Consider the following 72,089-nt stretch of genomic DNA (forward strand, 5'->3'; position numbering starts at 1 on the left):
TCAACATCAGCCCAGATGAGTTCGCGGACAGAGCGACCATCAGTTTCTTTCCGAACTACCGACAACCTCCGGCCGCCCCTCTCTGTGTTGATGTATCGGACGTCTCAGGAATAACCGACCCATTTACGATGGCCGAGCTCATAGGGGCCATTGAAGAATCCAAGGCGCACTCTTCTCCAGGGTATGATGAAATACCATATTAGCTGTTCAAGAACTTGGAGGGGAAGGCTTTGGAAGCACTACTCTACTCATTGAATGATGTATGGGCTAAAGGTGTCATTCCACCCGAGTGGAAACACTCAGTGGTAGTGCCAATCCCCAAGCCGGGAAAACCTCCCACTGGTATTAGTGCACTTCGCCCGATTTCCTTGACACCTACAATATGCAAGATATTTGAACGAATCGTGGCCACTCGGTTATCCTGGTGGCTGGAGCACAATAGAAAATATCATCCTGCTCAGATGGGATTCAGACAGCACCTGGGTACCGAGGACGGCCTTCTGTTCTGGCTGACGATATTTTGCATGTTTCACCCCACAGCCACCTTGTGCGAACTGTGGTGGCTACCGACATTGCCAAGGCTTATGACAACGTGGAACACAAAACAATAGTTAGAAACATGGAGTTTTTGGGGGTTCCACTTCATGTCACCAAAGTGGTACACTCCTTCTTGTGCTCAAGGACGTTTTCAGTACGAGTGGACGGAAAGCCTGTGAACCTGTTCGAATCGTACCGTGGGGTACCGCAAGGTTCCGTGCTAGCGCCTCTACTGTTCAACATCGCGTTTGCACCATTGGCATGGAAGCTACAAGACATCCCTTGTGTGAAATTTCTCATCTACGCTGACGATGTCACACTGTGGTCTACAAACCGAGACCTCGGCTTGCAGTGTCGTCATCTGCAGCAAGCCCTGGATGTTTTCCATGCCTTTGCGCAATCAACCGGCCTGGAAATTTCCGCTGAGAAGTCTGGCTATGTACAAGTGGCTAATAAGGCGGGGAGGAAGTTAGCCCCCAAGGCTAACTGTCAACTTAAGATTGGTTAAGCCGCAATACCAGCCAAAGAAGAGCTGCGGGTGCTCGGACTTCAGATCCACCAGTTGGGTTCAGGTATCCATTGGCCCCGAAAGGCACGGAAAGACTCCTCGACGACCTTGCACTTGATCCGCAGGATTGCCACGCGGAGTGGAGGAGCCCGCACGGAGGTGGCTCGGCGACTTGTACGCGCTGTTCTACAGCCGCGCTTACTCTACCAGGCGCAGTTTCACAGACTGACAGCACAACAATGGGCGAGGCTTGAGGCTATCAACAGAGAGGCCATGCGAACCATCACAGCACTTCCTCGTCTCACTCTGATTCCTATCTTACAGGAGCACGCTCAGCTCAATACTATCACGGAGCTTGTAAATCAGCGTGAAGAAGCAAGAAAGCTCAAGTGTTTTTACATACCTATGGTCGGAGCGCTGCATTCGTATTTCTGTAAGAAGCCTCCCGTGACTTCAACCATAGACGACCTTCCACCATGGCGCTATACAGCAATAACAACAAACAAGACAACGAAGCTTTGTCGCAGTGAACAGCCAGCGCCAACCTCAGATACCACAGTTCCTGAAGGTTACTGTGTATTGTACACAGACGCAGCCCTTCTCCCGCACGGAGGACGGACCGCTTTCGTAAGTTCCACACACTCAGCACTGAAAGGTTCGCGCTGTTGTTCCACCGACACGCCAGACCCACTGCTACTGGAACTCCAGGCTGTATATGACGCAATCAAAGCTGCAAGTGCCCTCCCTAACATCAAAGAGGCGCATATATACACAGACTCGCTCAGTGCTGTGAAGCACCTAAAGCAAGTGAAAAGGCTCCCCTGATTTGCCAGCACATTCACAGCCTCCACATGACAGCACAGCTAATGGTACGCGTACATTCGGTACAGGGGCACGGTAACAATTTTTTCAACCAATTAGCGGACAATCTTTCGCACTCTCCGGCCCCACCTGAATCTGAATCCGCCCCTAGCCCTCTTCATAGTGATCCACGCTCCCGCCTTTTAGCCATGAAATCTCTTATGAGAAGGGACACACGTGCCCTAATTCCCCCGTGTGTCTACTCCCTCCCCCCTAATCTTTCCCGGGTGGAGGAAGTTTCTCTGCGGAAGCTTCGGGCTGGGGTGGATCTCACACCTTCAGTCACCTGGACTTGGAGACCCGCACCAGAAGACCCAGGAACATGCCCCAAGTGTCCGGCTTCGGCGGCTGAAGCTGATGTCAATCATCTCTTGTGGACGTGCAGAGGAACCAGAACAGCTCGGGACAGTGCGCTAAGAGTGGTTGGTCTTCGGTGGGATAAACCGGAGGACTTCAACCGGTGGGTGCATGAAGACCGCTACTGCAGGTCGCTGCTGAACTTTTTACACGAGACCGGACTCCATGCCTACCTTTAGACTTGTACAGGGTCGTCAATTTCCTGACTACCTGTGCTTTTATACCCAGTCTTTTTATTCTGCCTAATGTCTTATCTTTTCTATATATGCCGCATGGCAAAAATGCGAATAGAAAAAAAGTCCCAGGCATCGTTGCGTTGCTCCACTGGCAGAAGACTAACAGTCGCAGTACGGGGAGTAAGGAGTCGCTCATTGTCCTAGCTATTTGTTTTTTAACCACTTTACACAAAAATATTTCATCAGTCTTCCAGTGTTCCCTACAGCGTTATCATTTTGACTGCTGTTTGGAATCAACAGAATAAAATCAGCCGCTTGACCTGTTTGAGGGGCTGCTTTCCTTGAGTATTATTTTTTGAATGGGCATACGTGCTCGTAGTTCCCTGATGTCGTGCATAAGCGTTTCATTAAATAAGCCCCATGCCCTAACAATAATTAACCTGTAAAAATAAATGGAAACTCTATCGTTGAGAAGAAAAGCAGACGATCGGAACACTGCTTTGCGAATTGTATACCAGTCTATTTTCGGTCCTCCAACACCTAAGCTTAAATATCTTGATATAGCGGTTATTAAAGCATGCTGGAACCGTTGTCACAATTATGCTGCCCGCACGCAGTAGCCGGGTAAAGTATAGTTCACAAAGAGTTATTAGCATCTCCAAAAGTGTCCGTAATAAACATGAAGGTATTGTCCTAGTGTAGAAGCTAGCGGCCTTACCTACCAGCCCGGCTTATAAATGTTACAGCAACCGCTAAGCCTGAATTGTCAGGGGCGTATAGGCGTTTCCTAGTCAGCACAGCCAAGCGACGCGTGGTGCCATCTAGGGGCATGTTTGAAGCTAAGTCCACGTGCATGTGGCCCTCAACTTAATCGCTCAAAACCGTTTGGTCTCGAGGCAAACATCCTAACCTGGGAACAAATCCCGTTACCGCTTTTTTTTTTCAATTTCAACGGTTTGTCATATTTGACTGTTAACATTTGTTATCACGCATATAATCGCTTTATGACATCTTTATGCATTATAAATGAAATTTCGGGTATTTTAGTGGCTTTTTGGTCAGTTTCAGGTACTGCTTCTTGTACTTTTTTGCGGGTTTTCCCTTTTCGGTCGGTTTCGGTTATTTCTGTTGCATATTTTGTACACCGTGGTTTTCAACCATTGCAAATTCTTTTTGGCTGTTATTTAGTTCAGTTCGGGTGGTTTTGTATCCTTTAGGAACCTTTCTACTGTGATATGGCCCCTATAAGCAAGCTCAGGTGACGGCTGGCTGCACTGACTAGGAAGCGCAAATACGCCGAGATGGCGAACGCTATGCGGACGCGGGAATATTAAACTGTATTACACTTCCACATGGGTATAAAAAAAGAAATCTCGCTCGCCTTTTACTACGCTTGTTGGGGCAAAATCCTGACATGCATTTTTAGGCAATTTTATTGGCAGGCAAAAGCGAAAGCGAATTGGGTAAACCAAGAGGTTGAACAGTTATTAAAAATTTGCCACAAATCCCGATTCTCCCTATCACATGGGTGTTATAGAAAAATGTTGTAAAACAGGTTCTACGCATTTGCATTGTTTACCTATATCAACAAAAATCGCTCGATATCTCGATTGGCGAGAAAAAAAAAACAAGAAATTGTGGAAAACGTTATTAGCGCTTCTCACTTGGAGGCGCGCACTTTTTAAAATTCTAACATATTGATCTCCTACACCATAATAAGCATGCGCTGCTGAAATTGGAAATTCCTACAGTCAGCAGTTTAGCTGGGCGTTGAAATCACCTGTTAGACCTTTTCGGTAGGTCAGTGGTATAATTTCGAAAAATCCTTTTCGCCAATCTTGCGGCGTCCCAGGGTGAAATCCTTAAAATACCGTAATTACCCGATTCTAACGCGCCCCCGATTCTAACGCGCACCCGATTTTCCAGAAAAAAAACCGAAAAAACTTGCAACTCCGTTTGTAACGCGCAAGGAACTTTGTCAGCAAGAAAAACGAATGCGAGAGAAACGGGCGATTTATTCCCCGAAGTAATCTCACTCATCTCACTCCTGGTCGCTCTCCGAGAGCTCCTTGTCGCCTTCCGCTGACCGCAACATCTCGTCATTGGCGCCGTCAAGCGTGTTCACGATGCCACACTTCTGAACGAACGTTCAACCATGTTTGATGGGATCGTGGCTCACGCCTCGAATGCCCATCCCGCGAGCTTGTCCATAGGCATACGCTTCAGCCAACCGCTCGTTGTCAACGCGTGGGAGCCGCTCGTAAGCCGTGAAAGCGGCGCACCTTCGTTGCCGCTGCTGCCATTGCTGATATCAAGCATGCAAGTGGAATAATTTGACAATTTGTGTGAATGCCGAAAGAAAAGCCTAGGCACCTAGATCCAAAAAATTGTTGCTAACAGCTGCTTGGCGCCATCTTGAGATGGCGATGGCGATGGGTGGAACGACATTTTAGCTGTTTAGGCAGTTTCGGTTTCGTATCCGATTCTAACGCGCATGCGATTTTTCGGCCTATTTTTGCGGAAAAAAGGTGCGCGTTAGAATCGGGTAAGGACGGTATGTTTTCTTGCATTTGTGTGAGTAACATTCATCCGCAGGAAGCAATTAGATGTACCAAGCAGTTAACCATATATTGGGAGTTCTTTAAAAACACCCGATGTGCTCCAAATGCAAAATCTGCTGTAATTGTTTGTTAGGGCAAAACTGTAAAACTGCTTTTTCGAAATTATTACGGGCTTTTTTACATCAGCAATAGCACTTCGATGTCTTAACAAGTGAGCGAGATCATCAGGAATGTGGGGAAACACAATTTCCCCCTTTTCCTTGGCTATGGGCATAATTTCCGCATATCCCGCCTTGGTGAGCTCCTACGCCATGAGGGAAATAGGCTCCGGAAGTTTCAAGTTTCTAGCTCCAGTGGTTTCGAATGGGTGTTGATGAATCAGTGATGGAGTCAGTCAGTCAGGCAGTCGGGCACTTCATTTTATAGTTATATAGTTATAGTTATAAATAAGCTAATGAGGGCAGGAGCGCTTGCCCTCACTAGCTCCTGGTGCTGGGTTCCCTCTATTGGCTTATATCCAGATTCCGTTCCCAGATTTACACGAAGCTGCTGAAAAAGGAGTACAGAGGAGAATGACACGCTGTTGTCTCTCTTCAGCTGAAGTATAATCATTCCTTTGTCACTGAGGGTGTTGTTCTGCCCCCAAGCGTAAAGATGAGCGGGATGGTGATTCGTGGCTGATAAATCCCTATCTAATTTTTTAGCAGTTCTTAGAAGGACAAGACACAGGTTACTCTCCTGTCTTACCGCCACTGCTTTGGGCTTATTGACCGTATTATATACGCGTGACCTTCGTCTGGGACTTTTTGTCTCGCTGCAGGCTGTACTTTTACCACTGCTCCGACCTGCACTCCAAATAGGGAAATCCTTTGTCTGTGGAAATGTGCTGCTCCTATGGCAGGTGCAACCAACGCTGCCCTGCTTCTAAAGAAACACCTGTTGGTACGATAGGAAATTCCGACCTGTGATCCGACGGCAGCAGTGACAGCGCTCTGCGCACAAGCTAAACGTTTTCCTCGGCCCTTGCAGCATCACTGGAGAACGAGCACGGCATCACCCGCCTGCCTTCACCGTCCGGCTGGGGAACGAAGCAAGGGACAAGAGGCCAAGGACAGCGCAGGCGCCAACGCGTGACTGTGTGCCAGGCCACGTGACTTCACGGAGGACTATAAAGCCTGCACGCTCTCCTCGCACGGGACACGGCAGCAGTGACAGCGCTCTGCGCACAAGCTAAACGTTTTCCTCGGCCCTTGCAGCATCACTGGAGAACGAGCACGGCATCACCCGCCTGCCTTCACCGTCCGGCTGGTGAACGAAGCAAGGGACAAGAGGCCAAGGACAGCGCAGGCGCCAACGCGTGACTGTGTGCCAGGCCACGTGACTTCACGGAGGACTATAAAGCCTGCACGCTCTCCTCGCACGGGACACGGCAGCAGTGACAGCGCTCTGCGCACAAGCTAAACGTTTTCCTCGGCCCTTGCAGGTTAGTTATTCATTCTCGGCGGCCATATACGTTACTTTGTCACACCGCTGTCGCTGCTGCCCCCTGGTGCCCTTTTGTGTTGCTATCTAGCGCTGTTACACAGTACTGTGCCATCTTTGTTGTATGATGAGCAAGGAAGTGTTAAAGCTGCTTCAAGAATTTAAAGAAGAGTTAAGACAGGAATGGAAGGGAATGAAAGAAATATTTGAAAGGAGTATCCGCTCGGAAGAAAAAGGCCTGCGCACCGATATGGAAGACATAAAAAAGAGCTTGAGTTTCATTGGGAAGGGCTTCGATGATGCTAACCTCAGGCTTGAACGGACTCTCAATGAAAACAAAGGACTACGGAAAGAAAACGAAGCGTTGCAGTGTAAAGTGTTCAATCTCGAAAGAGAACTAGCTGATTGCAAAGCGGGCCTTTTGAAGTCCGAGCAGTATACACGCAACCGAAATATCGAAATTAAGGGAGCAGAGTACGAACAAAACGAGGAACTCAAAGATGTACTTAAGAAAATGGGCGACGCTATTGGTGAACCCATCTCAAGCGATGACATCGATGTATGTCACCGAGTCCCGACGAAGGTAGAAAACAAGACGAACATAATTGTCCAGTTTCAGCGCCGAGAGAAGCGCGACAAAGTGTTGGAAATGTCTCGGAAAAAAAGGCTGACAAACGCTATGCTGGGTTTGCCCACTGGGTCGCCCGTGTACGTGAACGAGCATTTGTGCCCAGAAATGAAAAGAATTTTGGGAATGGCAATAGCACGCAAACGCGAACACAACTGGAAATTTGTGTGGACCAAAAACGGGATCGTTCTGGCTCGTCGTACTGAAACCTCACCCACTGTTCAAATACTTTGTGACAGTGACGTCAACAAAATAAATTCAAGCACTACAACTTAAACGGACGACGAGACCTAGGATCATGCTGCTCTTCCGTGGGTAAATGGCGCTGGCGGATCCGATTATCCCCGAAAATATCGCAAGTGTCCTCAAAACAAGCCAGGCGGCGAAGTCGCAGAAACTACTGCATATAAACGCACGATCCCTTCAGCCAAAAAAAGATTTAGTCACTTTATTTCTCCAATCATGCAAGGTGAATTTCGATATGATAATGTTTACGGAAACATGGTACACTGATGACTCGGAATACTTTGTTTTGCCCCGCTATAATCACTTTGTTCTAAACCGTAAAAAAAGCCGAGGAGGTGGCGTATCGATTTTGACAGTGTTTGATAATTGCGAAGTTGTGAAAGAATTCAGTGCTATAACAGACGATTACGAAGTTCTCTGCATTAAAAAAGATAAGGCTCTGTTCGCTGTGGTGTATCGCCCGCCTAATGGCAGCCTTCCCACTTTCTTGAACTTTTTCGATAGTTTTCTGTCCTACGCAAATGATTTGGGCTGCGCTCTTACCATTGGCGGTGATTTTAACATTGACACTATAAAAGATTCGGCAGCGGCTACACACTGGCTGTCAGTCCTAAAATGCAACAATTTTTGGAGTGCCATCACGTCGCCAACCCGGGTTACCTTATCAACTGCATCCCTGCTCGACACATTTGTTACAAATTCGTGCGCTGACAGCGCAGTGTCAGGTGTCTTATGCTCCGACGTCAGCGACCATATGCCAATATTCATTTTCATGCAACGAGCTCCTGGCTCCCGCGTTGTCGGCAAACAAGAATACACGTGCCGGGTCATATCACCTGAAAAACTAGATAAGTTTAGAGAAGCCATTCACCAGACGAACTGGGATGAAGTTTATGCCACTGAAGATGCTGACGAGTGCTACAATAAATTTATCACCAGAGTTAAAACGCTGTTTATTAAATCATTTCCCACAGAAAAGCGCTCACGTGCAAAAAATGCACGTAAGCCTTGGGTCACGAAGCAGTTCCTAAGAAAAATTAAGCGGAAAAATAAGTTGTATCAATCATTCATGCGGTGTCGCGACTTAGACAAGTGGAAGGAATACAAGCAATTCAGGAATAAATTAAACAAAGAAATGGAAAAAGCGAAGAATGAATACTATCATCGCATATTTGATACGGACTGCCTTCGCAGAAGTGAAAATGTCTGGAAAAGGCTAAATGAAATCTTGAATCCTAAAACTGCTAGTCAAATAGAAGAAATCAATATAGATGGAAAGGTTACAAAAGGAAAAGAACTTGCCAACATGTTTAATGACTTTTTTCTAGAAATAGGAAACAGAGTAGATGATGACCAAATCATGCCAGATATTTCGCCTCTAACAGAAACTTTATTCCTGACGCCTACATGTCCCTCCGAAGTTAGCAACATTTTCTTGAACCTAAAAAATAGCCGCAGTAGGGATGCGGACGACTTGGAAATCAAACCAATTAAATATGTTATGGATCTGTTGACCCCTGTATTAACCCACATTTTTAATTTGGCACTGTCGACTGGTACATTTCCAAAGGGCATGCAGGTCGCACGGGTAACAATCGTACATAAAGGAGGCGACAAATACCAAATGGGAAACTATCGACCAATTTCTATTCTTCCGGTGTTTTCTAAAGGTCTAGAAAAAATAATTAACGCCCGTATAGACAACTTCACCCGGAAACATGACCTCCTAACTGAATGCCAACACGGCTTTAGAAAGAAGCGCTCAACTGAAAGTGCTTTATCCGTGCAAAAAGAAGCCATCCTCGAAAACTTTGAGAGAAAGGAGCTGACGCCTCTATCTCGACTTCAGTAAGGCGTTTGACAGAGTAAACCATACATTACTGCTGGTAAAACTGGAAAGATATGGCTTCCGGGGACTGGCCTTGAATCTTCTATGTTCTTATTTAAAGCAACGTGTTCAATTCGTTGAAATCAATAACGTTAGATCTACAATAAAACCAGTTAAAAATGGGGTGCCACAAGGCAGTATCTTGGGACCAATTCTTTTTCTATTCTATGTCAATGACATTACGAAACTCGAAAAAAAGTGCAAGTTTATTATATACGCGGACGACTGCACTGTATTTGTGCCTGGTAAAGATTTAACAAGTATTGTGCCCCTGGCTAGCTCAGTTTGCTGCAAACTTAAAGAATGGTCACACTCGAACCACCTTGTCCTTAATGAAACAAAAACTAAATGTGTTGTTTTTCGAGCACCAGGAATCCTTCCCACCTTGCCAGATACTATTACACTAGGCCCTTACAAAATCAATGTAGCAAAGCATGTGAACACTCTCGGCGTTGTGTTTTCAGAGCACATGACCTGGAATGAGCACATAAATCATTTGAGCTCGAAGCTGCAAAAGATTGTCGGTACCCTTAGAAGACATCGTTACGTGTTGCCCCAAGCTATAAAAAGGCTACTTTACCAGTCATTGTTTAACTCGCAACTAAATTATTGCTCGTTAATTTGGGGAACCACCACTGCCCAGAATCTGCAAAAACTAACACTATTACAGAAGAAAGCAGTTCGGGCCGTTGAAAATGTTCCCTACCTGGAACACACCAGAGAGTTGTTCATTAAAAATAAAATTATAAAAGCTCCTTTCATATACGCATATAAGGTAATCCAAAGCTACAAAAGGGCAGTACAAGAAAATTTGGACTCTTTCTTATGTTTAGCAAACTTACGTGCGAGTGAATCTGTATATTCTTACAGATACCAACCACCATGGCAAATACCGTTTTCCCGCACCAACTACGGTCAGCAACGACTGTGTCATACATTACCTTACATACTAAATAATTTTCACCGTCATCACAGGGAAGTCATGACCTTAAGCAAAGCTCATATACAGGAACTTTTTGTAGCAGACATGCATTAATTACGGCAATGATATATGTCTGTGGCTTTGAAATAACATGAGTATGCCAGAAATGTGTCTTTCAATTTTTATGCTTCATTTCTGTTGTTGTCATTGAGTGTTTGCAATTATGTTTTAATTTTGAGGACCCGTCATCAAAACGCATGCGTTTGTGATTGTGTATTTTATTGTAATTATTTTACTTCCTTTGAGCGTCGACCTGTCACGACCGTGTGGGAGACCGGAGCTTTGTCAAGCCGTAAACAAGCGGCTTTTTCTCCGGCCACACCCCCTTTTTCACTGGATGCTGTACTGGTGAAAATAAAAACATGATTGATTGGTTGATTGTATCAGCGTGACTCGCCTCTCCGCTTGAATGCTCTGCATTTATCCCTTTAGAGCGATTCTTTTGCCTCAAGCGTCATAAGAAGGCTCATGCTTTATTACTCAACGGAGCAACGCAGGATTCTTATTTATTTTGGAATACACGGCACGCCGTCCAGTAACATAACACAATGTTTGAAAAGTGTAAGACAACCGACAGTTTTAAGTTAGAAAAAATTACGTTTAATATAGATTACGGAACCACACGTCCAGGCCGAAAAAGTATTCTGCTGGTGGACTGCCCAAATTAATGCAGTTACATCTTTGGTAGCTGAAAAAAGGTAAGTGCGTTATTAGCAATCAAAACTAAAGTAACATTCCCGTGTTGACACCGCAATATTATGCGGCAACGGAAAAAGAAACGTCTAAGTGTGTTGAAAATCAGCCTAACTAAAGAGGGAACGGGTATTCAACGTGTGTTAGATCACTTCCATTGCTCTTACTGATAGCACAGCGTGTTTCACCACCGTGCGACACCATGCGCTACAACCAGCCGGCCTATCGCATTGGTTTGACTAGTCTGAAGAACCAAAGGAGCTCGAAATGATCATGCATGCGGCACTTTTTTCTACCGTATAGAGACAACATCGATGACTTGAAGCTTACTAATTCGTGGAAGACACTTATGTAATGTCCCGTAAACTACAAATTCTCGTGGGAAGGCATTTCAAATACTTAGAGTTAGTGCGCTCTTTTCGAAGTGAGCCAAATCCGCAAGCCGAAACTAAGCAAAATAAAACTGCAGTGACAAGAAAAATTTGCCACCCTTTCCCTAGAAAAGAGGTTCTAACAAAATAAGTCAGATAACGCCTTACAAACGTGTAGGCAGATCGTACTTTGTGTCGAAAATGAGCCTGATACTGCTGTAGTACGGATCGAAATGAGCCAAATTCATTTGCTCAATGGGAGTTTGCTTTTGGCTTGGATGATCGTGCTGTTTCATGGGTATTGTCTGGAGTTCTTTTGCTTTTTGGAGTTGGCTTCTCATTGATCCCGACTTCAATTAGTGATCGGCGAAAGATCAGTCCTTATACGTCAACGACAAAGAGAATAGAAGACAAAATGAAGAAAATAAAACTCAGAGATGTGAGAGAATCATTCCATCCCGTCTCCCCCCGGGATGGAGTAAATCTGGTTATTGTTGTTCTTTTGTTTAGACCCATCTTTGCCATTTTATTTCTTAACTAAATGCTTACCGCTCGCGAGCCATGGCAAATCCCCCCTGTAGGTATGAGCTACTTCATTACGGTGAAGGAGACGAAGAAGACATGACCAGACTTCTTGTCAAGCGTTTCGGAAATTCATGGGAAGGCACTGAAGAGATCGCTTACTTAATGAGTGTCTTCAGGCGTGCCCCAAAAAAATGATCCTCCGGAAGAATTAGAAGAGAGCTGTTCATGCTGCCAAGAAGACTCACGTGCTCTTAATGTATATTTCTAGTGTTTTTGAAGTCCTGCTGCATATTTTTAATGCCTTTTCCACCAAAACTCCATCGTAAGTTTCCTGAAAGTCAATTTGAATACACTTTTGATAAGAATTCTCCATCCTCTTGAACGTCCAAATTCAATACCAGCTAAATCCGAACTTATCATCCTAAAATAGGTCGAATCCTCCACGTAACTTTGAATTACTTGTCGTCGTACACTTCTCCTAGCTGACATTTAAAACACCTCATATAACAGCTGTGAGATCGTTGCATTTAGGTCCGGTAACAAACTTTCGCTTTTATCTCAAATCGCGTTCAGGTGGATTTGACTAATTTTGGAGAAAAAACTTATTCAATTTATTGACGAGGAAGAGGGTTGTTCTGAAGCACATGTTTGTTCCCACATGCAGCACATTCAAAAGCCACCTCATTTCCTGCACAAACACATATGGCGCTAACCATGGTACGGGAAAAACAGATGGTGCGGAAAACCACGCGCTCTGAACAAAACAAATGCTTTTTTTTTCTGGTAGGATGTCATCAGACTCACATAACGGGTCCCCAGAGTTCATGGCAGTCGCTTCCATTGGCTCCCAAAGTTGATGGAAACCAGTTAGCGTGATCCCCAAGACAACCGGTACATATCGCACGTACTCCAGTGCTGACATATACATCCTACCCTCAAAAAGGTAAACGCCTATTTTTATAGCTACACGTTTCCTGTAGCAAAACGCAGATTTTCGGCCTCTGCAACAAAGCTCACAGCCGGACTTCCTAGATAATAATGTGCTTCACTTTGTCGCATAGCAGGTTTAACCACTGATCGAACCACGTTTGCTGGAGGATTCAGCCGACGAGCCCTGCAGTTTTTCTGTACGAGCTTATTTTTGGAAGTGCAAGAGAGAAGGTTGCGATGAATAACAGAAATAAAGTTATTTATGCACGTTAAGCGGAAAGTGATTAACGAGCATTTTAACTATATAAAATCACCTAATCTTGTCCACTAGGCGCAGTGTCAGACGGAACATTGAGCAGTTTCAACGATGATGTATGTCCTAAGTCACAAGGTGATTATGACATGCTCTGAAATACAAATCGTTATGGCGTCCCCTAGTAGTACGTACAAAATTCGTCCTCACTGCTACATAGTGTTTGCGGTACATGTGGTACATGTCATCTTCCGCATTGACATGTAGCACACACCCGCTTCTCGCCTTTTTTAGGCGCGGTACAAGCATTGGATGTGGCTCCTAATTTCAGTGTTTCGGTTAAATAAAGAAGTTAGTGCAACGACGGTCTCCTTCAAAAAGAAGTCCCTGTACTAGTGAGGAAATTCTTGAGTTACTAAGTGTTCGAAGGCGAAATTATAAGCAGTTCTCCTCGTTACAAAATGGGGGCCGGATCAAAAAGAGTTCGTTCACATGTGAGCAAATAAATATACGTCTTAACGACCTGCGTTTTCGCCCATTGCTTCAAAAAGGCTCTTTCTGTGAAATTTTTTTCTGCAAGCATAAGGGACGCAAGTTATCCGGCTCGCTGAGCTTTCTGTGTGGTATTACGTTCATAATCAAACTTGCTTTTATTTTTTTCATAAAGAAAATACTGCTCCTTCAGTGTTATACGGGATTACTGAGTGTCTTCGTACCTAACTCTTTCTCTGTGCAGTCTCCACAGATGACAATGAAGGCTTCTCACGTATTAGCGTCGCCAGTGCCCTGGTTGTTCCTGCTTTGTCAGCCAATTATTCAAGCAACGCCTGGCAGTAACGCCAACGGGGAAGATGGGTACGGCGAAGCTCTCTATCTGACGCCGCTCATCGACGCCGGCAAGCTTGAAGAAGCGCGTGCTCGAAGTAAAACCGGCAGGATCGGTGGGGACGACTTGGAGAATGTGCTCAGTTACTCGGGCTACCTGACCGTCAACAGGGAGCTCAACAGCAATCTCTTCTTCTGGTTCGTACCAGCGCTTGTGAGTAAACACTTTTCATGAGTGCACAAGCACAATTACACTAACCCGGGGTGAGGTACGTCTTATTTGTGCACGGGCAATAGCAGGTTGGAGGAGTTCTGACGCCAATTTTTTATGTTCCTTCGTGATTGCTTTTATCTATGCCTAATGGCCTGGTGAACCCGAAACAGCACTTTTAATACTTGAGCGCGCTATAATTATTTATATCGAACGGCATGAAAATCGTCTATTTCGGTTTTCAGCGCTTCCAGCCCAGAGGGCGCGCCTGACAGAACAACGGTATGACCTAACCGTTACGCGCAAACGTCAAAGCACTGCGGTGGCCGGTGGAGGCGATATCGACCGTCCCGCATCAGATCAGAAGAATGCGCTGCCTGAAGGCGTTAGGCCTACCATTGTGGCGGAAAATTCTGCACCGGTTTCAAGCAGAGTCACGATGGCGACTTCTGTTACGATTATGGGCTTTATTATCGGCTCCTTTTTCGAGTGCGGTACTTTACTTTTGGTAAGATTGCCTTTCTGGAAAGCGGTTATGCGTGTAGCTCTGGCTACGTGCATCATTTAAAGAACGCGCCAGAGCCCAGTCGCCGCTCGCCAGGCCGCACGTTTCAAGTGACGTCACGAGTTTCTGACGAGCGTTCGGGGCACACGGCCACGCACTTCTGTTCATTACCACGGAGTCATGCCACGCCTTTGTTTATTTGCTGCGCGCCTCTCCGCGTGCTGTACCGTCGGCGCGATGAATGAGATAAAATTCAAGTATATCCTGCGCGTTGCAGGCCGCCCAAATTTCCGCCAGGGTATTCTGCCGAGTAAATGAAGCGACTGTGTAATATTATTAACACCTTAAATTGGTGTCAGTACCCCTTTAAAATAAAAGGAGACCTCAGATAGACTGCCTTTTCAGGAGTAGAGAAAATCAGAAATCCCTACGTTTGGCGTTCTGCAGGCAGAGTGAGTTGGAAATCCTCTCATGTTGTTCCTGAGCATAACAATGCCGTACGCGTCAGCCGTTAAGTTACGTGCACTGGTTTGTGAACGGTTTCTGTGAGCCTGAGATGAGAAATGTTTGGCGCTGATTTATACATTTGGCAGTGTAAAATTTCCTCTTGTCAGAAGGGCCAAGCGAGCGCCTCGAACGTAAGTGATTCTTCACCTTTTGGTAACTTCCGAACTAATATTATGGGCACCTATTTCGTTCCCAATGAACTAGAAATGCATAGTGCTTTTCTTTGAAGAACTCTAATGCCAGAAGTTTCCACCACCACCATGAGTAGTTACTGCACAGGTGTGGCAGTTGCAGAATGCCTGCTTTCTTATAGCCAAAAAAACCTCATTCTCGAAGGAGGAGAAGGGGCGCTAAGAGTTTTGCTAAAAGGCCTTCTTCCCTAAAAATCGCACTTTTTGTAACCACAGCTGTCGGGCTGTCCCTCCCGCTCATGCGATTCGCCTCAATAGAAAGCCCACTTGCCGCCGCAAACCATATAGGCGCTGGTGACTGTCGTTATCTTTTATTCACAGAAAAAGCGCTTCGAGAGCAGCCAAAGCGAATTTATGAACTATTTTGGGTGTCATATGGACTTTCCATAATTGTTACGGGCATTGCCTCGTGAGTGGAGATAGCGAAAGTCCTTTCGGTACGTGTACTTTAAACTGGAAAATGGTGGCCGACGTTCTTTCGCCACGATTTTAAGAAAGCTACCAAGAGGAGGGGGAGCGGAGATTAGAAGTGGAAAGCCGGTGGCCTATTGTGACACTGTCTGCGTTGGTAAATTGTGGAAAACTATGCAAGACAAGAATACGAAGGAAGAAGAAACAATTCACGAAAGCACGAAAGTTCATGCCTGTAGTGAGCTTGTTGTCAATTAACAATAGAAACTGTAGTATAGTTTCGGTACTCCTGTGGTAACGAATGAGCTACCTATGTATTTCTTAGAAGTCAAAACTTCGCTTCATTTTGTCAAAGTTTCCTTCGATAACTTCGCCAATGTTATATATTAATATCACTAATTTATAAACACAGGAGCGGCCGGACAAGGCACCGGTGTTAGCCTGGCTCCAAGGAGGCCCCGGATCATCGTCTTTAGTCGGATTCTTCGCCGAACACGGACCGTACATGCTGCCCAACGATGACTCCCTGAAACCTGTACGACGAATTGTAACGTGGGTAAAACACTTCTCTATGCTATACGTCGACGAACCAGTGGGGGCCGGGTTCAGCTTCACCGACTCGGACGAAGGCTACGCACGAAACCTGACTGACGTCGGACGGGACATGGTCGAGTTCCTGCAGCAGTTTTTTCAGCTCTTTCCGGATTACTCGCAAAACGACTTTTATGTCACTGGCGAATCTTTTGGCGGTAAGTGGCATCAAATAACTTTCAGTCAAGTAACCATAATGCCCCGCGGTCTGAACATACAAATACAGATATACAGATATACAAATTATATACAAATATATACAATCTGTATATATAACATACAGATATGCAAATTGCCTACACCGTACAGATTGTGTGATGGACAAATAAACAAAAACAGGACAGTGACTACTAGCATGCTGCCCAAACCCCGCCTTTATCACGAAAGCTTCAAAAACAGACTGTCTGCCTTTCATGGCTCCACTCTGATAACGCGAAAAAATGTCGAGCGTATAATACAGTGGCATCCGATATCTCGCACACACCGATGCCTGCCCCTCTCCGGTTCCGTTCAAACTCCAAATGACTGCAAATATATATATCCTTAATACTAGATCTAGCGTAGCCATCTCAATGGCTAGAAAGTGCGTTACATTGCTTCTAAAAACCGGACATATGTCATTTGCGATTAGAAGTAAAAACACCTCTAACAAATAATTTTCCTATACACCAAAAAGAAACGGAAAAAAGGGAATGCAATGAAGTTAGAAAGCATAAAGAAAGCACAAATACAAAAGCACGGGTGATGAAAACATGTAGCGGAAAGCTATTACGAAAACAGGGCAGCTTATTCGCTCTCATAAATCTGTAAAAGTTTCTTCTGGTGGCTTAGCAGTGTGCATTTTCAGAATTTTTTTTTATGTTCTTGAAAAAAAACTGCTCTTGAAGTGGTTTTCGTGTTATAGGCATATTACGAGAAATTCGGACGTGTCCCTCGTCCCGTGCCACTGCCGTGATTATTGCTTTCGTGTCATTTTGCTGAGTTTGTGTTGCATCTACATCGTTTTTGTGCCTCCGAGTGGTATTCATAAAAAAACCTTCCTCTGTCGACACAATTCTTCAGCAAGGAGGCAGGTAGTTTGTGCACGTCACCAGAGCCAATAGATAAGTTGTTTACTTTACCTCAGCCTTTTCCTTCTTATGTAGCGCCATTTCGTTATGGTGCGATGCATTTCGCTCAGTTTGTGGGTATGCGCCCTAAGGTCTTACGGGGAGTGTCTTGCTATACGTTATCAAAAATACAGTGTAAACGACGCCACACGCAAAAGGTCTCGGGTTGTCGATTTTTTTGTGTGTGCCCTGCCTTGACCTCTGTTTTTTGAAGATATATATCTCTGCATCGAGACAATTTTTTTGTTCTTTCATTACCTCCTGATCTGCATCAACATATTATTTTCTGCGATAATTGTTCCCCCGCACGAGCTCCAGGTTTACACAAAACGTGCTGGCAAAAAGGGTACTACGCCAAAATCAAGAATTTGATAAATATGTTGCTTTGGAGGTCTATCAAAACTATGTTACGGGATAACGGCATGGCTCGGCTCTTGGCCAGCAAAAGTAAAGCTAGTTAAGCCACCAATACTCTGTAAAAAGCTTCCCCACCAAACAACATTACTGCAGTGCAACATGCATGGCAACGGCACTGCCGCAGTGACATTACTCCAGGGAACACCACTTGCATAACAACAATACGGACACCTAGATCGGCCGTTTAGCTGCGGTGTGGAGTGCACCTAAGGGAAATGCCCAATACAGGGCACACGGAAAGGCTAGCGAGTGGGCAAAGAGAGCAGCAGGCAACAGGAGGCTCACTTTGTTTGCAGTCTCCTTTGCGGTGTCACTCTCTCCGCTATCGCAGGCAGCTGTGTCCACGTGCTCTCTCCACTTTTTTTGGGCTCTGCCCCCTCTGGTGACATGCGCGAATCCCTTGACACAGCCACAGGGCTGTGTTGATGGAGCTGCGTGATGCCCCATCCATTGCTCACGCCATAAAATCGCTTGGCGCGTATGTTTTTATTGCTTTGCCGGGGCCGTAACTAAACCTTCCAGGCGTGAAACGTGTTGTAGGACTGTACTGTAGAACCAAGAAGAATTTCTCCTTGCAACAAAAATCCCCGTTTGGAAGAAGACGACTATCTCCGTTTTTTGGAAGCCCAGTGCCATTTCTCTGCGCAGGAAGCCCCTTGCTCCCGTGGAGAACAGACACAATCCCATTCGGCAACGTTTTCATCACGTCCTATAAAAGACTTTAAGTTCTATATCGGACGTTTCAGACAAAATAAATCGCTTATCTCGCTGCTTTATATGAAATCTAAGTGCTTTCCTAGTTTTTCTTCATGACCAATTTTAAGCAGTACGTAAAATGTCAACATGAAGATATATATCTATGTTGCCAGCAGAACGCATAACGGAGTATTGATGCTGTATACTTAGCCCAATACTAGGAATGCAAGTAGTCGTCACATCATCAACGTTAAAACGGCGCCTTAATTAAGCAAAGGATCCTTAAAGGGGCCATGCAGACAAAACACAAGTTTGGTTTATTCGAAAGATTGCCCCGTTAGAATCATACTGACACCACTTTTAACGTACACTTCGCTCAAATAAGCTATATAATTAGGAAAAAAGAGAATGGCCTAGCGTCCCACTGGCTCATTTCCCGCAACAGAATCTATGATGTGATATGTGCCCGGCGGTGAGATTGGCTGAGGCCGACAAACGCAAACGCAAATTAAACACGGCTTATACGCTTACTGAACGAGCTATTTGCGCTTAAATGGAATGAATATTCATTTTAGAGCAGTAAGAATGGTGCGGTAAACAATGAAAGTTACGAAAGTACACGTAGGCATAGAAGTACCGATGCGCACTGCTGTTGGTACTGGGCGCACTATGCTTGTGTTAGCTGCGCAGCACTCCGCCACTTTGTAGTTATCTTACACGACACCGCCGACTGGCGGAAGTGACGTTGTGTTACGTGAACCTGTATGCGGAGCATACCCTATGTTTCACGAAACGATGACTTTTGCAGTACCAAAAACAACCCACGCGCAAATACGGTCAAAAACAAAGCAATGGCGGACAACGGTCCGTTCAGGAGTGGGGTAGCGCCATCTTGGAGGAATAACGGCAAGCGAGGCTGCAGAGCCGATTGACGCAGTGGAAGTTTGTTTGAATACGCGCACTTATGGCTTCACTGCTGACGTCCAGAAAACACACAATTTGGCGGGAAAATCAAAATTTTAACCTAAATTGATTAATTTTTTGGTGAATACGGCATCATTTGCTGCCGGGCCAGCGCTGGGGGCACTATAAAACACGAAATGTTTTGCATAAAACCAACTTTCATTTTGTCTGCATGGCCCCTTTCAGAAAGATCGTTTAGTTATGAGTTATTTTATGTGAAGTTCCCGTTTCTTGCGTGCAATCTACTTAAAAATTCTTGAAAAGTCATGTTCAAATACCTAAGAAACATCTATAATCTCTTCCAGTGAAATCTTTCTTGATGGTGACACGCTATCTGTTTCGCCACAAATTTTGTATTCTTGAGGCTCAAAAAATCCCCTTAAAGGGGAATCACCTGATCACATTCCTATGGTAGTTACTAATTCATGACCCAAAGGCTTACAACCCGCGGAGTACCCATGCGAAAAGTTTTATAAATCCATATAAATGTTCCCAACGTCCTCGTTTGCTTCTGTTAGAAAGATTTCTCTTTCTTACTGAAATAAATAATAACCAAGAAACGCATTTTGGATTATCTAGTTTTCACTAGATGGCGCTGGCTGTCTAGCAAGCAAAAGATTTATGTCTTCATTTCAGTACAGAAGTGACATATTTCTAAAATCAGCAACCTGGTCCGTTAGGAACATCTCTATGTACTCGTAAGTCCTGTCGTATAGGTGCACGGTGGTTTTGAAGCCCTTCAGTCATGAAGTTGTACGCCCCATAAGAATATTAGCAGGTGAGTGCCCCTTAAGGTACGGTAAAATTACCGCACGATAAGTACTTCCTTTCTTTGCAAAACATACAAAAAGTTGGCGAGACAGTCTAACAGTTGCTGCCTCTTAAACGTTCATTTTGGTGCTGCGTCTTGCAGGAAAGTTCGTGCCGGCCACTGCTTTCGCAATCCACGATGCGAAAGACTCGCTTCGCGCCAACATCAATCTCAAGGGCATCGCGTACGGTAACGGATTCACCGACCCGGTCATCCAGCTTGACATTAGCAACCACACATATCAGCTTGGACTTTTCGACCGCCAGCAGGCTTCGTACTTCAATCAAAAGTATAACGTCGCGAAGAACTACATCAACGATGGTCGTTATACAGATGCCTTCTTCGTCATCAATGAGCTCATGTTCGCTCTTCCCAACGAATACTACAATCCACCATCGACGTATTTTGGGAATGTCACTGGCTACGAACGTTTTCACAATGTCCTTCTTATTAAGGATCCTGCCATAACGGATTCATTTGAAGGCTTCGTCCAGACAGCATCGGTGAGGCAAGCCCTTCATGTGGGATCGAACCCTTTCCATGACCGATCAAGTGTCATCACACACATGATCGGTGATCTGATGAATAGTGCCAAGCCTTATATGCATGTTTTAATGGACAACTACAAAGTCCTCCTCTACAGCGGTCAGCTTGATATTGTTGTGCCTTACACAGGCACAGAGGAATTTCTCGCTACCATACCCTGGTCGGGTGCCAAAGAGCTGGAGGCAGCTTCAAGACGAATTTGGTGGCCACAGTCGATTACCAACGGGTCCAAAGGGAGTTCGAACGGTGTGTATGGCTATAGCCGATCAGCGGAAAAGTTTAGACTGGTGATGGTGCGCAACGCAGGTCACTACGTTCCTCTGGATCAGCCGGAGGCCTCTCTGGACATGATGACGAGGTTTATCAACGATTTACCCTTCAGCGACGAAGAGATTGCGAACAACACCAGTTCCTCTTAGTGCTTGACGCAAAACCTTTATATACCAGCGGAAAAAACAGTTAAACGGAGAATTGTTGAGGAAAAACGGCAGTTTAGCGCCGACATGCCGCATACTAACCCTGTTTGCAAGTATCATTAAAGTCTTGTTTACTTGCTCAACCTGAAAGTCGTACAAAGCTCAAGTGTGCAACTTCTTTCTGTACTGCACCTACGTATTTTTATTTATTTATTTATTTATTTATTTTCTCTTTTTTATTTTTATTTATTTATTTATTTATTTATTTATTTATTTATTTATTTATTTATTTATTTATTTATTTATTTATTTATTTATTTATTTATTTATTTATTTATTTATTTATTTATTTATTTATTTATTTTATTCTAAAGGCCAAGGGCATTACAGAGGGGAATGGGGACTGATGTAGAAGCAGCAATACAACAAAAAATGAAACAAGTGCAGCAGCAACAACAACAGTACAGTTTCACTGACACCTTGCATCACATTGATGATAATGCAGCGCGGAAGCGTTCGCTGTCTTGGATGCCAGCAAGTGGTCCGGGAAGGTGGTTCCATTCGCTCGATGTCCGAGGAATGAATGATTGAAAGCACGTGTTAGGCAAGTCATAACGCCTACTTTGTGAGTGCGATCAGTGCGGACGAAACATAGGAAGGTGGGGGAATGAGGGCTGTGCGCAAAAAAGAATTGTGGTAATAAATTTTATGAAACAAGATGAGCCGATCGAGCAGCCAGATGAGGTAAGTGCAAGGAATTTTTCATTGATGTAACACTAGCTGTCGTGCTGTAGTTCTGGAGGATGAAGCAAGCGGCGTTTTTTTGGACTAGTTATAATTATTTATTCAGAGTTTCAGAGCTTGGATCCCAAATACATACGGCGTAATCAAGTTTAGGCTGAACCAAAGTTTTATATAGCACTTTTTTCAATCAGACGGGTGCAGAACGGAAATTACGACGTAATTGTCCTAGCATGCGATTCTAGTTTAAATTATGGATACAGTTTAGTGACGAAGTAGTTTTCTCCAGAGAATGGGAAAAGAAACGATGATGATCGGGCATGTTGAAAGTACGCAGTCTGTAAGTTTCACGACCACATAAAATGCGGACAATTTATGTAACACAAACAACACATTCACAAAATAAAAGTGCGGGTATAATAAGACATTGTTCTGTTTTGGTTGTCGTTACTAGATACATGATAACACAAAAGAAGCTTTTGGCTCGCACCAAACTGATTACTAACTACAAGCGTGGTAATTACGGCGCCATTAGCAATGAACTTAAGCGATTTTATTCTTCGTTCCGTAAAACCTACGAAACACGCAGTCCTGATTCTAACTGAGAATTGTACAAAAATAAACTTTTAAACTTCAAAATTACATTTATTCCTAGCCTACTTGTTAGATCTATTTATAACAACCCATGGTTTAATAACTGCCTAAAACGCCTTCGGAATAGAAAAAAACGCCTCTACAGATCAGCCAAATTAAAAACTGAACAACTAGCCTGGGACCGTTACCAGTCATGTGGGACTCAATACGTAAAAGAAATAGCTGATGCCAATGAAAAATTCCTTTCAACGAACCCACAATCCATACTGAAAACTAACCCCAACAAGTTCTGGCGCTTACGCCCCCCTAAGTCAAACACTAATCAACTTGAACTCACAAACCCGGACGGTCAACCCATAGACAGTGGTAATTGTGCTACATTTCTCAACGACTACTTTACATCCGTGTCCCATCCCGCTAACAACGAATCCATCACAGCTAAATCATACAGAAAATCCAGTGCACAGCCCGACATTCAAATTAGTCCTAAAAGTATAGCCTAAATAATGAGTACACTGAAGTTAACATCATCTGCCGGTTGCGACAAGATTAACAGTAAGTTAATCTCGTACTATCTCGTTACGAGTTAATCTCGTACTCAAAAATACTATCCTCGTTTTAAGTAAAATCCTATGTCTAATATCTGATCAATCCCGTACGCACAGGCCAGGTTCCAGATGACTGGAAAAAATAAAAGACAACCCCCGTCTTTAAATCAGGCAATCGTTCTTCACCAGCTAATTACCGCCCTATTTTTCCTACGTGCATATCGTCCAAGCTTCTAGAACACATAATAGCATCTCATGTCATGAATAATCTAGAAAGCATGAATTTATTTTTTCTATACCAGCATGGATTTTGGAAATTTTACTCGTGCGAAACACAGTTCGCTGAGTTTGCCCACGACATTCTAGTTAACATTGATAACAACCTTCAAACGGACGCCATTTTCTTAGACTTTGCAAAGGCATTTGATCGCGTTCTACATAACCACCTGCTCTCAAAATTAACTTGCCTCGGTTTACCTACAAACATAATAAACTGGATTAAGGACTTCCTTACAGGCCGCATGCAATTCATGTTTGCTAATAACAGCCAATCATCGCTCACAGCTGTTACATCTGGGGTAAAGCAGGGCGCCAGTAGTTCGCCACTTTTATGTCTAATTTACATAAACGATCTGCCAACTAACACAAAAAGCAAACTAAAACTTTTATCGATGACTGTGTCCTCTACTCTGCAATTAAAAGCTTCGATGATAACAGCACCGTACAAGATGGCCTTAACACTATCGCTTTATGATGCAATAATTGACTTATGCCCCTTAACTTATTGAAATGCAAACTAATCTTATTCTCTCGTAAACGCTCCATCACCCACCACACTTACAATATTAATTCTGTACGACTCAAACCTCAAGAAGAGAGCGAGCTAGACGCAGTCGAGCTTACGAGATCGCACTTTGCCTTCCAGCTTTCGCCACCACACAGAAACCGCTTAAACTGGGGTTGCATGACAACCTCACCCAGCTCTTCGAAGCACAACACACCAGTCAAATGGCCCGCCTGTCACTCGCCCCGACAGACCGGCCTCTCCTCAGGGCATTGGTCCGATCCACACTCAACCCCCATAACGCGTGTCAGCCGCTCCCTCCCCACATCCAAACCCGCCGCGGTGGCTCAGTAACTAAGGCGTTGCGCTGCTGAGCACGAGGTCGCGGGTTCGATTCCCGGCCGCGGCGGCCGCTTTTCTGATGGAGGCGAAAAGCAAAAACGCCCGTGTGTACGAGATTTCGGCGCACGTTAAAGATCCCCAGGTGGTCAAAATTAATCCGGAGCCCTCCACTACGGCGCGCCTCATCGCCTGCGTTGCGTCGGCGCGTTAAACCCTCCAATCAGATCAGATCCCCACATCCAAACCACTATCAAAGTTTCAACAATTCCACGTCAGATGCATCCCGTATATTACCCTGGCCGACGCAAAGCTAGAGTGCAACACCTTCAACGGAAGTACTCCTCGACCTGGATGCTCGCTAGACCGACGTCGTCCAAACCCCACCATAACCCCGCTCGACCCTGGCAGCCACCGACAACGAGGGTACCAACATTCACCACCCATCGAACCACGATCACCGACTTTCAACAAGCCTGCCGGCATTGCCTCCTGCGTAGAGTACCCCCGGCAACTTTCAAGGTCTTCAAAGGTATTCCATACTTACCTACAATCCCCATTGTATGGACCCTGGGACATGACTCACCCCGAGTTTTGGGCAGAAACTAGTTACTAGTAACGGATTCCCGGTAACTAGTTTCTTCTTTCAGTAACTAATTGTAACTGTAACTAGTTACTTTTACGTTTTCACAGAGTAACTGTAACATTAAATACCACTTCTGTTAATTCTTTATACCAAACTGTCCATTAGGTCACTCGTTAAAGGCCGAAGTACAGTTTCCGCTTTCTACTTTTTTCGGACTTTTTTCTCTCAACGTTTCACCTTTCACTCTAAGAAAAAAGGTGGTCAAAAGGGAGTCCCCGGCGCCGCGACTACCTTTTACGCTTAGTGAGTCAAAAGGGAGTCACAGAACATAGTCATAATTTTGGCGACTCTTCTTTGACTGGGTTCCGGGCGCAACTTTGCGGGAGAGGGGAACTGACACGAGGAGCACACAAAACAAACAAAAAAAAGAGATGCCGCTCTTATTGGTCGCCGCAGGTGTGACGTCAGGCGTTGCCCGCGAGCAGGCGAGCAGGCGGAGTGGAAGTTTTTGAACTGACTGCGTGCTCCGCCGGAGAGGCGTTCTTTGTGTTGTGGCCGTTAGGGTGGTTTTCGTAACTACGTGGTTTCGCTGGTCAGTGTCGCGACAATTTTACAGTGCTTTTGCCGTGCTCCACGTGAGGACAGCATCCATGATAAGGGAAGATATACGGACAACCCGGCTACTCTCGCACTTGAGGAGAGAAGGTCGCTACGAGGATGGATTATTTTCCCTGCAGAATAGCGAGGTCGGAGGGCGGTCTTAAATATGATGTCTAAAACTATTCTTTCGTCTTGAGGGTGAAAAAACAAGAAGAAGAAAAAGAAACTGGAAAGTAGACCTCTGAAAAGAGGGGAGCTATCCGATGCCAACCTTGAGAAACAACTTATCCTAAGTTAGGCTGAGTTTTGCAAATAAATTCACCGACACCAAGGGTGCATAAGGAAAAAAAAGTTGATGCAACAAAAGGAGGCGTACACAACTATTGTTTTTGTTGGACTTGAGTGCGCTCCCTTTTAGGCTCCCTTCCTCTGGGGTTTTACCACGTGCAATTGTGGCTACCAGCTCTCCTTCGTACGTTCATACTAAAAAACTCTACCGTTTGGTTAGCGATCTATTAGTTTTACACAGTAACGGAAAGTAACGACCTTACGTTTTAACAATAACTGTAACTGTAAAAAGTTACTTTTAAAAATTCTGCAACTAACTTTACATTACTGTTACTTTTTTGGTTTCGGTAACTGTAACTGTAACACTGTTACTTTTTGCTGGTACGTGGCCATGACTGCTCACTCCCTGGGAACGAAGCAGCACATGCTGCGGCCCACAAGCTTCACTTCAGGGCGTTCCCTACAGGGACAGGCTGCTCGCCCTCTACGACGGCCACTCTCCATCCTCTTCCACCGTGCTTCACCGACATTTTATCGCACTACCGCCACAGTCACCGCAGGTATTCCCTTCCCCATCGTACCCTCTCCGCCGAAAAATCACCAATTTGTCACCGAATAAAAGCCTACACATACTATAACGTCAACATCCCCTCCCACATCTCCCCTTCACCCTTCGAACATAACTGCCCGGGCTGCCAAGTTCTTGCCACCACTGCCGACATTGTCTTCCTGTGCCCTCAACACCCTGTCCCTCTCCCTTCCCCAACCACGGATTAGTGAGCATGCGCGCTGACCAGCTCGGACATTCCCGAGAAGCGCAGCCTAATCCAGCGGGACCCACGAGCAGAAGCGGGGCGCTGCCTCCGCTGCTCTTTATTTTAACAGCGAAGCTGTTGAGCCGATCGTAATTTTTCGTGTCCGCAGTAAAAAATGCCAACAAATTGCCGAGCGCGCGCACATGAGCGCGGGCCTCGCGGCGACCGCTGGGCAGTTAACAAAACCAAGAAAATGCCTAGCGCTCCTGTGTGCGTGCCTCGCCCCGACAGCCCAGCGTCCCCTGGGCACATTTATCAAGCCAAGTATACCCAGTTTAGGGAGATTGGCCGAGATTGGCAAAAAAAGCTCCAGCATTAGCCGTAATCGTGACAACCCTTGCGCGGAACGACAAAGACACGTCTTAGCGTACGCCCCTCCAAAGCGATGTCCAATGATTTTCCCTTCCAAAAAAATATTGATTGATTGTAGGGTTCAACGCGCCGACGCAACGCAGGCGATGAGGCGCGTCGTAGTGGAGGGCTCCGGATTAATTCTGACCACCTGGGGATCTTTAACGTGCGCCGAAATCTCGTACACACGGGCGTTTCTGCTTTTCGCCTCCATTAGAAAAGCGGCCGCCGCGGCCGGGAATCGAACCCGCGACCTCGTGCTCAGCAGCGCAACGCCTTAGCCACTGAGCCACCGCGGCGGGTCCTTCCAAAAAAATAATGCAAGCTCACATTAAAAGCAACAATGATGGAGTAAGCGTCTCTGCGGCAGTGAAGAAGCAAATTGACGGCAATTGTGTACTTAAACCATCGTGATGGTAGTGAAGGGTGAGTACAGCTTCGCTACCTCAAGTCTTGCGCGTTAGTGGGGCTTGCTTCATTTCTTGCTCGATAAACCTTTAACCTCCTCCTCCTTCTGCGAAGAAACCGTGTCTCTATATTACTGTATTATGAAATAAAATTTATCTGGGTGATTAAGTTTGCTTATATGCTTTGAACATGAAAGCGCTATGGCAATGCGCATTGGTGAATCAGCCTCGAGCCTGTGACGCAGTAGCCAGCTTTGCTTAGCAATGCCCCTGACTAGGCATGGCACCAGTAGGAAGACCATTCGGAACGCCGTATTGAGAAGCTACTATTGTTTATTATAGTAGATTTACGAAAGTGGTATTTACAGACCCGCGATGTAGCGGTATAGTATTGCCAAGGAATGTCATAATGCGTTCTCATTTGCAGCATGCAAGCAGACCTAAGTGTACCTCCAAAGCCGTGTTTCGTACCACTTGGGTGTAAAGTAATGGTGAATAAAATTGCCTGTCACAGGGGGTCTCTGAGTGCGGTTCGCATTACCGACGCAGTTTTTTAATTAAAAGGACCATGAAGACAAAATGCAAGTTTGGTTCATTCAAAAAATTGCCTCTTTAGAATCATACTGATGCCACTTTTAACATAGCCTTCGGTCAAATCAGGTATATAATCAGGGAAAAAGGGAATGGCCATGCGGCCCACTCATTTCCCGCAACAGAACCTATGATGTCATACCAGCCACCTCCGCGATTGGTGGAGGCCGGCAAAAGCAAACGCAAATTGGGAAGAGCTATAAGCGTGCCGAACAAGCTATTTGCGTTTAAATTTCGGGCACATTCTTTTTACAGCGGTAAGAAGGAGGGACAAATAGTGGAAGTTTCGAAAGCACACGTAAACATAGAAGCCCCGATGCGTACTGCTGTTCGTACTGGGGGAACTATGCTTGATTTAGATGCGCAGCACTGCGGGGCTATGGGGGTGTCTCAGACGACACTGGCCGATTGACGCAAGTGACGGTGTCTTGCGCGACCATATTTGTCGAGCGAGCACCATTTCCATGAGCACTGGTTTGCATGAGCACTGGGTAATTTTTTCCCAAGGTGTGCAGCCGTGACGTTAGTAGCACAAGAGTTTTTTGGTGCCCCCGATGTCGACGACACTGCTTATTCTATGGTTCCAGTGTCGGTGTTCGCACACCGGCGAGCCCACGCCATTGACCAATGTCTATGTCATTTGCCATTAACCAACGAAATTCAATGATTCTACCACGCATTTGACCCGTTTGTCTTAAGTGGAATGGCGCGAATCGAGCCTGATCGGCTGCAGAACATCGCTGGGGAAACACACCGCGCGCTTACCCGCCATGTTGACAGCCTGACTCGTCGCGGGGTCGCCACCGCTCGGCGACGCCTCCGCTAGCCACTTCACTCTAAGCGGGTCAATTGCTGTTCGTGCGCTTCGAGTAATGCGGCCTAAAATGCATGCGCTTGGGTTGGGACCAGAAGAAATTTTTAATAAAGCGATATTTCGAGTAAAGCGATTTCGTTATAACCAGGAATTACTGAAGTTAATTTTTCGGGGCTCTTTCCCCTCTATGGCCTCGCCTTAATAAAACCCAGCGGTCATCATTGCTCAGCCATACTTGCGCTATCGGCCGAACTCCTTCCTTCCAAAAAAACAGGGCATGGAGCCAAGTTACCATCCAGCGCCCACAACTTACTGACTTCCCCCAGTGCCCCCCCTTACGCACCCCGATCTCGAAGCCCAAGGACGCCGGTTCGATTCCCGGCTGCGGAGGCCGCTTTTCTGCTGGATCCGAAAAGCGAAAACGCCCGTGAGGTCGAGATTTCGGCGCGCGTTGAAGATCCCCAGGCGGACGAAATTAATCGGGAGCTTCCACTACGGCGCGCCTCATTGCCTGTGCAGTGTCGGCGCGCTAACCCTAATAATCAATTAGTCAACCCGACCTCGATAGCCAAGCTATGATGACCGCATTATGAAAAGAAAATGCCACGCTCCAGGAATTCTTCACAGCTGAGGCAGAATGCACCGCCAACGTTAAAAAACGTTTAGAACTACTACTCAGTAAAACCGCATCCACCTCCAAAACTACCCCTTCTTCAACCACTGCTACGGCACCACAAATCCTCTTCAGAGTGAAAGCCTCATCCTTGATATCACCCACTCTCGGAACGCATAGCTGTCCTTGAAAGCCACTCTGATATCACCACCTCCTCTGAGCCGAAACACCGCATCCTGCGGAAGCACCCAGCCCCATCAACCAGCTCAACACCAATGAACCAACTGACGATGAGCACTTCCCCCAGAACACCGACTGCAGTAAGTGCCACCCCGCCGTGGTGGCTCAGTGGCTAAGGCATTGCGCTGCTGAGCACGAGGTCGCGGGTTCGATTCCCGGCCGCGGCGGGCCGCTTTTCTGATGGAGGCGAAAAGCAAAAACGCCCGTGTGTACGAGATTTCGGCGCACGCTAAAGATCCCCAGGTGGTCAAAATTAATCCGGAGCCATCCACTACGGCGCGCCTCATCGCCTGCGTTGCGTCGGCGCGTTAAACCATACAATCAATCAATCAGTAAGTGCCACGCTCTCCCGGGCAATCTCCAACCCAAAAGCACTTTTGTTCTGAACGTCTACAGCCCACTCTCTCAACTGCTCCCCACGTTACACCCACAATTTCGTATCGTGTGACAACACACCAGAGGTCATGCGCTGGTAATTGTACCTGATGTTGATGCCCATCATACCACCTGTGGGTACCCAAAAGACAGCAAGAAAACGACACAGGTTTACGGAGTCATACGGGAAAACAACCCCCGCCTATGCAATTCTCCCGGCATAAGCATTCAGATTGGCAACAGCGTATGTCGTGACTCTTCCCAGTACGTGTCTATGGTAATGTGAGGGACCTAATCCGGACACGCCTCCCAAACACAATATGGATTGATGCCCACACCATCTGCCTGCAGTTTCCTCAGGCCAAAGCTCAAAAAACTCGTCTGGGAATTGCACGGCTAACGGAATGAACACATTTCGGCGCGATACCACTGTACAATCTATTCGTGACATGGAATAATGGTCAGCTGCCATCCTGGACACAGGACGGAAATACAGAAAAGAAATCCCGCAAACTCCTGACACCTCGGTGGTAGATGCCTACCTCGACCATCATTCGACTTCCCGCTGCGGTCTAATCAAGCGTAGAAATACTCGAAAGACAAATCGACGACTGTGCATTCGAATTGATAGCTTGACCAAGGCGCCTGCTGATTATGCCCAGAATCTTAGCCAACAAAAATGGGCTGAAATTTGTACGAACCTCCAACGAGCGCTAGGAACGCAACGAACCTAGCATCTCCTCATATGAAGAAAAGGTCGTGGTTTTGTGGCACGGCAACCTTTCGGTTATAATGTTGCCAAATGCGGGGTAGAATAGGTAAGTGAAGCTCACAAGGTTTTATTGCATGTGCTGTGAAGATTTAAATCATTGTTTTAAACGCACTAAAAATGTACGTAGCTAAAACCAGCGCAGAAGGCCGCTGTCCTCAAAACATTTGAAAGCATTAAAAAAAACCACGAATGGTTCATCACTATGTCAGAACATAGGGGGTAAAGGAGAGCAAAAGGTGTATAATGCTCTGCAATGTCGCATGCGTGCTGCTTCAAAATGGGGCCGACTAATTAAAACATGTAGTACGGTACGAGGATCTCCACAGTAATCAAACACAAGTTTTTGCTTTTTGGATCGGGAAGCCCGGTGTGAGCTCAGCGTGATCTATTCGCAGTCGGCATCAAGTAACCTCATAAACATGGTTTATATGCCTGCAACCTTTCGATTCATATAGGTATAGTTTCACTAGGGGTAAGTTATTTCCAGTTTGTCTTTCCCATTCAGTTTACAACTGCAATTTAGTTGACTTTCCGGTGGGGTTCCGAAGGTCTTAGCAGGAGAAGCTTGAACTTGGTTATTGCACTATGCTTGGTATCTTATGCTGCTCTATCAATAGTTTCATTTTCGGGAATGTCATGTGGCTTGGTATCCAACAAAAGGCACACTAACCCCTGCCTATGTAAGGCAGTACAGTTGATTTTTTTGCATACCTACAGCGGCATTCTTTGAAGTGACAAGGGAGGTTATAACATGTCTGGTACTTAAGAAATCAGAAAAAGTGATACTTTGTGTGCCCCATTTGCTATTATGTCTGCAATAGCGGAGGTAATACCAAATATCTCAGCAGTGAAAACACTACCGTCGTCAGCTATCCTCTCTCCTGCTGAGCGCGAGGTCGCGGGGTCGATTCCCGGCCGCGGCGGCCGCTTTTCTGATGGAGGCGAAAAGCAAAAACGCCCGTGTGTACGAGATTTCGGCGCACGATAAAGATCCCCAGGTGGTCAAAATTAATCCGGAGCCCTCCACTACGGCGCGCCTCATCGCCTGCGTTGCGTCGGCGCGTTAAACCCCACAATCAATCAATCTATCCTCTCTCCTGCAGTTACAGCTGAGTTTATAAAAGCAGAACCAGTGGGACCAGAAAATTTTCCCACAAGCAACGGCACTGGTTTTAAGTGCAAGAAATTCTCGGTACAAAAACTGCTGTGGGAAAGATTTTCTCATATTTTGACAAGTACAGGTTCCATTTGGCAGCACTGTGGTCCCAGGGGGCTAAAGCCTCCGACGAACTCAGAGGAGGTGACCGGCATATCTTGAAAGAGTACCGAAACATCCACTCGTCCAAACGGAAGGAAAGGAGGCGGACCACCATCTCCTCAGACCCCTCATGGGAACAAACAAAACCAAAACAGCAGTGACCCACCAACTGCGCTGCCTCATACAAAACTACTCCTGCACCGAACAAGAACTTTTGGAGGAGCTAAAGAAACCATGGGCCTTACTAGACGGAGACTCGTCCTCGCCCCATCCTCCTTTCGCAAGTCCCCCCCCCCCCCCCCCGCCCCACGCTGACCTCGATTCGCCCTTCACCCAGAAACTGAGGCAGTCGTGCGAAGCCTTACCAGTAACATCACACCGGGTAGAGGCCGCATCCAGAACGAATACCTTCGCAATTTTCGGTACAGTTGCCCTTGAAGCTTTATGGAGATCATCAATAAACAATGGAATGCGGGTTCTCTACCGCAACTCTGGCGGCACGCGGATATTCCTCTTATCCCGAAGCGAAAGAAACCACTGACTGCAGGAAACCATACCCCATCTTACTAACATCGTGCGCTGGGAGACTGTATGAACATACTACACAGCCTATTGGTAGCAGACATAGATGATAATGACCTGTTCCCCATGACCATGTTTGGCTTTCGACGACATATGTCCACGCAGGATATTTTAATACAACTCAAGCCGGACATATTCTTCACCTCGCGTAAACCCACAAACGCTGCATACTCACTCTGGACATCACGGGTGCGTTCGACAACGTTTCACACTCAGCAATACTTGCAGGAATGATATCTCTAGGATGCAGACAGCGCATGTCTGACTACGTTACGGCCTTGTTAACGACTGTACTGCGATGATTGGTCTTGGATATCTTCAATCGTACACTTTTACAATTCAAGCGAAAGACACCCAGGAAGGCTCGGTCATCTCCCCACAGTTACTCAACATCGCCATGAAGGATCTTGGCACATGTGAGCGGTATCTGGTAGACAGTACTAACTTTGCATCCTATGTACATCATGATGTGTTTCTTGCCGCATGGACTAGCCCTCATTTTCCCACTGGTACGGCTAAACAACCCACCTAGTTTGCATGTTGCGGAAAAAACAATGGGCACCCGATATTTCGTAAAAACCTGCTTAATGTTGTGAGCTACTTTATGGGAATACGGTAACACCTCACGTATCGTTTTCTTTTCGGCTGTCACCTAGGAATTGACCCCTTTGTGCTTCATTTTTCGAAGCAATGCCTGTAATACAGCCGACAGGAGCGAACGAGGGTGCCCGGCATCCAAGAGTCCGGTGAACTGGTTTGCATACTACGGGAACAGGAATAATTTGTAATAGAGGACTCTAAGAACATAAAAGCAATCGCGCGTTTTAGAGTTGGTCACTGAGCAGATTCAAAGGGCAGGAGCACTTTGTTCGTGCGGGGACAAAACATCCAACGTACATGTTTCTTTGCTACGCAGAAGTTAATGTCTCAAACCCGAACGTTCTGCCTTTTTAAATTTCGTGCGTAAACTTTAAGCTGCCGTACAATTCCCGAAAGGCTCCAACACCTCCGCAACGCTTTCTTGGTAGCTGAGACCTTCCCGCCTTTTCAACACAATCAAGTAATAGTCTACCTAGCTAAAGACTTTTTGGACTACTTCAGTGTTAAACTATTGGACAACTTCCACATTTCTGATGGAGACGAAAAGCAAAAACACCCGTGTGTACGAGCTTTCGGCGCACGTTAAGGATCCGCAGGTGGTAGAAATTAACCCGAAGCCCTCCACTATAACGCGCCTCATCACCTGTGTAGCGTCGGTGCGTTAAACCTGATTATTAATCAAATATCGGACTGTTTGTTTGCAATCATTAGTTGTTTGGACTACTTCATCGTTCATTGTCTACAAATTTTCTTTCGCGGTAGGATCATAATTTACTACGTAAAGTGAAGAATGAAGTGCCAAAAAAATTTTGATGCGTAGAAGACTACTTGATCTTGTCGAAAAGGCGGGAAGGTGTCAGCTACCAAGAAAGCGTTGCGGAGGTGTTAGAAACTTTCAAAGAATTTGAGCGGCAGCTCGATGATTACGCACTAAATGCAAAAAGGGTAAAACCTTCGGTTTCTAGACATTGAATTGTCCATTTCAGAAAAACATGTGGGTTGGATGTTTTGTCCTGCGCGAACAAAGGGCTCGATCTTGCTCTTTGAACCTGCTCAGTAAAAAACAAGAATCCTGCGGCTGCTTTGATCTGGTTAGAGTTCTCTGTTACAAAGTCCTCCTGTCCTAATGTATTCAAACCAGTTTCGACTCCCAGGTCTCCCGATTCTTGGTTGCCGGGTGGTTTCGTTCGCTTCCGTCGCGTGTCGTCAGGAGTGGGTGAGTAATTTTGTTGTAGACCTACACCATTGTTCGCCCGCGTAGAGCCATTACGCCCGGCTGGAATGAATGTCCTCCTTCTGAAATTTACGTGTTCTTATGTTAGACATTTTTCTTCTAAGGCTGAGAATAAACATTCCATGTGGTGCAAAGATATCTGCAATAGGGAAATGCCTCATCGTGGGCTCATAAGAATTTCGGAATCACCTTTTACACTAGAAGTATGGTTACAGAACACGGCTTAAAATTTCCTTTTATGAGAACTATCCAAGTAGATAATATACCACTTCTGATGTTTTAAAAACCCACTTCATCGTGGAACCATTCACCTCAGACGGAGGAGGAGGAGGAAAAAACTTTATTCAAACGCAACATTAAGCGTCGAGAATGTCCCGGGCCAGGTTCACCAACGCCAACTGGTCCGAGAGCTGGTCCGAGGCTAGCCAAGTCCGCCACGTTGAAGGAGGTGGGTGGGGAAAATGTGGGGATTGAATTGCAATCACCTGCTCGTTCCTTCCTCTATCGTATCCGACACTCACCAGCATGTCCCAATTGTCCCGAACCATACGCTAATTTAGAACACTGCATTTTCGCCACCTCAGACGGTATTATGGCTAACTATAAATAAACGTTTTACACTATTATAAAGCGGCCGCGGTTAATTAAGCCATTCCAGCAGCATCAAACATACAACATGAAAAGCTGTGTGGCTGTGCTTATATACCCCTCTGTGTGGCTGTGCCTATAACACTCTAGCTGCACGTTTTATTCAGACGAATAACAAAGAACTATGCTAAATTGCAAAACAAAGAATTTTGTATTTGGTCTTGCACACTTTTCGTCGTGTTTTGTGTCTCCCGTCCGCCATCAAACCCCGTCCACATCGTGAATAGAGGGTTTTTTGGTTCCTCTTCCCTTATTGTTCAGAAATTTCATAATGGTAGCAAGGACAAAAAACATCCAGCAGGACTTTCGAGGCTTCCGAGAGATGCGAAAACAGAGCCGCAACAACAGCTGTGGAAAGGCAACCGTGGTTTGCCGTGTAAAGCCACTTGCATGCTCTTGGGAAAACAAGTGTGGCTGGGACATTTGTATGGGCTGGATGCGAAGTAACGTGCACGGTAAATTGCAGAAAATAACTCATTCAAGCGCACCTGTTCGGTTGGGAACAAATATGTATGGTGGGAAATACCCCAGCTTTTCGGTAGCACCAAGTCCTATCCAAGCTAACCCAACTAATACAAGCTAGCTTATGCCATGGCTAAGTGTCCGTCCAGCCGTCAACCGGTCAATCTACAATGGACCTGTAGAGGTCTTTCGAACAAATTAGGAGAGCTAAAAACCAAAATTCACTCAGGGAAACTCCAAGTGTGGGCACTCCTTTTACAGGAGTCAAACAAACTACTCCCTCTCTCCCACTTCATCGGTTATCATACTCCTACCATCCCGGATAACCGCAGTGGTGATGCACCTAGAAAAGCGACAGTATACATCGTTAGAAGTGTTCCTCAAACACCAATAAACCCTCACAAATGGTGTAACCAACATCAGGAGGTGGTTACGGTTTTAACACGCCCAGCCAAAACACCCCTCCTTCTTGTGTCCTTTTATGGAAGGCCAGGGGCAGAGCACGCCTTAGCCTAGGTTGGCTCCACCACCTTAAGGCAACGTACCCAGGCACTCCCATACTCGTAGGAGGAGACGTTTGGGCGACTTCGTTCCGCAAGCATTTAATATTTCAACAGAAGTTGAAAAAAGTGTTGCAGGGTCCCTTTAAGCCTGTTCTACATGGTGCGTTTTTCGCTTGATAACGCCCCACACACTTTGTCTGGATACGAGCATGATACTAAAAGAGGAGTACAGGTTCATGACACCTTCACGGACATGAACTTTTCCTTGCTTAACTCTTCCGCACCTACCATCCCTTCACCTCGGTCTCATGCACCGGACCTTACGTGGTGGCTTGGCCCGGGAACCCTTCCTCGAATCCGGAGGCAGATGCTTGGGCAAGCGACCATTCGCCAATTTTGGTTGGCTTGCACGCGAAAAAGTTGCAAAAGCTTCGTCGCCAGGTGAGAATTGTTCACTGGGACAAAGTCCGCTCTGATGAACTAGCTTTTTCGCTAACTGCGGAGAACCTCATTTCTACGCTGCAGTCCGTCCTCACAGACGGCAGTATACATACAACAGTGAATGAGGATCAGCCGTCGCCCGATATGCACCTCCTTAAACTCCGGGCAGAGCGCCGCCGAATAGAGCTTCATGCTAATCGCCAGCCGACGCAACTCTACGCTCGTGTCACGGCAAACCGTATCGCAACGCAAGCTCGACGCTACGAGAAGCAGTTGTCACGACGCCGGTGGAACGACTAGTGCGCTGCTCTTGGCTCTGGTACTGGAAAAAAGGCCTTATGGCGAACCTTCCACGCCATGGAGCGGGGTGGCAGCGTGATCGATCCATCAGCTAGCATTCGCCTGGCTCTCAACATCAGCCCAGATGAGTTCGCGGACAGAGCGACCATCAGTTTCTTTCCGAACTACCGACAACCTCCGGCCGCCCCTCTCTGTGTTGATGTATCGGACGTCTCAGGAATAACCGACCCATTTACGATGGCCGAGCTCATAGGGGCCATTGAAGAATCCAAGGCGCACTCTTCTCCAGGGTATGATGAAATCCCATATGAGCTGTTCAAGAACTTGGAGGGGAAGGCTTTGGAAGCACTACTCTACACATTGAATGATGTATGGGCTAAAGGTGTCATTCCACCCGAGTGGAAACACTCAGTGGTAGTGCCAATCCCCAAGCCGGGAAAACCTCCCACTGGTATTAGTGCACTTCGCCCGATTTCCTTGACACCTACAATATGCAAGATATTTAAACGAATCGTGGCCACTCGGTTATCCTGGTGGCTGGAGCACAATAGAAAATATCATCCTGCTCAGATGGGATTCAGACAGCACCTGGGTACCGAGGACGGCCTTCTGTTCTGGCTGACGATATTTTGCATGTTTCACCCCACAGCCACCTTGTGCGAACTGTGGTGGCTACCGACATTGCCAAGGCTTATGACAACGTGGAACACAAAACAATAGTTAGAAACATGGAGTTTTTGGGGGTTCCACTTCATGTCACCAAAGTGGTACACTCCTTCTTGTGCTCAAGGACGTTTTCAGTACGAGTGGACGGAAAGCCTGTGAACCTGTTCGAATCGTACCGTGGGGTACCGCAAGGTTCCGTGCTAGCGCCTCTACTGTTCAACATCGCGTTTGCACCATTGGCATGGAAGCTACAAGACATCCCTTGTGTGAAATTTCTCATCTACGCTGACGATGTCACACTGTGGTCTACAAACCGAGACCTCGGCTTGCAGTGTCGTCATCTGCAGCAAGCCCTGGATGTTTTCCATGCCTTTGCGCAATCAACCGGCCTGGAAATTTCCGCTGAGAAGTCTGGCTATGTACAAGTGGCTAATAAGGCGGGGAGGAAGTTAGCCCCCAAGGCTAACTGTCAACTTAAGATTGGTTAAGCCGCAATACCAGCCAAAGAAGAGCTGCGGGTGCTCGGACTTCAGATCCACCAGTTGGGTTCAGGTATCCATTGGCCCCGAAAGGCACGGAAAGACTCCTCGACGACCTTGCACTTGATCCGCAGGATTGCCACGCGGAGTGGAGGAGCCCGCACGGAGGTGGCTCGGCGACTTGTACGCGCTGTTCTACAGCCGCGCTTACTCTACCAGGCGCAGTTTCACAGACTGACAGCACAACAATGGGCGAGGCTTGAGGCTATCAACAGAGAGGCCATGCGAACCATCACAGCACTTCCTCGTCTCACTCTGATTCCTATCTTACAGGAGCACGCTCAGCTCAATACTATCACGGAGCTTGTAAATCAGCGTGAAGGAGCAAGAAAGCTCAAGTGTTTTTACATACCTATGGTCGGAGCGCTGCATTCGTATTTCTGTAAGAAGCCTCCCGTGACTTCAACCATAGACGACCTTCCACCATGGCGCTATACAGCAATAACAAGAAACAAGACAACGAAGCTTTGTCGCAGTGAACAGCCAGCGCCAACCTCAGATACCACAGTTCCTGAAGGTTACTGTGTATTGTACACAGACGCAGCCCTTCTCCCGCACGGAGGACGGACCGCTTTCGTAAGTTCCACACACTCAGCACTGAAAGGTTCGCGCTGTTGTTCCACCGACACGCCAGACCCACTGCTACTGGAACTCCAGGCTGTATATGACGCTATCAAAGCTGCAAGTGCCCTCCCTAACATCAAAGAGGCGCATATATACACAGACTCGCTCAGTGCTGTGAAGCACCTAAAGCAAGTGAAAAAGACTCCCCTGATTTGCCAGCACATTCACAGCCTCCACATGACAGCACAGCTAATGGTACGCGTACATTCGGTACACGGGCACGGTAACAATTTTTTCAACCAATTTAGCGGACAATCTTTCGCACTCTCCGGCCCCACCTGAATCTGAATCCGCCCCTAGCCCTCTTCATAGTGATCCACGCTCCCGCCTTTTAGCCATGAAATCTCTTATGAGAAGGGACACACGTGCCCTAATTCCCCCGTGTGTCTTCTCCCTCCCCCCTAATCTTTCCCGGGTGGAGGAAGTTTCTCTGCGGAAGCTTCGGGCTGGGGTGGCTCTCACACCTTCAGTCACCTGGACTTGGAGACCCGCACCAGAAGACCCAGGAACATGCCCCAAGTGTCCGGCTTCGGCGGCTGAAGCTGATGTCAATCATCTCTTGTGGACGTGCAGAGGAACCAGAACAGCTCGGGACAGTGCGCTAAGAGTGGTTGGTCTTCGGTGGGATAAACCGGAGGACTTCAACCGGTGGGTGCATGAAGACCGCTACTGCAGGTCGCTGCTGAACTTTTTACACGAGACCGGACTCCATGCCTACCTTTAGACTTGTACAGGGTCGTCAATTTCCTGACTACCTGTGCTTTTATACCCAGTCTTTTTATTCTGCCTAATGTCTTATCTTTTCTATATATGCCGCATGGCAAAAATGCGAATAGAAAAAAAAGTCCCAGGCATCGTTGCGTTGCTCCACTGGCAGAAGACTAACAGTCGCAGTAAGGGGAGTAAGGAGTCGCTCATTGTCCTAGCTATTTGTTTTTTAACCACTTTACACAAAAATATTTCATCAGTCTTCCAGTGTTCCCTACAGCGTTATCATTTTGACTGCTGTTTGGAATCAACAGAATAAAATCAGCCGCTTGACCTGTTTGAGGGGCTGCTTTCCTTGAGTATTATTTTTTGAATGGGCATACGTGCTCGTAGTTCCCTGATGTCGTGCATAAGCGTTTCATTAAATAAGCCCCATGTCCTAACAATAATTAACCTGTAAAAATAATTGGAAACTCTATCGTTGAGAAGAAAAGCAGACGATCGGAACACTGCTTTGCGAATTGTATACCAGTCTATTTTCGGTCCTCCAACACCTAAGCTCAAATATCTTGATATAGCGGTCATTAAAGCATGCTGGAACCGTTGTCACAATTATGCTGCCCGCACGCAGTAGCCGGGTGAAGTATAGTTCACAAAGAGTTATTAGCATCTCCAAAAGTGTCCGTAATAAACATGAAGGTATTGTCCTAGTGTAGAAGCTAGCGGCCTTACCTACCAGCCCGGCTTATAAATGTTACAGCAACCGCTAAGCCTGAATTGTCAGGGGCGTATAGGCGTTTCCTAGTCAGCACAGCCAAGCGACGCGTGGTGCCATCTAGGGGCATGTTTGAAGCTAAGTCCAAGTGCATGTGGCCCTCAACTTAATCGCTCAAAACCGCTTGGTCTCGAGGCAAACATCCTAACCTGGGAACAAATCCCGTTACCGCTTTTTTTTTCAATTTCAACGGTTTGTCATATTTGACTGTTAACATTTGTTATCACGCATATAATCGCTTTATGACATCTTTATGCATTATAAATGGGATTTCGGGTATTTTAGTGGCTTTTTGGTCAGTTTCAGGTACTGCTTCTTGTACTTTTTTGCGGGTTTTCCCTTTTCGGTCGGTTTCGGTTATTTCTGTTGCATATTTTGTACACCGTGGTTTTCAACCATTGCAAGTTCTTTTTGGCTGTTATTTAGTTCAGTTCGGGTGGTTTTGTATCCTTTAGGAACCTTTCTACTGTGATATGGCCCCTATAAGCAAGCTTAGGTGACGGCTGGCTGCACTGACTAGGAAGCGCAAATACGCCGAGATGGCGAACGCTATGCGGACGCGGGAATATTAAACTGTATTACACTTCCACATGGGTATAAAAAAAGAAATCTCGCTCGCCTTTTAATACGCTTGTTGGGGCAAAATCCTGACATGCATTTTTAGGCAATTTTATTGGCAGGCAAAAGCGAAAGCGAATTGGGTAAACCAAGAGGTTGAACAGTTATTAAAAATTTGCCACAAATCCCGATTCTCCCTATCACATGGGTGTTATAGAAAAATGTTGTAAAACAGGTTCTACGCATTTGCATTGTTTACCTATATCAACAAAAATCGCTCGATATCTCGATTGGCGAGAAATAAAAACAAGAAATTGTGGAAAACGTTATTAGCGCTTCTCACTTGGAGGCGCGCACTTTTTAAAATTCTAACATATTGATCTCCTACACCATAATAAGCATGCGCTGCTGAAATTGGAAATTCCTACAGCCAGCAGTTTAGCTGGGCGTTGAAATCACCTGTTAGACCTTTTCGGTAGGTCAGTGGTATAATTTCGAAAAATCCTTTTCGCCAATCTTGCGGCATTACAGGGTGAAATCTTTAAAATACCGTAATTACCCGATTCTAACACGCCCCCGATTCTAATGCGCACCCGATTTTTCAGGCAAAAAACCGAAAAAACTTGCAACTCCGTTTGTAACGCGCAAGGAACTTTGTGAGCAAGAAAAACGAATGCGAGAGAAACGGGCGATTGATTCCCCGAAGTAATCTCACTCATCTCACTCCTGGTCGCTCTCCAAGAGCTCCTTGTCGCCTTCCGCTGACCGCAACATCTCGTCATTGGTGCCGTCAAGTGTGTTCACGATGCCACACTTCTGAACGAACGTTCAACCATGTTCGATGGGATCGTGGCTCACGCCTCGTATGCCCATCCCACGACCTTGTCCATAGGCATACGCTTCAGCCAACCGCTCGTTGTGAACGCGTGGGAGCCGCTCGTAAGCCGTGAAAGCGGCGCACCTTCGTTGCCGCTGCTGCCATTGCTGATATCAAGCATGCAAGTGGAATAATTTGACGATTTGTGTGAACGCCGAAAGAAAAGCCTAGGCGCCTAGATCCAAAAAATTGTTGCTAAAAGCTGCTTGGCGCCATCTTGAGATGGCGATGGCGATGGGTGGAACGAAATTTTAGCTGTTTAGGCAGTTTCGGTTTCGTATCCGATTCTAACGCGCATGCGATTTTTCGGCCTAGGCTCCGGAAGTTTCAAGTTTCTAGCTCCAGTGGTTTCGAGTGGGTGTTGATGAATCAGTGATGGAGTCAGTCAGTCAGGCAGTCGGGCACTTCATTTTATAGTTATATAGTTATAGTTATAAATAAGCTAATGAGGGCAGGAGCGCTTGCCCTCACTAGCTCCTGGTGCTGGGTTCCCTCTATTGGCTTATATCCAGATTCCGTTCCCAGATTTACACGAAGCTGCTGAAAAAGGAGTACAGAGGAGAATGACACGCTGTTGTCTCTCTTCAGCTGAAGTATAATCATTCCTTTGTCACTGAGGGTGTTGTTCTGCCCCCAAGCGTAAAGATGAGCGGTATGGTGATTCGTGGCTGATAAATCCCTATCTAATTTTTTAGCAGTTCTTAGAAGGACCAGACACAGGTTACTCTCCTGTCTTACCGCCACTGCTTTGGGCTTATTGACCGTATTATATACGCGTGACCTTCGTCTGGGACTTTTTGTCTCGCTGCAGGCTGTACTTCTAACACTGCTCCGACCTGCACTCCAAATAGGGAAATCCTTTGTCTGTGGAAATGTGCTGCTCCTATGGCAGGTGCAACCAACGCTGCCCTGCTTCTAAAGAAACACCTGTTGGTACGATAGGAAATTCCGACCTGTGATTTTGTATCAGCGTGACTGGCCTCTCCGCTTGAATGCTCTGCATTTATCCCTTTAGAGCGATTCTTTTGCCTCAAGCGTCATAAGAAGGCTCATGCTTTATTACTCAACGAGCAACGCCGGATTCTTATTTATTTTGGAATACACGGCACGCCGTCCAGTAACATAACACAATGTTTGAAAAGTGTAAGACAACCGACAGTTTTAAGTTAGAAAAAATTACGTTTAATATAGATTACGGAACGACACGTCCAGGCCGGAAAAGTATTCTGCTCGTGGACTGCCCAAATTAATGCAGTTACATCTTTGGTAGCTGAAAAAAGGTAAGTGCGTTATTAGCAATCAAAACTAAAGTAACATTCCCGTGTTGACACCGCAATATTATGCGGCAACGGAAAAAGAAACGTCTAAGTGTGTTGAAAATCAGCCTAACTAAAGAGGGAACGGGTATTCAACGTGTGTTAGATCACTTCCATTGCTCTTACTGATAGCACAGCGTGTTTCACCACCGTGCGACACCACGCGCTACAACCAGCCGGCCTATCGCATTGGTTTGACTAGTCTGAAGAACCAAAGGAGCTCGAAATGATCATGCGTGCGGCACTTTTTTCTACCGTATAGAGACAACATCGATGCCTTGAAGCTTACTAATTCGTGGAAGACACTTATGTAATGTCCCGTAAACTACAAATTCTCGTGGGAAGGCATTTCAAATACTTAGAGTTAGTGCGCTCTTTTCGAAGTGAGCCAAATCCGCAAGCCGAAACTAAGCAAAATAAAACTGCAGTGACAAGAAAAATTTGCCACCCTTTCCCTAGAAAAGAGGTTCTAACAAAATAAGTCAGATAACGCCTTACAAACGTGTAGGCAGATCGTACTTCGTGTCGAAAATGAGCCTGATACTGCTGTAGTACGGATCGAAATGAGCCAAATTCATTTGCTCAATGGGAGTTTGCTTTTGGCTTGGATGATCATGCTGTTTCAAGGGTATTATCTGGAGTTCTTTTGCCTTTCGGAGTTGGCTTCTTATTGATTCCGACTTCAATTAGTGATCGGCGAAAGATCAGTTCTTATACGTCAACGACAAAGAGAATAGAAGACAAAATGAAGAAAATAAAACTCAGAGATGTGAGAGAATCATTCCATCCCGTCTCCCCCCGGGATGGAGTAAATCTGGTTATTGTTGTTCTTTTGTTTAGACCCATCTTTGCCATTTTATTTCTTAACTAAATGTTTACCGCTCGCGAGCCATGGCAAATCCCCCCTGTAGGTATGAGCTACTTCATTACGGTGAAGGAGACGAAGAAGACATGACCAGACTTCTTGTCAAGCGTTTCGGAAATTCATGGGAAGACACTGAAGAGATCGCTTACTTAATGAGTGTCTTCAGGCGTGCCCAAAAAAAAATGATCCTCCGGAAGAATTAGAAGAGAGCCGTTCATGCTGCCAAGAAGACTCACGTGCTCTTAATGTATATTTCTAGTGTTTTTGAAGTCCTGCTGCATATTTTTAATGCCTTTTCGACCAAAACTCCATCGTAACTTTCCTTAAAATCAATTTGAATACACTTTTGATAAGAATTCTCCATCCTCTTGAACGTCCAAATTCAATACCAGCTAAATCCGAACTTATCATCCTAAAATAGGTCGAATCCTCCACGTAACTTTGAATTACTTGTCGTCGTACACTTCTCCTAGCTGACATTTAAAACACCTCATATAACAGCTGTGAGATCGTTGCATTTAGGTCCGGTAACAAACTTTCGCTTTTATCTCAAATCGCGTTCAGGTGGATTTGACTAATTTTGGAGAAAAAAACTTCTTCAATTTATTGACAAGGAAGACAGTTGTTCTGAAGCACATGTTTGTTCCCACATGCAGCACATTCAAAAGCCACCTCATTTCCTGCACAAACACATATGGCGCTAACCATGGTACGGGAAAAACAGATGGTGCGGAAAACCACGCGCTCTGAACAACACAAATGCTTTTTTTCTGGTAGGATGTCATCAGACTCACATAACGGGTCCCCAGAGTTCATGGCAGTCGCTTTCATTGGCTCCCAAAGTTGATGGAAACCAGTTAGCGTGATCCCCAAGACAACCGGTAAATATCGCACGTACTCCAGTGCTGACATATACATCCTACCCTCAAAAAGGTAAACGCCTATTTTTATAGCTACACGTTTCCTGTAGCAAAACGCAGATGTTCGGCCTCTGCAACAAAGCTCACAGCGGGACTTCCTAGATAATAATGTGCTTCACTTTGTCGCATAGCAGGTTTACCACTGATCGAACCACGTTTGCTGGAGGATTCAGCCGACGAGCCCTGCAGTTTTTCTGTACGAGCTTATTTTTGGAAGTGCAAGAGAGAAGGTTGCGATGAATAACAGAAATAAAGTTATTTATGCACGTTAAGCGGAAAGTGATTAACGAGCATCTTAACTATATAAAATCACTTAATCTTGTCCACTAGGCGCAGTGTCAGACGGAACATTGACCAGTTTCAACAGGTGATGTATGTCCTAAGTCACAAGGTGATTATGACATGCTCTGAAATACAAATCGTTATGGCGTCCCCTAGTAGTACGTACAAACTTCGTCCTCACTGCTACATAGTGTTTGCGGTACATGTGGTACATGTCATCTTCCGCATTGACATGTAGCCCACACCCGCTTCTCGCCTTTTTCAGGCGCGGTACAAGCATTGGATCTGGCTCCTAATTTCAGTGTTTCGGTTAAATAAAGAAGTTAGTGCAACGACGGTCTCCTTCAAAAAGCAGTCCCTGTACTAGTGAGGAAATTCATGAGTTACTAAGTGTTCGAAGGCAAAATTGTAAGCAGTTCTCCTCGTTACAAAATGGGGGCCGTATCAAAAAGAGTTCGTTCACATGTGAGCAAATAAATATACGTCTTAACGACCTGCGTTTTCGCCCATTGCTTCAAAAAGGCTCTTATTGTGAAATTTTTTTCTGCAAGCATAAGGGACGCAAGTTATCCGGCTCGCTGAGCTTTCTGTGTGGTATTACGTTCATAATCAAACTTGCTTTTATTTTTTTCATAAAGAAACTACTGCGCCTTCAGTGTTATACGGGATTACTGAGTGTCTTCGTACCTAACTCTTTCTCTGTGCAGTCTTCACAGGTGACAATGAAGGCTTCTCACGTATTAGCGTCGCCAGTGCCCTGGTTGTTTTTGATTTGTCAGCCAATTATTCAAGCAACGCCTGGCAGTAACGCCAACGGGGAAAATGGGTACGGCGAAGCTCTCTATCTGACACCCCTCATCGACGCCGGCAAGATTGAAGAAGCGCGTGCTCGAAGTAAAACTGGCAGGATCGGTGGGGACGACTTGGAGAATGTGCTCAGTTACTCGGGCTACCTGACCGTCAACAGGGAGCTCAACAGCAATCTCTTCTTCTGGTTCGTACCTGCGCTTGTGAGTAAACGCCTTTCATGAGTGCATAGACACAATTACACTAACCCGGGGTGAGGCACGTCTTATTTGTGCACGGGCAATAGCAGGTTGGAAGAGTTGTGAAGCCAATTTTTTATGTTCCTTCGTGATTGCTTTTATCGATGCCTAATGGCCTCGCGAACCCGAAGCAGCACTTTTAATACTTCAGCGCGCTATAATTAATTATATCGAACGGCATGAAAATCGTCTGTTTCGGTTTTTAGCGCTTCCAGCCCAGAGGGCGCGCCTGGCAGAACAACGGTATGACCTCACCGTTACGCGCAAACGTCAAAGCACTGCGGTGGCCGGTGGAGGCGATATCGACCGTCCCGCATCAGATCAGAAGAATGCGCTGCCTGAAGGCGTTAGGCCTACCATTGTGGCGGAAAATTCTGCACCGGTTTCAAGCAAAGTCCCGATGGCGACTTGTGTTGCGATTATGGGCTTTATTATCGGCTCCTTTTTCGAGTGCGGTACTTTATTTTTGGCAAGATTGCCTTTCTGGGAAGCGGTTATGCCTGTAGTTCTGGCTACGTGCATCAGTTAGTGAACGCGCCAGAGCCCAGTCGCCGCTCGCCAGGCCGCACGTTTGAAGGGACGTCACGAGTTTCTGACGAGCGTTGGGGGCACACGGCCACGCACTTCTTTTCATTACCACGGATTCATGCCACGCCTTTGTTTATTTGCTGCGCGCCTCTCCGCGTGCTGTACCGTCGGCGCGATGAATGAGATAAAATTCAAGTATATTCCGCGCGTCGCAGGCCGCCCATATTTCAGCCAGGGTATTCTGCCGAGTAAATGAAGCGAACTGTGTAATAATATTAACACCTTAAATTGGTGTCAGTACCCCTTTAAAATAAAAGGAGACCTCAGATAGACTGCCTTTTCAGGAGTAGAGCAAATCAGAAATCCCTACGTTTGACGTTCTGCAGGAAGAGTGAGTTGGAAATCCTCCCATGTTGTTCCTGAGCATACCCATGCGGTACGCGTCAGCCGTTAAGTTACGGGCACAGGTTTGTGAACGGTTTCTGTGAGCCTGAGATGAGAAATGTTTGGCGCTGATTTACACATTTGTCAGTGTAAAATTTCCTCTTGTCAGAAGGGCCAAGCGAGAGCCTCGAACGTAAGCGATTCTTCACCTTTTGGTAACTTCCGAACTAATATTATGGGCACCTATTTCGTTCCCAATGAACTAGAAATGCATAGTGCTTTTCTTTGAAGAACCCTAATGCCAGAAGTTTGAACCACCACCATGAGTAGTTACTGCACAGGTGTGGCAGTTGCAGAATGCCTGCCTTCTTGTAGCCAAAAAACCTCATGCATGAAGGAGGAGAAGGGGCTCCAAGAGTTTTGCTAAAAGGCCTTCTTCGCTAAAAATGGCACTTTTGGTAACCACAGCTGTCGGGCTGCCCCTCCCGCTCATGCAATTCGCCTCAATAGAAAGCCCACTTGCCGCCGCAAACCATATAGGCGCTGGTGACTGTCGTTATCTTTTATTCACACAAAAAGCGCTTCAAGAGCAGCAAAAGTGAATTTATGAACTATTTTGGGTGTCATATGAACTTTCCATAATTGTTACGGGCATTGCCTCGTGAGTGCAGATAGCGAAAGTCCCTTCGGTACATGTACTTTAAACTTTAAACTGGCAAATGGTGGCCGACGTTCTTTCACCACGATTTTAAGAAAGCTACCAAGGGGAGGGGGAGCGGAGATTAGAAGTGGAAAGCCAGTGGCCTATTGAGACACTGTCTGCGTTGCTAAATTGTGGAAAACTATGCAAGACATAAGAATACGAAGGAAGAAGAAACAATTCACGAAAGCACGAAAGTTCATGCCTGTAGTGAGCTTGTTGTCAGTTATCAATAGAAACTGTAGTATACTTTCGGTACTCCTGTGGTAACGAATGAGCTACCTATGTATTTCTTAGAAGTCAAAACTTCGCTTCATTTTGTCAACGTTTCCTTCGATAACTTTGCCAATGTTATATATTAATATCACTAATTTATAATCACAGGAGCGGCCGGACAAGGCACCAGTGTTAGCCTGGCTCCAAGGAGGCCCCGGATCATCGTCTTTAGTCGGATTCTTCGCCGAACACGGACCGTACATGCTGCCCAACGATGACTCCCTGAAGCCTGTACGACGAAATGTAACGTGGGTAAAACACTTCTCTATGCTATACGTCGACGAACCAGTGGGCGCCGGGTTCAGCTTCACCGACTCGGACGAAGGGTACGCACGAAACCTCACTGACGTCGGACGGGACATGGTCGAGTTCCTGCAGCAGTTTTTTCAGCTCTTTCAGGATTACTCGCAAAACGACTTTTATGTCACTGGCGAATCTTTTGGCGGTAAGTGGCATCAAATAACTTTCAGTCAAGTAACCATGCATAATGCCCTGCGGTCTGAACATACAAATACAGATATACAGATGTACAAATTATATACAAATATATACAATCTGTATATACAACATACAGATATACAAATTGCCCACACCGTACAAATTGTGTGATGGACAAATAAACAAAAACAGGGCAGTGACTACAAGCACGCTGCCCAAACCCCGCCTTTATCACGAACGCTTCGAAAACAGACTGTCTACCTTTCATGGCTCCACTCTGATAACGCGAAAAAATTTCGAGGGTAAAATACAGTGGCATCCGATATCTCGCACACACCGATGCCTGCCCCTCTCCGGTTCCGTTTAAACTCCAAACGACTGCCAATATATATATATATATATATATATATATATATATATATATATATATATCCTTAATACTAGATCTAGCGTAGCCATCTCAATAGCCAGAAAGTGCCTCGCGTTGCTTCTAAAAACTAGACATCTGCCATTTACGATTAGAAGTAAAAAGACCTGTAACAAATAATTTTCATATACACCAAAAAGAAACGGAAAAAAGGGAATGCAATGAAGTTAGAAAGCATCAAGAAAGCACAAATACAAAAGCACGGGTGACGAAAACATGTAGCGGAAAGCTATTACGAAAACAGCGCGGCTGATTCGCTCTCATAAATCTGTAAAAGTTTCTTCGGGTGGCTTAGCAGTGTGCATTTTCAGAAATTTATTTATTTTTCTATGTTCTACAAAAAAAAACTGCTCTTGAAGTGGTTTTCGTGTTATAGGCATATTACGAGAAATTCGGACATGTCCCTCGTCCCGTGCCACTGGCGTAATTATTGCTTTTGTGTCATTTTGTTAAGTTGGTGTTGTATCTACATCGTTTTTGTGTCTTCGAGTGGAATTCATAAAAAAACCTTTCTCTGTCGACACAATTCTTCAGCAAGGAGGCAGGTAGTTCGTGCACGTCACCAGAGCCAATAGATAAGTCGTATACTTTACCTCAGCCTTTTCCTTCTTATGTAGCGCCATTTCGGTATGGTGCGATGCATTTCGCTCAGTTTGTGGGTATGCGCCCTAAGGTCTTACGGGGAGTGTCTTGCTATACGTTATCAAAAATACAGTGTAAACGACGCCACACGCATAAGGTCTCGGGTTGTCGATTTTTTCGTGTGTGCGCTGCCTTGACCTCTGTTTTTTGAGGATATATATCTCTGCCTCGAGACAATTTTTGCATTCTTTCATTACCTCCTGATCTGCATCAACATATTATTTTCTGCGATAATTGTTCCCCCGCACGAGTTCCAGGTTTACACAAAACGTGCTTGCAAAAAGGGTACTACGCCAAATTCAAGAATTTCATAAATATGTTGTTTTCGAGGTCTATCAAGACTAGGTTACGGGATAACGCCATGGCTCGGCTCTTGGACAGCAAAAGTAAAGCTAGTTAAGCCACCAATACTCTGTAAAACGGCTTCCCCACCAAACAATATTACAGCAGTGCAACATGCATGGCAACGCCACTGCCGCAGTGACATTACTACAGGGAACACCACTTGCATAACAACAATACGGACACCTAGATCGCCCGTTTAGCTGCGGTGTGGAGTGCACCTGAGGGAAATGCCCAATACAGGGCACACGGAAAGGCTAGCGAGTGGGCAAGAACAGCAGCAGGCAACAGGAGGCTCACTTTGTTTGCAGTCTCTTTTGCGGTGTCACTCTCTCCGCTATCGCAGGCAGCTGTGTCCACGTGCTCTCTCCACATTTTTTGTGCTCTGCCCCCTCTGGTGATATGCGCGAATCCCTTGACACAGCCACGGGGCTGTGCTGATGGAGCTGCGTGATGCCCCATCCATTGCTCACGCTATAAAATCGCTTAGCGCGTCTGTTTTTATTGCTTTGCCGGTGCCGTAACTAAACATTCCAGCCGTGGGAACGCGTTGCAGGACTGTACTGTAGAACCAAGAAGAATTTTTCCTAGCAACAAAATAGCCCCGTTTGGAAGAAGACGACCGTCTCCGTTTTTTCGGAAGTCCAGTGCCATATCTCTGCGCAGGAAGCCGCTGGCTTCCGTGGAGAACAGACACAATTACATTCGTCAACGTTTTCTTTGCGTCCTATAAAAGACTTTAAGTCCGTTATCGGTCATTTCTGACAAAATCAATCGCTTATCTCGCTGCTTTATATGAAATCTAAGTGCTTTCCGAGTTTTTCTTCATGACCAATTTTAAACAGTACGTAAAATGTCAACATGAAGATATATATCTATGTTGCCAGCAGAACGCATAACGGAGCATTGATGCTCTATACTTAGCCCAATACAAGGAATACAAGTAGTCGTCACGTCATCAACGTTAAAATGGCCCATTAATTAAGCAAAGGATCCTTAAAGGGGCCATGCAGACAAAACACAAGTTTGGTTCATTCGACAGATTGCCTCGTTAGAATCATATTTACACCACTTTTAACGTACACTTCGCTCAAATAAGCTATATAATTAGGAAAAAAGGGAATGGCCTAGCGACCCACTGGCTCATTTCCCGCAACAGAACCTATGATGTGATATGTGCCCGGCGGTGAGATTGGCTGAGGCCGACAAACGCAAACGCAAATTAAACACGGCTTATACGCTTGCTGCACGAGCTATTTGCGCTTAAATGGAATGCATATTTATTTTAGAGCAGTAAGAATGGTGCGGTAAACAATGAAAGTTATGAACGTGCACGTAGGCATAGAAGTACCGATGCGCACTGCTGTTGGTACTTGGCGCACTATGCTTGTGTTAGCTGCACAGCACTCCGGCACTTTGTAGTTATCTTACACGACACCGCCGATTGGCGTAAGTCGCGTTGTGTTACGTGAACCTGTATGCGAAGTATACCCTATGTTTCACGAACGAAACAATTACTTTTACAGAACCAAAAACAAGCCAGGCGCAAATACGGTCAAAAACAAAGCAATGGCGGACAACGGTCTGTTCAGGAGTAGGGTTGCGCCATCTTGGAGGAATAACGGCAAGCGAAGCTGCAGAGCCGATTGAAGCAGTGGAAGTTTGTTTGAATACGCGCACATATGACGTCATTGCTGACGTACCGAAAACACATAATTTGGTGGGAAAATCAAAATTTTAACCTAAATTGATTAAGCTCTCGGTGAATACGGCATCATTTGGTGCCGGGCCAGCGCTGGGGGCACTATAAAACACTAAATGTTTCGCATAAAACAAACTTATAATTTGTCTGCATGGCCCCTTTCAGAAAGATCGTTTAGTTATGAGTTATTTTATGTGAAGTTCCCGTTTCTTGCGTGCAATCCACTTAAAAATTCTTGAAAAGTCATGTTCAGATACCTAAGAAACATCTATAATCTCTTCCAGTGAAATCTTTCTTGATGGTGGCACGCTATCTGTTTCGCCACAAATTTTGTATTATTGAAGCTCAAAAAATCCCCTTAAGGGGGAATCACCTGATCAAATTCCTATGGTAGTTACTAATTCATCACCCAAAGGCTTAAAACCCGCGGAGTACCCATGCCAAAAGTTTTATAAATCCATATAAATGTTCCCAACGGGCTCGTTTGCTTCTGTTCGAAATATCTCTCTTCGTCCCTGAAATAAATGGTAACCAAGAAACGCATTTTGGATTATCTAGTTTTCACTAGATGGCGCTGGCTGTCTAGCAAGCAAAAGATTTATTTCTTTATTTCAGTACAGAAGTGACATATTTCTAAAATCAGCAACCTAGGCCGTTAGGAACATCTCTATGTACTTGTAAGTCCTGTCGTATAGGTGCACGACGGTTTTGAAGCCCTTCAGTCATGAAGTAGTACGCCCCATAAGAATGTTAGCAGGTGAGTGCCCCTTAAGGTACGGTAACATTACCGCACGATAAGTACTTCCTTTCTTTGCAAAACATACAAAAAGTTGGCGAGACAGTCTAACAGTTGCTGCCTCTTATACGTTCATTTTGGTGCTGCGTCTTGCAGGAAAGTTCGTGCCGGCCACTGCTTTCGCAATCCACGAGGCGAAAGACTCGCTTCGCGCCAACATCAATCTCAAGGGCATCGCGTACGGTAACGGATTCACCGACCCGGTCATCCAGCTTGACATTAGCAACCACATATATCAGCTTGGACTTTTCGACCGCCAGCAGGCTGCGTACTTCAATCAAAAGTATAACGTCACGAAAAACTACATCAACGATGGTCGTTATACCGATGCCTTCTTCGTCATCAATGAGCTCATGTTCGCTCTTCCCAACGAATACTACAATCCACCATCGACGTATTTTGGGAATGTCACTGGCTACGAAAGTTATTACAATGTCCTTCTTATTAAGGATCCTGCCATAACGGATTCATTTAAAGGCTTCGTCCAGACAGTATCGGTGAGGCAAGCCCTTCATGTGGGATCGAACGCTTTCCATGACCGATCAAGTGTCATCACACACATGATCGGTGATCTGATGAATAGTGCCAAGCCTTATATGCATGTTTTAATGGACAACTACAAAGTCCTCCTTTACAGCGGTCAGCTTGATATTGTTGTGCCTTACACAGGCACAGAGGAATTTCTCGCTACCATACCCTGGTCGGGTGCCAAAGAGCTGGAGGCAGCTTCAAGACGAATTTGGCGGCCACAGTCGATTACCAACGGGTCCAAAGGGAGTTCGAACGGTGTGTATGGCTATAGCCGATCAGCGGAAAAGTTTAGACTGGTGATGGTCCGCAACGCAGGTCACTACGTTCCTCTGGATCAGCCGGAGCCCTCTCTGGACATGATGACGAGGTTTATCAACGATTTACCCTTCAGCGACGAAGAGATTGCGAACAACACCAGTTCCTCTTAGTGCTTGACATAATACCTTTATATACCAGCGGAAAAAACAGTTAAACGGAGAATTGTTGAGAAAAAACGGCACTTTAGCGCCGACATGCCGCATACTAACCCTGTTTGCAAGTATCATTAAAGTCTTGTTTACTTGCTCAACCTGAAAGTCGTACAAAGCTCAAGTGTGCAACTTCTTTCTGTACTGCACCTACGTATTTTTATTTATTTATTTATTTATTTATTTATTTATTTTATTCTAAAGGCCAAGGGCATTACAGAGGGGAATGAGGACTGATGTAGAAGCAGCAATACAACAAAAAATGAAACAAGTGCAGCAGCAACAACAACAGTACAGTTTCACTGACACCTTGCATCACATTGATGATAATGCAGCGCGGAAGCGTTCGCTGTCTTGGATGTCAGCAAGTGGTCCGGGAAGGTGGTTCCATTCGCTCGATGTACGAGGAATGAATGATTGAAAGCACGTGTTAGGCAAGTCATAACGCCTACTTTGTGAGTGCGATCAGTGCGGACTAAACATAGGAACGTGGGGGAATGAGGGCTGCGCGCAAAAAAGAATTGTGGTAATAAATTTTATGAAACAAGATGAGCCGATCGAGCAGCCACATGTGGTAAGTGCAAGGAATTTTTCATTGATGTAACACTAGCTGTCGTGCTGTAGTTCTGGAGGATTAAACAAGCGGTGTCGTTTTGGACTAGTTATAATGATTTATTCAGAGTTTCAGAGCTTGAATCCCAAATACATGCGGCGTAATCAAGTTTAGGCTGAACTAAAGTTTTCTATAGCAGTGTTTTCAATCAGACGGGTGCGGAACGGAAATTATGACTTAAGTATCCTAGCATGCGAATATAGTTTAAATTATGATTATAGTTTAGTGACGAAGTAATTTTCTCCAGAGAATGGGAAAAGAAACGATGACGATCGGGCAGGTTGAAAGTACGCAGCCTGTACCTTTCACTGTAACATAAAAGCTGGGACAATTTATGTAACACAAACAACACATTGACAAAATAAGAGTGCGGGTATAATAAGGCGTTGTTCTATTTTGGTTGTCGTTACTAGATGCATGATAACACAAAGGAAGTTTTTAGCTCGCACCAAACTGATTACTAACTACAAGCGTGGTAATTACGGCGCCATTAGCAATGAACTTAAGCGATTTTATTCTTCGTTCCGTAAAACCTGCGAAACACGCAGTCCTGATGCTAACTGAGAATTGTACAAAAATAAACTTTTAAGCTTCAACATTAAATTTATTCCTAGCCTACTTGTTAAATCTATTTCTAACAACCCATGGTTTAATAACTGCCTAAAACGCCTTCGGAATAGAAAAAAAACGCCTCTACAGATCAGCCAAATCAAAAATTGAACAACTAGCCTGGGACCGTTACCAGTCATGTGTGACTCAATACGTTAAAGAAATAGCCGATGCCAAAGAAAAATTCCTTTCAACGAACCCACAATTCATACTGAAAACTAACCCTAACAAGTTCTGGCGCTTACGGCCCCCTAAGTCGAAGACTAATCAACTTGAACTCACAAACCCGGACGGTCAACCCATAGACAGTGGTAATTGTACTACATTTCTCAACCACTACGTTACATCTGTGTCCCATCCCACTAACAACGCATCCATCACGGCTAAATCATACAGACAATCCAGTGCACAGCGCGACATTCAAATTAGTCCTAAAGGTATAGCCTAAATAAATTTAACATCATCTGATTTAACAACCTGAAGTTTAACCTGAAATTTAACAACCAGAAGTTAACATCATCTGCCGGTTGCGACGAGATTAACAGTAAGTTACTAGAAAATACTATCCTCGTCTTAAGTGAAATCCTATGTCTAATATTTGATCAATCCTTACGCACAGGCCAGGTTCCAGATGACTGGAAAAAAGAAAAGACAACCCCCGTCTTTAAATCAGGCAATCGTTCTTCACCTGCTAATTACGGCCCTATTTTTCCTACGTGCATATCGTCCAAGCTTCTAGAACACATAATAGCATCTCATGTCATGAATAATCTAGAAAGCATGAATTTCTTTTTCCTATACCAGCATGGATTTTGGAAATTTTACTCGTGCGAAACACAGTTCGCTGAGTTTGCGCACGACATTCTAGTTAACATTGATAACAACCTTCAAACGGACGCCATTTTCTTAGACTTTGCAAAGGCATTTGATCGCGTTCTACATAACCACCTGCTCTCAAAATTAACTTGCCTCGGTTTACCTACTAACCTAATAAACTGGATTAAGGACTTCCTTACAGGCCGCATGCAATTCATGTTTGTTAATAACTGCCAATCATCGCTCACTGCTGTTACATCGGGGGTAAAGCAGGGCACCAGTCTATCGCCACTTTTATTTCTAATTTACATACACGATCTGCCAACTAACACAAAAAGCAAACTAAATCTTTTATCGACGCCTGTGTCCTCTACACTGCAATTAAAAGCTTCGATGATAACAGCACCGTACAAGATGACCTTAACACTATCGCTTTATGATGCAATAATTCGCTCATGTCCCTTAACTTATTGAAATGCAAACTAATCTTATTCTCTCGTAAACGCTCCATCACCCACCACACTTACAATATTAATTCTGTACGACTCAAACCTCAAGAAGAGAGCGAGCTAGACGCAGTCGAGCTTACGAGATCGCACTTTGCCTTCCAGCTTTCGCCACCACACAGAAACCGCTTAAACTGGCGTTGCATGACAACCTCACCGAGCTCTTCGAAGCACAACACACCAGTCAAATGGCCCGCCTGTCACTCGCCCCGACAGGCCGGCCTCTCCTCAGGGCATTGGTCCGATCCACACTCAACCCCCATAACGCGCTTCAGCCGCTCCCTCCCCACATCCAAACCATTATCAATGTGTCAACAATTCCACGTCAGATGCATCCCGTCTATTACCCTGGCCGACGCAAAGCTAGAGTGCAACACCTTCAACGGAAGTACTCCTCGACCTGGATGCTCGCTACACCGACGTCGTCCAAACCCCACCATAACCCCGCTCGACCCTGGCAGCCACCGACAACGAGGGTACCAACATTCACCACCCATCGAACCACAATCACCGACTTTCAACAAGCCTGCCGGCATTGCCTCTTGCGTAGAGTACCCCCGGCAGCTTTCAAGGTCTTCAAAGGTATTCCATACTTACCTAGAATCCCCATCGTATGGACTCTGGGACATGACTCACACCGAGTTTTGGGCAGAAACTAGTTACTAGTAACGGGTTTCTGGCAACTAGTTTCTTCTTTCAGTAACTAATTCTAACTGTAACTAGTTACTTTTACGTTTTCACAGAGTAACTGTAACATTAAATACCACTTCTGTTACTTCTTTATACCAAACTGTCCATTATGTACACTCGTTAAAGGCCGACGTACAGTTTGCGCTTTCTACTTTTTCGGACTTTTTTCTCTCAACCTTTCACCTTTCCACAACCCGGCTACTCTCGCACTTGAGGAGAGAAGGTCGCTACGAGGATGGATTATCTTCCCTGCAGAATAGCGAGGTCGGAGGGCGGTCTTAAAGGTGATGTCTGAAACTATTATTTCGTCTTGAGGGTGAAAAAACAAGAAGAAAAAAAAGAAACTGGAAAGTAGAACTCTGAAAAGAGGGGAGCTATCCGATGCCAACCTTGAGAAACAACTTATCCTAAGTTAGGCTGAGTTTTGCAAATAAATTCACCGACACCAAGGGTGCATAAGCAAAAAAAAGTTGATGCAACAAAAGGAGGCGTACACAACTATTGTTTTTGTTGGACTTGAGTGCGCTCCCTTTTAGGCTCCCTTCCTCTGGTGTTTTACCACGTGCAATTGTGGCTACCAGCTCTCCTTCGTACGTTCATACTAAAAAACTCTACCGTTTGGTTAGCGATCTATTACTTAGTTTTATACAGTAACGGAAAGTAACGACCTTACGTTTTAACACTAACTGTAACTGTAAAAAGTTACTTTTAAAAATTCTGCAACTAACTTTACAGTACTGTTACTTTTTTTGGTTTTGGTAACTGTAACTGTAACACTGTTACTTATTGCTGGTACGTGGCCATGACTGCTCACTCCCTGGGAACGAAGCAGCACATGCTGCGGCCCCCAAGCTTCACTTCCGGGCGTTCCCTACAGGGACAGGCTGCTCGCCCTCTACGACGGCCACTCTCCATCCTCTTCCACCCTGCTTCACCGACATCCTATCGCACTACCGCCACACTCACCGCAGGTATTCCCATCCCCATCGTGCCCTCTCCGCCGAAAAATCACCAATTTGTCACCGAATAAATGCCTACACATACTATAACGTCAATATCCCCTCCCACATCTCCCCTTCACCCTTCGAAAATAACTGCCCGGACTGCCAAGTTCTTGCCACCACTGCTGACCTTGTCTTCCTGTGCCCTCAACACCCTGGCCCTCTCCCTTCCCCAACCACCGATTAGGGAGCATGCGCGCTGAACAGCTCGGACATTCCTCAGAAGCGCAGCCTGATCCAGCGGGACCCACGAGCAGCAGCGGGGCGCTGCCTCCGCTTCTCTTTATTTTAACAGCGAAGGTGATGAGCCGATTGTAATTTTTCGTGTCCGCAGTAAAAAATACCAACAAATTGTCGAGCGCGCGCACGTGAGCGCGGGCCCCGCGGCGATCGCTGGGCAGTTAACAAAACAAAGAAAATGCCTAGCGCTACTGTGTGCGTGCCTCGCCCCGACAGCCCAGCGTCCCCTGGGCACATTTGTCAAGCCAGGTATACCTACTTTAGGGAGATTGGCCGAGATTGGCAAAAAAAGCTCCAGCAGACACCAGCCCGGACCTGTCCTTGGTCCGCAAGAGGAAGGGTGCCAGAGGCGGGGTGGCATGGAAGAACACGGGGCAGAACCTCGGGAGCGAGCACTTCATAATCGAGCTGGACCTGCCGGCGTCGGCAGACGAGGTCGGCAGGGGCAAGCGCAAACACAGGCTCACGAACTGGGATCGCTTCCGAGAGGAGAGCGAGGAGCTCGGCGAGGAAATCGCAGACATCGAGAGCTGGTCGGACGCCCTGAAGCGCAAGATCAAGGGAGCGACCACGGATCTGGAGACCGACGAAGAAGTACAGAAAATGGACAGCCGCCTGGCGCACCTGATAGAGGCCAGACAGGCCCTGCAGAGGTGCTGGCGTAAGAACAGAAACAACATGAATCTCAGGACGAAGGCCGCCGAGATCGGCAGGGAGATAGAGCGATACAGTCGCCAGCTGTGCACCCAGCAGTGGCACGCCATCTGCAGAGAGGCGGACGGGCAGCTCCACCAGAGCCGCACATGGAAACTACTGAGGCACTTGCTGGGCGATACCAACAGCAAGAGTTACCAGCAGCACCGACTCGCCCAGATCATGCACTGCGCGACGAAGAAGTTGGGGAAGGAAGATACGTGTAAACGGCTCAACGATAAATATCTCCCTAGCACTCCCAGCGAGAGCCACGGTGACTACAGAGGCCCGAGCAACCCGGACCTGGACCGCGACATTGAGGAGTGGGAGGTCCGCGCGGCGCTGCAGAACCTCAACTGCAAGTCCGCGGCGGGCCCCGACGGGATCACCAACAAAGCCCTGCGAAACCTGGGCGACGGGCCGACAGAAGCGCTGACGGGGTATTTCAACCGATGCTGGCGCGAGGGAAGATTGCGGAGGCAGTGGAAGGCGGCCAAGACAATACTGATACCCAAGCCGGGTAAGCTGCCCGGTATCGAGAACATGCGGCCGATTTCCCTCACGTCGTGTGTCGGGAAAGTCCTGGAGCACGTGTTGAACAGCAGATGGCAGCGGTATCTGGAGGAGAAGGGCCTCTACCCGGACTCGATGCTAGGGTTCCGAGAGAGGCTCAGCACGCAGGACGCAATGATACAACTGCAGCACGAGATACTAGAGCGTCCGACAACGTCGCAGGACAACAGAGCCGTGCTGGGCCTGGACCTGCAGAGTGCTTTCGATAAAGTCAGGCACTCGGCCATATTGGCGCAGGTTTCGGAACTGGGTCTGGGCAAGAGGTCCCACGACTACATCCGCGACTTTCTGTCGCACCGGACGGTGGAACTACAAGCGGGGGACCTGGAGCTGCCGGAGAGAGAACTGAGCAGCGTGGGTACCCCCCAGGGAGCGGTGATCTCGCCGGTGCTGTTCAACCTGGTGATGATCGGGGTGGCCAAACGCCTCTCGGGGATCCCGCAGGTTCGACACACGATATATGCAGACGACATTACGCTGTGGGTCCCCGGAGGGAGCGACGGCCACATCGAGAGTTCGCTGCAGGAGGCGATAGCGGCGATCGAACAGCAGCTCGCGGGCACCGGACTAAAGTACTCCCCGCAAAAGTCCAAGTTGCTGGTGATTCCACCGCCGGGCAGGTACCGCAAGAGAGCCGAGGAAGAGGCGAGTAAGATCAAGTTGTTCACGTGCGATGGGACGGAGATCCCCAGAGTCAGCAAGCTGCGAATGCTCGGGATGCTGCTGGAGGCGAACGGCGGCAACGGAGCCACGGTGGAGAGAGTAATCACAAAGATGGGGATGGCCACCAAACTGATCAAGCGGGTGGCCAACAGATACAGCGGCATGAAGGAGGAGAGCCTGTTGCGGTTGGTGTGGTCCTTCGCCACGAGCCACGTTGCCTACGTGGGCGCCTTTCACCCGTGGAAGCGCAACGAGAGGGACCGCATCAACGCGGCGATCCGCAAGACGTACAAGGCGGCGCTGGGGCTCCTGAACAGCGCCAGTACGCAGAAGCTGCTGGAGCTGGGCGTCCACAACACGCTAGAGGAGATCGGGGAGTCCCAGCGAGCGTCTCAGCTGGAAAGACTGCAGACCACGCGGACCGGAAGAAAGATCCTGAAAAGCTTGGGCCTGGGTCCGAGCAGAAGACTACAGGAGAAGAACGGCCTGCCGGAGGAGGTGCGGAGAAGAGTGCGGGTGCTGCCGCTGCCGCGGAACGTACACCCCGACAGCAACCGAGAACGGCGGGCGGCCAGGGCCAAGGCGCTGGCCGAGATCTACAACGACGACGCCGGGGCCACTTCTTGGACGCGGCGACGTGCCCGGACCGCCCGAACACGTACGTGACCGTAGCGGTGTCGGCCAGGACCGGAGAGACGCGCAGCGCCTGCAGCGTGAGGGTCTCGACCGCCGCGCAGGCGGAAGAGGTCGCGATCGCGCTGGCGCTGGCGGATCCGGAATGTACCACGATCTTGAGTGACTCTAGGACAGCCATATCGGGATATGCGAAGAACGCGGTGTGCGCGCAGGCCGCGAAGATAGCTGGTGGTTCCCGTGCGGGGGGCACGTGCGAGCAGGTCACTTACGTCCGGTGGTTCCCGGCGCACTCGGGGACCGCGACGGGAGCGTACCCGAACCGCAACGAGACTGCGGACGCCGTCGCGCGTGAACTTTCCGGTCGCGCGGCGCCACCCCCCGTCTCACGCACGGAGGGTGAAGAGCCAACGGAGCAAGAACCTCTACTCAACGGTGGAGAAATCCTGCAGTGGTAGAGGCTCGGCAGGAGGGAGCGGCCGCCGCCGCACCCGAGGCTCACCCGAGCCGAAGCCGTCCTGTATAGACAATTGCAGACCGACTCGGTACTGACTCCGGTGTTGGCGCGATACGTGTGCCCCGAGGTATACGTGGACGCAAAGTGTAGTGAGTGTGCGTGTGCGAACGCGACGGTGGCCCACTTGCTGTGGGGTTGTGCGGAACACAGTGCGCGGGGGTATGATGAGAGTCTGCCCCAGGAAGCCACGGACTCGATGAACTCTCACGAGTACGAAACACAGCGAAGGACAATCCAGCGGCTCGAGGCGGAAATGCAAACAAAATGCAAGTTTGGTTCATTAAAAAAATTGCCGCTTTAGAATCATGCTGATACCACTTTTAACATAACCTTCGGTCAAATCAGGTATATAATCGGGGAAAAAAAAGAACGGCCATGCGTCCCACTCATTTCCCGCAACAGAACCTATGATGTCATACCAGCCAGCTCTGCGATTGGTGGAGGCCGGCAAAAGCAGACGCAAATTAGGTAGAGCTTAGAAGCTAGCCTAACGAGCTATTTGCGCTTAAATTTAGGGCACATTCTTTTTACAGCGGTAAGAAGGGGTGACAAACAGTGGAAGTTTCGAAAGCGCACGTAAACATAGAAGCGCCGATGCGTACTGCTGTTCGTACTGCGCGAACTATGCTTGATTTAGATGCGAAGCGCTGCGGCGCTTTGGGGGTGTCTCAGACGACACTGGCCGATTGACGCAAGTGACGGTGTCTTGCGCGACGATATTTGTCGAGCGAGCACCATTTCCATGAGCACTGGTTTGCATGAGCACTTGGTAATTTTATCCTAATGTGTGCAGCCGTGAAAGTTGGCAGCACAAGAGCTTTTTGATGCCCCCGATGTCGACGACACTGCTAATTCTACGGTTCCAGTGTCGGTGTTCGCACACCTCCGCGCCCACGCCATTGACCAATGTCTAGGTCATTTACCATTGACCAACGAAATTCAATGATTCTACCGCGCATTTGACCCGTTTGTATAAAGTGGAATGGCGCGAATCGAGCCTGATCGGCTGCAGAACATTGCTGGGGAAACACAGAGCGCGTTGACCCGCCATGTTGACAGCCCGACTCGTCGCGGGGTCGCCACCGCTCGGCGACGCCTCCGCTAGCCACTTCACTCTAAGCGGTTCAAGCTGTTCGCGGGCTTCGAGTAATGCAGCCTAAAATGCATGCGCTTGGGTTGGGACCAGAAGAAATTTTTAATAAAGCGATATTTCGAGTAAAGCGATTTCGTTATGACCAGGGATTACTGAAGTTAATTTTTCGGGGGTCTTTGCCCTTTATGACCTCGCCTTAATAAAACCCAGCGGTCATCATTGCTCAGCCATACTTGCGCTATCGGCCGAACCCCTTCCTTCCAAAAAACTAAATGCTACTTACTCATTTATTTCTGAACGCTGTAACGATCCCCAGAACGGTATTTCTGTCAAACAAAAAAATTAGAAAAGAAAATTTAGAAATATAAAAATCTTCGTAGACAGTGCCAAGCCCTGAGTGCTTGATTATATTCGGAGATTGAAGAGAGCCTTCAAATTGCTTTATAGGAATCGTAGCGCTAACTCAGGTTTTTCACTTCCAAGCGACCACGACACATTGAAATCATCACATTTTAACGCTAACTTCAAACAACAAAATGGCTGCGTGTCTGCTAGCTACGTTGCGGATGTCGTTGAAAGACAGTGCTCATTTGCGTGTCTGCCAAGGAACTACCTCGTTTCTATCCCGCTGCCGCACCGTTTAAAGGCGTTGATTGACTGGTACCCAAAAAGTACCAGTTCTGGGTATGCAAACAATGTTCCACTAGACATTGTACAAACTTGTTTCTTCTCATTTCTGTTTATTATACCACATTTGTTGTAACAGCCTTTTCTTACTATTTTACTGCATTCTACAGTAAAACACTGTCTTATTGAAATTGCATGTATTAATTACACGCAAACCCTCTAGGTTGTATACCGTCAGGCGCCATCTGTTGCCCATACACCCGCACGGAGCGAGAGCTCGTCAAGCTGTCCACTGCAGCTTTTTCTCTCGCCCCGTCATGTCTTATAAAGAACGTGAAATAAACTCCTATTCTATTCTATTCTATTTTTTTATTTGCTGTCCTAAAAACGATTCACTGTGTATTCCTGCTTTAAAGGATGCTGGTGCTTCCGGTTAGCATGTACTGAGATTTAGCCTAAAATATAGCTGACGTGTCCTTTCAGCTGAATAATGTGGGCGTGCGTGAAACATGCCAGCAATGGTTCTTCCCATGCAGACTTCGTATTCGACCACAACTTTGGCTTCACGGTAAATCAGGTGACAGACTGTCTGTCCGTCCGTCTGTGTCTCTGTCCGTCCCCTTCGTCCGTCCATCTATCTGTCCTCCCATCTGTCTGTCTGTCTGTCGGTCTGTCTGTCTGTCTCTCTGTCTGTCTGGCTGGCTGGCTGGCTGGCTGGCTGGCTGGCTGGACATGTCAGCACTTAGCGTCTCTATCTTACCATATCAGCAAGCCTTGCCCTGTCACATCTTCAATGACGTCCAGCATCCATCCGTAATCGCCGACCCTGCCAATACGCTCAGCGCACACACTGGACTACTTTTCTGTTTCTCACACACCGTGAGGCCTGCCATTGACACGCGCCCCGAACGCAGTCCCAGCACAAACCTGTACGACCTCGACGGCTACGCTGTAGCTGTTTATGTGGCATAAGCAAGCTGAGACGACCACCCAGGTACAATCCCCTACTTGCACAGCCAACCGACCAGCCTTCTTTGGCCTACCTGCGAGCCAACACCGTCCCGTTTCCACCATGCCTCGTCCCTCCTCTACCCCAGCGAAGGCCACCTGAGGCTCAGCTACTAACAAGACGCTCTACCTGGACTGAGTAGGACAGCCTGAAACACCGTCGAACCTTGCTAAATGCTTGTGGTGTAGATATGTGTACATAGTTGTGCCACACTCTGCATCGTACATGTTAACACATTTTTCTTAGTGGCTTCACGGTAGGGGGGGGGGAAGCCCTGTTGTGGCATCAACATCATCTGCCTTTAGCGCCCCTATCATCAGCATTCACTACTAGTTGCGTTCACTTATGCCCAGTTAAAAGAATAGACAAGGAAAAAGAAAATACAATTTGTAAACCGCACCTCCCAGAACTGTTCTACAAGTGTTGTGCACTTCTGTTTCGCCCCCTTCTCTATATGTATGCCTATCAGGCGCCCTCAGTGTGCTAAAATAAATGAATGAATGAATGAATGAATGTACCGAAGCTCACTGCGAAAGGAAACACTGGCTCGTAGAGAAACGCTACTCGAGAACTTTTGCCAGGCGTCGTAATTTCTCGCCCCATTCCCGGAGGACGGGACATTAACGGTTCTCGCCTATTCCGAACAATTTCGCTTTACAGCTACCGTCTGTAATACATAGCCTTCGATCAAAGGAGTGCCTATTTGCAAGCGTGAGCCGTTACGCTCGCGCGGTCTAACGGCTCCCGTTTCTCCAGACGCGAATACGAGGAGCCTGGAGACCAATTCTGATCCTCGCTGTTGTCCGGCAGTAGAAATAAAGGTAAAAAATGGCAACTAGACAGGCAATCCACCCAAACAAAACTAATGTAAAGAGGTTGAGTCGCTTCGAAAGTTCTAGTTTTCCTGATTTGGAGATTCGGCAAAGGTTTCGAATGAGCTTACGCCTCGCGAGCACTCTGCTACGCTAGACGAACCGTGTCTGAAGCAACGTTAAATGTGCTTGCCGTGTTTGCGCGAACCTTCAATTGCGCTGCTGCTTTTCTTCGCTTCGGATTGCGCGTCTTCTGCCGGTTCTTTACTCCACCGATACCCCCGAACTCAACGCACGTGAAACTCCGTTTCACGTCCATTCCCTGATTTCCCCCGGGGAAGCTTACCGTAAAACTCTTTCTTCTAACACTGCACTTGGATTGCAAGAAAACATTTCCTGTGGCCTCCGCATTATCCTGCATTTTCCTGACTCGTCCACGCGGAGTATTTAAATGGCCGCTTTCGGAACGACAGTATTCACCCTGGCCTTCGAAATGAATGGAAGTTTATCCGACTTCCTGTATTTGGTTTATGCTCGATTCCTTTCCGCTAGAGAAGAGGCGAGCAAGATCCCCCGCAGTCAGGAATACATGAAGCGCCTCAACGCCCATAAACTCTTTCAACCCGACCAAGGGAAACGACATCCACCACGTATAAGCAACAACTATAAGCAGCAAGGAATCAGCTGCGCGCCAATCGTAAACCCAGGCAAATACATTCCCTCACGCAACAAGTACGCCCCTCTCGAAGAAACGGAAGAACACAACCACCGCCCAATAGAAAAGATCACTTCCCACAACTCTCAATCCTTCCAGAACACATCGAAAAAACTTAACAATCCTCGCAAGACCCCAAACCCACGTGATGGCCCCGCCCCGTCGAAAATGATGACAAGGAAAATTCCTGTAGTTTGTCGTATTTTTGCGTGTCGTACCGTCACCTTGTCGTATTTTTGTGTCGGGATTCTGGCAGCTGCTGTGTCACGGCAGCCTGGTGGCTATTGTAGCGACAGGCAGTTGTGTTCTAACTGCAGGGATATTTGTGGTTGAGAAAATTGACAACAATTGCCTTTGTCGTAATAACAGGGCTTCGGTTATCACAACAAAGCTTTGTGTCGTATGAAGGCAATTCTTGTTAGGCTTCTGTTGTATTTCTGGACTGAGCGCCACCTGAGCAACCCACGGAAAGCACGTCAAGCCCAACAATTCTGTCTATAACCGAATGAGAAAACGAGAAAGACGTTGCTCCAATACAGACCCAGGAAGACACTAAACAACCATCTCCGCAAAAACGCACGCGGGAAGAACAAAGCCATGTCACGCAAACTCAAACGCTAGAATCAATCCAAACAGCCATAGAAGCACTCACAGCCGACACGCAAGACCTAAAACGAGAAAACTGCTACCTACAGCAGAAGCAAATCCAGCTGGAAGCCATGCTAGCATCCACAAAGAAACAAGAAGAAATGGACGGCAACTTCAGACAGAGAATTGGCCATTTAGAAACAAATTTAGGAACCATCCTCAACATCCTTGCAAATCAAAATGGCACGAACGCCCGATAAAATCAATGGAACTGACGAGGCCTGCCAAAAACAGAAATACGAACTTCAAGCTTGGCTAGCAAAGCGGAACACCTAACCTGACATTTTAGCATTGCAGGAGGCAGAAAAAACGCCCAACATCACGGGATACACGACACACCAAAAACATGCCAACTTTGCCATCCTGACGAGCAAGAAACTTCTAGCGCAAAAGACGAGCTCGAAAGAATACGCCATGTCGCTGCAGTTGGGACTACAAAAGCAAGCCTTGTTAATCCCCAAAGATACAGCCCAACAAAGGACCAACCCCAAGACATTAAACAATACCTGCAACCACAAAACAGTAAGCAAACCCACATGGCTGTAGGGGACTTCAATTCGCCCCACGTTGCATGTAGATATCAAAAGAACAGTAAGAAGAGAGCGACCCCAGGGAAACACTCCCCACCCCGCTATTACGTACTACCAGAGTCATTGAAGGACTCTGGTACTACGTAACGACCTGCAAGAACCGACGTGACACGGGAATTCGGTTGAAAGAGGCCCTTTCCCGGATTTCCCATTCGCAACAGCAGAACTACAAATGAGAAATAGCAAGACAGGAGAACACCTTGGGAGCGATCATACGCTCATGCAGCTAGAGGTAGACGTCACGTCACCGCGCATCAAGCGTAGGCAGCAGCACATAACAGACTGGGACAAAATCAGAACGGACCACACACAAGTTAAGGCAGTCGACATAGTAGACTGGACAGAAAATATACAACAGCGCAAGAAAAAACACCGAAAGTCGTACGCACCACGAAGGAGAGCCGGTGGTGGTGAAACACCTACTTCACTGCTAGGAAGCTCGGGAAGCTGTTTTCAAAAGATGGAAACGCAACTAGACCAACCGTTCCTTTAGGAAGAGGACTAACGAACAGAACGCCCAAATACCGAAATGCACAAACGAACTCCTAAAGAAGCTCTGGACAGACCTACGCAATAGGTTGCAGGGACAGCTTAGCGTTAAGAAAACACGGCAAGTCATTAGACAGCTCCTCAATCGGTGGCGTCAACCCCAGCAGTTACCCACGCTTCGCCTGCCCGCTATGACGCTCCGTTTGCGGACACCTGCCCCTTCTGTGTGCTTCCTGCGTCAGAAGCTGACGTTGAACACCTGCTGGTAACTTGTCCAGGTCTTAGAAACACCCGAAGGCACTATCTCTGGGGCGCAGGGCTCCATCTTTGGAAACCCGCAGATCGTAAGCACCGGTCTTTTCTTGGATCATTCCGCAAAATGGCTGCAGTGTTGTACCTTGAAAACTTTTTGTTATGCCGTAGGGCAAAATACCGACTGGTTATTACGATAGCACTATTATTGATAATAACCGTAATTTCAGTGCCACGACTACCCTCATTCGATGTCACTGTAAATGCTATTAATATTCAGAGCTTTATGCGGTCTTCGTTGATGTACACGGATTTCAAAAATATGCTGCCATTATGCGGATAACTCTAAATACTGCAAACTTCAGAAATGTATTAGGGCTACAGGGATTGAATTCGCAGTACCCTCGTTAAAAGAGCCATGAAGAGAAAATACAACTTCATATAATTTGAAAGAACTAGGATTCAGTATCTCACTCAGCTCCATTACAGCCCCAAAAGATGTTTTTTAACGACTAAAAAGCAAGAAGTATTTAAAAACATTCAAATTTTGCGCCACAGTGACGTGTTATGAGCGTGAATGACGTCATACGGGCCAACAATAAAACATAATTTTCAGTGCGTTAACTGCACGTTAGCATTCAATTGATGCGGTCAAATGGAACTAGAGGCCCCATTACAGACGCCCAGTCATGTATCGTCGCGACAGGTCAGTTAGGCGGCCGCCAATAGCACAAACAAGGTTCCGTGACGTCATAGAAAAGTTGCGGGAAATTGGCTACGGGGTCGCGACTGCTTCACACGTTTTCTTTAATATCTCCGTTATTTTTTCGAAGATTGCGATGATATTGGTATCGTTGTTATCGGGACTAAGCAGTCTTTCTAATACACCCAACTTGTATTTTCTCTTCATGGCTCCTTTAATGCCGTTTATTGATTCTCGATCACGGGCACTTGGGGGAAGATGAGAAAGAAGTGCGCGGTGTTTGGATCGCGCTCGTGCTTGATCATAAGAAGAAATAAAAGTGGAATGTGTTCCGAACGGGAGCGCGGCGTCGGGTCTTCTTGAGTTAATATTTCTAGTGCCGTGGAACCCGGGAGAAGACCGGCATCGTGTCCTGACCGATGGACGAGCTGCGCTGTTAGCGAGGCGCTCTCCGTGGAACCGTCACCAGGCTGCTCAAGGCAGCCACTGAGCTCTACGAAAGACCCTCGCCGTCTCCGCATGACCTGCAGGAGGCCATAGACCAGCAGACAAGCAAAGAACGTTCACTCAAAGAACTTGATGAAAAGATCCGAGAAGCACTCGAAGGCGATGCACTCGAAGAAGCATTCGAAGGCGATGAGTTCGACCACGATATTGCCGACGTGATAGAATACCAAGAAAACATAAGCCATGCGATCAGTCGGCTGCGCTCGGCCTTGAATGAGCTGCGGGCGCCCGGCATGAGAGCTTCCGGTGGAGGAACTGCAGGGGAACCATAACCAGTTCAATCAGAGAGCATGGTGCTCGAAGGCGTTCGCCCTGCAGCCCATCCGAACCCGCCGTCGCACGTCGGCTCTCGTCCATTGACATCGCGGGTTGTCCTGTCGACGCTGGAAGTCCCCCACTTCTCTGGCGAGACACGCCAATGGCCGGGCTTTCGGGACCATTTTGAGGCGACCATTCATAACCACCCGGACCTACCCGACATAGATAACTTTAAGTATTTAAGGTCTAGCTTTACCGGAGACGCAAAACGCCCCGTTGAATGGATTCGCCTAAGCGACGCCAATTACCGTCAGGCTGTGAAGATCTTCACCGACCGGTTTGGAAACACAGAACTTCTCGTGGACAACCACGTAGATAGCCTACTCGCCACCACACCGATTTAATCTTCGAAGCAAGTGTCACACCTCCGAGACCTGTACGAGCAGGTACAATTCAGCACTGGCTGTGTCAAGAGCCTTGGCGTTCCAGCTTCCGAGTACGCGGTGATCTTGAACCGAGTCCTCATGCGCTCCTTACCTGAAGACCTGGCAATTCTCTACCGTCAGCGCATGAAGAAGACCGCCAACGACAACGTTGAGCCAACGTCTCTTTAAAAGAGCAAGTCAAGGCCATTATGGCGTTCTTGAAGGTTCAAGTGGAGAGCAGGGAGGAAAGTACGTAGACCTTTTCGATTGAAGTCGGACTCGAAGATGCCTTCAATCCCGCAGCAGCGGAGAACCACCTCTCGTCACTTGACGTCCGCCTTGGCCTTGTCAGCAGGCTCTGCATCGGCTCCAACAAATTTGTCGCCGGGAGAAACACTGACGTACTACCTGTGCGGTAGTCAGGGCCGCAAAGCAAGGGACTGCCGGGCCGTCTTAACAGTCACGGAAAAGTGACGGCGCCTTTCAAGAAACCGCTGCTGTTTTGAATGCGGGAGGCAAGGGCACGTGGCGCGCAACTGCCGCACTAGCTCGAAACTCAAGTGTGAGACTTGTTGGAGATGGCACGTAACCGTCCTTTGCGACCTTTGGGAGCGATTGGGGACCACCTGCCAGACTGCTTCTCGCCGTGATGAAGCCGCCGATCGTGAACAACTTGCAGAACATGATTGTAACGTGACGACCGCTCCTGCCAGTAGCATTCGCTCCTCGTCGGTGCTGCTCCAAACTGCCACAGTGTGGACATACGGAGAGTGCGGTCGGCCGGTGTTGGTCCGGCTACTCCTCGACACTGGAAGCCAACGAACCTTCGTGCGCAGTGATCTATGCCATCAGCTGGCCCTACCGGGTTCTGAAATGGAGGGCTTGGCCATGTCTACATTTGGAAGCTGGCACCGCCCGAGATCCTACGAGTGCCGGAAGGTGGAGATCACCTTACGCAGCCGCTTCCATTTATGTCCCGTCACCCTCGATGGTCTTGAACTGCCAGAGGTCTGCACGGCAGATGATCCGCCCTTGAAAACTGAACTCGTGAATCTGCTTCGCGACCGCAATTTACTCGTTGCCGATGAACCCGAAGAAGAGCACACACAAACGCCGACTATAAAGCGTGTTGGTGGGTTCGGACAACTACTGGAAACTCGTGAGCGGGCGCATCGAGTGCTTCAGTGACCGCAGTTGCGCCGTTGATTGTGTTCGGCTGGGTTCTTCAAGGACAGTACTAAAGTACCGATTAAATCCTGGTGAGGATCAGCCGCACTAGGGCCTTGTTTTTGGTCTGCGTTGAAAGACAAGACGAAAGTTGCCCGGGACCGGGACTGAGCGATCCCTCAGAAATGTGGGAGTTGAACGCCAGACGGATAACTGACCCGCCTGACAAAACTGAAGCCGAACACCACGCGGCGTTAGGGAAGTTTCGGAGTGGACTCCACAAAGAAGACGGTCAGCATGTAGTGCCGCTTATGATCGAAACGCCAGGCCTTACGTCCAGCACTAACCGGGTTGTAGCAGAGAGCAGACTTGGACGGCAGCTACAACGCTGTGAACATCACCCCAATCATCAGGGAGAGTACGACGGAGCCACCTCGGCGAGTACTTCAAGAAAGATCATGAGGAGCGCGTGCTGCAACCCACGGTCCCCGGGGGCACTTTATCCACTCTCTGATCATACAGTCGTCAAACGGGAGGCAGTAACACCAAAGGTTCCCGTAGTCTTTGATGCCTCTTCGCACGAGAAGAACCAGCCATCCCTCAGCGACGTGCTGGACAAAGGAGTTCAGATTGAGCTCGAACTGCTGCAGTTGACGACCTTGTCATCGGCGCGCGTTCAGGAAAAAAATTTCCCCGCATTTCCCCGAGGGGAAGAAAGTGAAAGTGCGAATGCACGAGTTGAATTTGCGCGGTTCGGTAATGTTCGCGAAAGAGAGATCACACACACACACACAACTACAAAGAAAGAAAGATGCATTTATTCACAGACACCTATTTGTGTTGTCGTTATACTTGATTGCTAGAGCGTATCTCAGCTTTGAAATTTCGTGTCAGTACTCCTTTAAGCGGGTGCATTAGCCCTTCTCACGCCCGATTCCTGGCCAATCCCCCACGTGGGTATGTGCCATGCACAGACACCTATTTGTGTTGTCGTTGTACTTGATTGCTAGAGCGGATCTCAGCTTTGAAATTTCGTGTCAGTACTCCTTTAAGCGGGTGCATTAGCCCTTCTCAGGCCCGATTCCTGGCCAATCCCCCACGTGGGTATGTGCCATGTCAGCGGCCAGGCAGCGCGCGCCCATCTCCCCCCGTTGCCAAGGAAGACGAGGAGATTCCTGGCCAATCCCCCACGTGGGTATGTGTCATGTCAGCGGCCAGGCAGCGCGCGCCCATCTCCCCCCGTTGCCAAGGAAGACGAGAAGCGCGCGCACCCGCAGCTGTTGCTATATGGACGGACGGCGGTCGCCGGAATTCAGGGTCGCTTATAAAGTGCATTCGCACTTAAAAAGCACTGGAGCTGTACGCCGCAGACCGCACTGTTATGGAGCCAGCATGGAGCTTCGGAAGGGGTGCTCAGACTACAGCATACTGAATGACCGTTTCACCGCGGACTTAGTTTCTCTTGAGAACGTTGGAGAAAGCGGGCCAACTTCGAAGATACTTGGGTTGGACTTGGAAAACATGACGGACGACGTAATACTTACAACTCAAACCGTGCCTTTTTACATTTCGAAGCATTCCCAGGAAGAGATGGCGTGCAGCGCTACCACGAGAGTCTCCTGTCTGGCGGACAGGGAATCAGATGCGCCATTCAGCCGCTCTCTCTTTTGGAATCAACCGTGGCCGCGGGAGGATGTTGATTCTCGATCGCGGGAAACGCCGCGTGCGCGGGTATTTGGGCGAAGATGAGATAGAAGTGCGCGGTGTTTGGCTCGCGCTCGTGCTTTTTTTTTAATGCGATAGATCGCCCTACGGCACAACAGGGAGGTTTATAGGTACAACATTGCACCAGTGGCACGCAGAAAGCCATGAAGACACTGGTACTGCGGTCCCCATATCCAACGCTTAAGATCGGGGGGTCTCTCAGGATGGAGCCCCATGCCTCGGAGGTGTTGGATCCTGGCGTTTGATCGTAAGAAGAAATAAAAGTGGAATGTGTTCCGAACACTAGCGCGGCGTCAGGTTTTCTCGAGTTAATACCGTTTTAACTGTAACGCCGTTTAAAACTGTAGTCATGCCAATAAATCCCAGTCGCGCCTCATGGCTGTGGCTTCAGGTAGCCTCTAGTATGACATAAAGGTTGCGTGA

The 72,089-nt window shown here is 47.1% G+C and overlaps 2 protein-coding genes across 2 annotated transcripts; both read left to right on the plus strand.

Annotated features, from left to right (window-relative positions):
• Positions 1–12,594: 12,594 nt before the first annotated feature.
• Positions 12,595–21,347, plus strand: LOC144179290 (venom serine carboxypeptidase-like). Its single transcript, XM_077707589.1, has 4 exons — positions 12,595–12,758; positions 13,735–14,037; positions 16,061–16,397; positions 20,338–21,347. The coding sequence occupies exons 2-4, from the start codon at positions 13,744–13,746 to the stop codon at positions 21,198–21,200; spliced, it is 1,494 nt and encodes a 497-aa protein (XP_077563715.1). The 5' UTR covers positions 12,595–12,758; positions 13,735–13,743; the 3' UTR covers positions 21,201–21,347.
• A 23,036-nt stretch (positions 21,348–44,383) lies between these two features.
• Positions 44,384–53,183, plus strand: LOC144179291 (venom serine carboxypeptidase-like). The gene is made up of 4 exons (XM_077707590.1): positions 44,384–44,544; positions 45,521–45,823; positions 47,856–48,192; positions 52,191–53,183. Exons 2-4 carry the CDS (start codon positions 45,536–45,538, stop codon positions 53,051–53,053), a joined length of 1,488 nt encoding a protein of 495 aa, XP_077563716.1. The 5' UTR covers positions 44,384–44,544; positions 45,521–45,535; the 3' UTR covers positions 53,054–53,183.
• The last annotated feature ends 18,906 nt before the right edge of the window (positions 53,184–72,089 follow it).

Source organism: Haemaphysalis longicornis, unplaced genomic scaffold (assembly GCF_048455015.1).
Source record: "Haemaphysalis longicornis isolate Haplotype H1 unplaced genomic scaffold, Haemaphysalis longicornis Haplotype H1 scaffold_4, whole genome shotgun sequence".
In the NCBI taxonomy this organism is placed as follows: domain Eukaryota; kingdom Metazoa; phylum Arthropoda; class Arachnida; order Ixodida; family Ixodidae; genus Haemaphysalis; species Haemaphysalis longicornis.

Coding starts and splice junctions, on each gene's coding strand:
- LOC144179290 (XM_077707589.1), top strand. CDS start 13,744: ATGACAATGAAGGCTTCTCACGTATTAGCGTCGCCAGTGCCCTGGTTG. Junction 14,038..16,060: donor TCTGGTTCGTACCAGCGCTT/GTGAGTAAACAC, acceptor TTATAAACACAG/GAGCGGCCGGACAAGGCACC. Junction 16,398..20,337: donor CACTGGCGAATCTTTTGGCG/GTAAGTGGCATC, acceptor TGCGTCTTGCAG/GAAAGTTCGTGCCGGCCACT.
- LOC144179291 (XM_077707590.1), top strand. CDS start 45,536: ATGAAGGCTTCTCACGTATTAGCGTCGCCAGTGCCCTGGTTGTTTTTG. Junction 45,824..47,855: donor TCTGGTTCGTACCTGCGCTT/GTGAGTAAACGC, acceptor TTATAATCACAG/GAGCGGCCGGACAAGGCACC. Junction 48,193..52,190: donor CACTGGCGAATCTTTTGGCG/GTAAGTGGCATC, acceptor TGCGTCTTGCAG/GAAAGTTCGTGCCGGCCACT.